The 72,089-nt window shown below is 37.6% G+C and overlaps 2 protein-coding genes across 5 annotated transcripts; one reads left to right on the top strand and one right to left on the bottom strand.

The window, feature by feature from the left end:
* Positions 1-34,078: 34,078 nt before the first annotated feature.
* On the bottom strand, positions 34,079-52,910 carry METTL4 (methyltransferase 4, N6-adenosine). Of its 3 annotated transcripts, none has more exons than XM_085052642.1 (9): positions 52,754-52,905; positions 51,505-52,019; positions 50,722-50,784; positions 47,178-47,544; positions 44,962-45,031; positions 42,941-43,115; positions 42,619-42,725; positions 41,926-42,014; positions 34,079-35,831 (listed from the first exon to the last, which is right to left on the bottom strand). In XM_085052642.1, exons 2-9 carry the CDS (start codon positions 51,931-51,933, stop codon positions 35,686-35,688), a joined length of 1,446 nt encoding a protein of 481 aa, XP_084908768.1. In that variant the 5' UTR covers positions 51,934-52,019; positions 52,754-52,905; the 3' UTR covers positions 34,079-35,685. The 3 variants fall into 3 exon arrangements, with proteins under 3 accessions (XP_084908768.1, XP_084908770.1, XP_084908769.1); XM_085052643.1 differs by lacking the exon at positions 34,079-35,831 and adding an exon at positions 37,627-37,824 and having other exon boundaries at positions 52,754-52,909; XM_085052644.1 differs by lacking the exon at positions 41,926-42,014 and having other exon boundaries at positions 52,754-52,910.
* A 34-nt stretch (positions 52,911-52,944) lies between these two features.
* NDC80 (NDC80 kinetochore complex component) lies at positions 52,945-68,695 on the top strand. 2 transcript variants are annotated; one of them, XM_085052641.1, is made up of 18 exons: positions 52,945-53,116; positions 55,162-55,193; positions 55,242-55,376; positions 55,749-55,835; positions 56,591-56,714; positions 56,842-57,014; positions 58,201-58,303; positions 58,620-58,709; positions 59,945-60,038; positions 61,181-61,287; positions 62,096-62,240; positions 62,535-62,740; positions 63,815-63,967; positions 64,086-64,175; positions 65,021-65,113; positions 66,616-66,746; positions 67,262-67,364; positions 67,726-68,695. In XM_085052641.1, exons 3-18 carry the CDS (start codon positions 55,276-55,278, stop codon positions 67,846-67,848), a joined length of 1,923 nt encoding a protein of 640 aa, XP_084908767.1. In that variant the 5' UTR covers positions 52,945-53,116; positions 55,162-55,193; positions 55,242-55,275; the 3' UTR covers positions 67,849-68,695. The 2 variants fall into 2 exon arrangements, with proteins under 2 accessions (XP_084908767.1, XP_084908766.1); XM_085052640.1 differs by having other exon boundaries at positions 52,946-53,116; positions 55,162-55,376.
* The last annotated feature ends 3,394 nt before the right edge of the window (positions 68,696-72,089 follow it).

The following is a 72,089-nucleotide window of genomic DNA, read 5'->3' as shown; positions in this document are numbered from 1 at the left end:
TTAATCCTAGAATCCAGACCACATAAACACAAACTAATTCCTCGTGGCTGAATAGTTGGTGAGTAGCAGGTCACAGAAAGCAAATGCATCAGAGGATTTTGTTCCATTCTGTTGTTGCTGCTGCAGTGATGTACATGGGGATAAGTGAAATGGATTGGCTAATTGCCAACCTCAGTACTCATTCAGTTACAGAGTGGATTGGAAACTCACCCATCAAAAGTTGTTTCTTTTGAAAATGCAGATGTGTCAACCCAAAATTACTGGGGGCAGATTGACATCTCTATCTTAAAAAAAATGTAAGAATAATTATAAATTTTAAATATTTTTCTTTCAGATTTGAAGTAAACACTAAAATGTCAGGGTTTACATTCAAACTGAAATAGTTTCTGTTGAGAAAAATAAAATGTTTTCTTTGACTGATTTGCAAAATATTGTTTTGTTCCACTTCACAAACAAGTTATTTGTCTTCCACACAGGTTGAACATTTTACTAAACAAAAATGTTCTTTATTCAAAAGAAAGGGGGAATTATGTTTTAAGGATTTGTCCTTATTGTCGTTCTATGTTTCTCCTTTGCTTTTGTAATTCTCAAGCTCTTGCTAGAGTAAAATGCAGACAAATCTTCTCTGGTTTGCTTTCCTCTGTCTGGATTGTTGTCAGAGCCTGCTTGCTTATTTCTAAACTGCTGTGCTGGTTTTGTGGTGGAGGAAGAGAGAGCAGGACAAAATTTATAACAACATTCTCTTTGGGATGCTGTTCTCATAATGAACACAAATTGCTCTCATTTATCATCTTTTGATGTAATCATATAAAATCCTTTTCCGTCCTCATCCCTATAAGGTAACTGTTTTGCTGTATTGGATTATAATGACAAATGACAAAATCTTTTGCATGACTTCAACCGTTCAAGTCTGAAGGGATTGTTACTCTGTAATGCCACTGTGGATTTCTGATGGACGCAGCCCATGCTGAAAGCTGCAGGTGGAAGTGTGCAGTACACCAGTAATTTGACTATGAAATGCTGGCTCTTGGGAGGGGAAACAAGAGAAACAAACCAACCCAAACAAACAAACCCAAACACAACAGTTGTTTTTAAGACAACCCAAAAAATTTAAACACCATAGGGAGTAAGTTGTGGTTACATTTTACATCCAAATGGGGCATAAATCCAGGGATTCCACTTTTTGGATATTTTATTCAATTAAAAAAAACCAGTTGGATTTCTCAAGGTATCAGTGTTCATAGGATACAGAAAACCATGGAGTTATCTGCAGGATTCATTTGCCTCATGACTTTTGGAATCTGAAAATCCATTCCATTCAGGGCTGCCAAAACATGCAGAGTTCCAGTAACAAGTGATGGAAGGAAAGGATGCTCAGCAGTGCAAAGGCATATTTGTCTCTTCTCAGGAACCTACTGTGTTGTTACTTCAAGTAGAAGAGACAGAAGTCTTACCCAGTGTTCCAGAAAACAAACTTCAGGGTTGCATTTTTCCCCAGAGGATGCCAGCAATTTAAAATTTGTGTTGGACTATTTGCAAATAGTTAAGGACATAATTAGTTCACACTTTGAACTTAGAATGTTTAGTCAGTTGGGCACAAAATTTGATGTGTGAATGAACTGCCCTTTTGGGAAAATCAAGGACAGCCATTTCCATAAGATACAAGTATCTGCATGAGTCCTCAACAAGCACCACTAAGAAGTTGAGGTATGCTTTTACTTCTGTCTTCCACAAGCTTTTTCTGGAGATTGTGATTGAGTACCATGAACTCTTACCTCCTTACACATCAAGTGTAGAAGAGATGAGTCAGCTTTCTAGTATCATCATTTTCTTCATTTATACTGCCTGTTCTGGACATGATTAACTATTTAAATTACTTATAGACTGTACTGTTTTATTAAAATGAATAGTGATAAATTTAAAATATATTTAATCTAAATTACATTGTAACACATAACTCCCATTGAAATAATTGAAACATATTGCAAAAAAATTATTCATTTCTACTCTGCATTTCATTAAAGAATTTTGCAGGCCTAATCAGCCTTGAATATACCTTTGCTTCAGCTCTTCACAAGATTAAAATAAAATGGTAACATACTCTAATTAAAATATTGGCCTAAAATCAGCCATCAGCTCTACCTGAGCTCAGTGAATCTTATGGTGGGGGTATTGTGATTTTTTTTATATTATTAACTGGGGAGAGGAGTAGTTGACACAAAGAAAGTTGATCTCTTATCACCCTAGGAAGAAAAGCTATGTTTTCTATGTTTCCCTGAGTAAACATAACAGCAAAACTCTTGCTCATAACTTAGATGCCTCTCTTTTTATAAATATGAACTGAACAATTTGTTTCTCCTACAGTTTCAAGGCTCTGCTTTGTGAGCTGCCAAGCAGCAAAGCAATGGAAAATTGCAGGTCTTCCATAAAATATCTCTCGTCCCCCACTATTCTCTCATTTTTCTTCAGTGTTTTTAATACCATGGCAAGCAGCACATCGATGACACTAACAGTTGAATAAATCTGTCTGCTTTTTATACTCCTAATTCGGCCTTTGTGTCAGGTAGCCTGCTTTTAGGCATCAAACAGACTAAGAAATAGGGACAGGAGTAGCATAGCTCTTTTCAGTTGTTGATTTGCTACCAATGAGAAAATTTCATCACCACATTCCCTAAGTCTTTCAGTTCATTAATTGATATTGATAATACATAATTGCTCAGTAGACATCTCAGATGAAAACCACAGGCACACAAACATGGAGCTCAAGGCAGCTCTGAGAAGTGACACAGTCCATCCACTGCCCCAGTCCATGTCATCCACAGAAATGTTGACAATTTGTGTTTAAATAATTCCTTTCCTTAAATCCCCAAATGGAGATTTTCCAGTGCAGCCAAGCGTTTTATTATTGAGCTTAAATATACTTGATAAATATAAGTCTTACCAGTGCTCAAACTGAACCATCATGGCCACTGTTTAAATTCAGTACCAGAAAATGCTACTTCTCTTAGCAGAGATTTTTTATACACTTTAAGACTGCCACAATCTCCATCCAGGTCTTTTCTGTAAATTAATCATGTTTATTCCATCTTTGCACTGAAGTCACATTTTCTACATGTCCAGTTTCTCTCTGCAGGCTCTCTCCTTCAGCTCTATGAAAGCCCATGCTACAATGGCAGCCTGTAAGAAACTGTCAACAAATATTTGTCACATCACAAAAATGCATCAAAAATCACTGTGGAAATAATATCTGGTTGAAATATTCTTGCCCATAAGGGACAGATACAAAACCCTGCATAAAGGAGTATGTGAAGCACTTCATCAACATTAATTTTTAGCTTACTTTTATTAATTCATTTTGATGGCAAATAATTAATTAGCTACTAGGAACCAAAGGAGAGTTGGGATCCAGGAAGCATGTTTTTGGATGACTTTCCATTTCAGGGAGTTCACATTCTGCCTACTCCAGCTGTTGGTACTACCAGGTATTTGTCAGCGATTCCAGGCTGTTCTCAGTACTGTACAGGACTCTCAGTGGGTACAAAGGTTTGAAAACAACTTACACATAACCAGAATCCACAAAACCCTTTCAGATTTTCAGAACTCCGGAGTACCTGTGGTGACAATGTCATGTTATTCTCTGGAAGCAACACACTTGTGTGAGAAATAAAAAACGTGTTCTAGCTGTTACTCAAGGTCCTAATATTTGGGATCCAAGACATCTGGAATTGTTTTGCTAGTTGAGTTATGAAGGTACAATTAGCTTGGATAAATTACCCTTTATTTTTGGCTGAAAGCTCTGTATAACAAATTATGCCCAAACTCATATATTTTCTTAAAATACACCCACTTTTTCAACAACTGACTTTATGGCTGTCACTTTTTCCTCATAAGTGATTATCTGACCCTCTTGCAGAGCTTTTCTTTTATTATAAAACAGTTTTTATGGTCACTTTTATGATTTTAATGTATTCTTATCATACCATTCGAACAAATCATTGTCATTTTGTAGCATAAGTACCCCATATTGAAATTAATTGGAGGCTGACAATATACATATTTTTACAAATCTCTCTATGGCCTGTACAAAACATCCCAGTCATTTCTCAGGTTCTGCCCATCTTCCCTCTTGCCTGGGGAAGATGGAGGGATGGAGCTCATGATCTCAGGAGATCTCAGTTTTGAGTCACAGCCACCCTGAGATTTGCATTGATCTTGCAAGAGAGCTGACACTAGCTCAGTCCTGATCTTTTCTTTCACTGTGAGTTGCTATTCAGCCACCAGCCAGACCTGACACAAAGTTTAGTAAGGGTATCTTACAAAAAACCCATTTTTAAAAACCTAATTCTACTTCTCCTTCATCACCTGGGAGACATGGGCAGCCAGATTCTCATGTCTGCACAGGTCAGGTGCTCTCACTCCTTACAGCTGTAATCCCTTTTGCTTCTTAACTTTCTGGAGAAGGTCAAAATTAAGGTATTGACCCCAGGCATGAAAAATTTCAAAATCTCATTAGTTTCATTGTTTCAGCGCTTGGAGATTTTCATTAATTACCCTTCTGTGCCTCTGGTGTCAGCAAGAATTGTCCTGTGGGTTGCCCACAGCTTCAGGAGCTGACAGATCATCAAAGATATCCTTATAAAGCTAATACCACAGAACAATCATGACTCCCATGCCTCAAGTCACGTCTCAGTACAGCAGTTTTCAAATGTTCTGTTATTCTGGTGTGCTAGAACTACACAACAACATTTTCAGTTTCAGTGAAAAGAGTTCCTATGGCAATTGATTTAGGTCTATATTTTATAGTTTTATATTCATGATTCCTTATTAGTACTGATTTTTAGATACTCTTCTCAGCCACTTTGAAAATAAGTTCCTGTTTCCTTCACTAGAACATCATCTGTTCTTACGATGATGGAACACATGAATATGACTTCTGAGGCTTAGGTCCTGCTACATGTCTAAGGAATAGAAAAAGAAAATGTTTATTATGTGAATAAATATAACAGTGCAAAATTATCATGTAGTCCAAAGCAAAAACAGCCATTGGCTAAACTAATTAAGGAAGCTGAAAATAAGAAAATACATTTCCTCACTTCTTCTCAAAAAGCTACTCAGTTCTGCTCAGTATTTCAAACAGCCATGCCATTATCTCATTAAATCAACAGTTTGGCCTTTATACCATTGCATGTAATGTGCTCACTCTTTTCCCTTGATGATGTGAAGCAGTTCCCAGGCAGAAGCACACAAAACTTGAATTTTTCAACCTTTGCCTGCAGGCTAAAAAAAAAAAATACTGATAAATTATACTATTTGAAAAAATGATTGTGTTTTTGCTGTTTTTCAGGAATGCAGATCTTGTTATGACATTTTAAGTTCAATGGGTTTGAGAGATCACATGAGTTGCCTGAGTCAGTATTTTTGGAGCTGCTTTAAAAAGATGGTCCCAAGTAGGAGAAAAGTACTTAAGAAACAGAATTAGCATCAGAACTTTTAGGACTATTGCAATCTTCTAGAAAAATCAGATTATATAAATGTTTTTCAGGCTTTTAGTAAAAGTTGTTGAAAAATGGCATCCTTATTTGAACAAGGAAAGACAATTTTGAGAGCTAGTTCTAAATTCTGCTATTTATGTTTTAAAAAAGAGATAAACCTAAAAAACAAGACATTTTTTATTTTTAAGCACTGTGAATGATGAACAAGTCAATTTTGATCCCATTTGAAACATGGCAATCAGTGACAAGATCCAAGGAATGGCATGAAGCTGAGTCAGAGGAGATTTAGGCTGGATATCAGAAAAAGGTTTTCCACTCAGTGAGTGGCTGGGTACTGCATCAGGCTCCCCAGGGAAGTGGTCAGAGCACCAAGACTGACAGAGTTCAAGAAGTGTTTGGACAACACTCTCAGGCACATGGTGTGATCCCTGCGTCCATCCCGTGCAGGGCCAAGAGTTGGGCTTGATGATCCTTGTGGGTCTCTTCCAATTCAGCTTATTCTGTGATTCTATGATAACTAAAGAAGTAAGCTCTGTATGCACTCCTTTTATCAGGTAACAGCATGAGCTAGATTTCCTGTTCACTGTAGAGCAGATCTGTATTGCCATTGTTAAATAGTCTCTTACTAGTATTTTTATAGTGAGCAATATTTCTTTTTATCTTTTCCACACAACCTGCATTGAGATAAACCAAGTTTCCATAAAACTATGTATTTATACCACTGCATTGACAAAAAATGCTGAAAACAGTTCATATTAAGCCAGGAACAAAAGCCTTGCCATAGGAATTGAAAGATATGGTCTGAATTTCCTAGGATTTTATTAAAGAGTAGGTGCCAATGAGAAAAGAACAGAAAAGTGAAAAAAGAAAAAATATAAATAAAATCTAGTATAGACATATGAATCAAAAGAGAAAGATTCTTTTTTCAGGAAAATACAAACACCAAGCTGAACTGGACTGAAGTACATATAAACAGAGTATATATGTATATATAAAGTATACTGAAGTATATATAAACAGAGAGATAGAGAGGAAAAACAGGTAGCAGAGAAATGAAAATAGGTTAAAAATCCAGAAACAGCTTTGCCCAGACATATGTATGCCCTCTTTTCCCTCCAAGAAAGGGCCAAGTCCTTGGGGGTGGTCCTCATCACACTCCAACCTTGTAAGAGTACACCTCTGCATTGAAAGGGAGTTTGTGGAGCCCTCACTTGATGCTGTAACCACCTAGCAGATAACTAAAGGATTTTCACTTACAGCCCAGGAAATCAGCTGTCTGCCATCCTCTACAGTCATCTGTGTAGTCTGTGAATGTGTGACTGATGTCAAGCAGGTAAGCCAATGTCTGAGCCTTGCCCTAAGAGACCTCAGTGTCATAGCCTGTGCACAGACATCTCCTACACCTGCCAGAGCTATCTATGGGTGTTCACCTGTTCCCTAGTACTGAAAAGTGGAGGTCAACTCACTGCTTTTGCATTGCACTTCATTTCACAGTTTCCAAGGATGAAGATGAGGGAAAGTGCTTTTTCTGCTGCAAAAAATTATCAGTGTCTGGTACTCCAGTTGTTGCCAAAGCCCATGTTTTCAATACCTGCCAAAATCATTGAAGAACTACGTGACAAAGAAGTGCTACTACTAAAATGAATGGTGTGGAAGTGATTAACTGGTCACCAAACAGAGCAAGTGAAGCATTCACTAAACAATACAGTGGACTGGCCCGATCTGAGAGGCACTGTAAATAAAATTGAAATAAGGTATTTCCTCTCATCTCAAGGCCTTTTTACAACACATCTTTAGCACCATAAACCCTCATTATAGTTTGTTGTGTTCCAGCTGCACGGTGGGAGCTGGTGTGTTTATTCATGCCTAGTTACTAAGAAAGGTGGAGTCTTTAAGTCAACCAAAACCCATTTGCCAAATGTCCTCAGATGGGTAGCCAAGTTTCTACAGATTAAAGCTCAAATGTCTGTATATTGAAATATTTTATTCCAGTTCTATAGCATCAACTCTTTGCAAAAGTCTTAGTGTCACTTAATGAGTAGAATTTTTTCAAACATTCTTTTGTTTAAATATTCAATTACCCCATCTCCTGAAATACCAGCTACAGGATCTACTAGCTGCCCCTGAGCACTCACAAATAAAGGAGGGTGGAAGGAACACACAGGCTTGGTTACCTTTGCACAGGCCACGAGTGGTATTGTGTTGTAAGTCAAAACAGCACACCATGATACTCAGAGAAATCTATAAAACAGAGCCAAAGAAATTATTTATATTATTTCTTCACCCTAAGGATCAACTGTCTTTCCTGACAGACTTCCCTCCAGCCTGTTCTTAAAGGCAGTCTGACAGATTCCAGCATTCTCCTGGCAATCTATTTTGGCACTTCATTGCTTTGTTAAAAGAATATTTCTCATCCTGAAGTCAATTCCTCAACTTAGTATTGACTGTCTTAGAAAAACAGCAGATGTAGAAAAGAATTTGATCTTCCTTCTTGTAGCTACTTTTTTCAGTTTTGAATTGGAAACCTGTGGGCAGACTTAAAAAAAAAAAAAAAAGGAGGATTGTAGAAAAGGAGAAATATGCAGTAAATTCTAGTACTATATCTGATCAATCTTACATCTTCATGATTCTACATTTTATTTATACCCTTTTTTAATTTGTTTGTCATTCATACTCTTATTAAATTTGATACCCATACAAGCTACATCTCTGCAGCGGAGGCTGTGCCACCACAGGATGTTATTACTTCATATATCTGAGGGATAGTGCATTAGTTTATATACATCATGATGTGATGTTTGCTATACCACAACACCATGACTCATGTTCAGCTTGTGAACCATTGTAACTAATAACCTGCTCTGCTGTGTCCCTGCATTGCTCTTACTCTCCATTCTGCATCTCTACATCGCTATCCTGGCATCCATTTGCACCTTTGTTAAAATTGCCTTCTATTTATTTCTAAATCATTCTTCTTTAAAAAAAGAAAGAAAATAAAAACACTCTACTCCTATCCTTCAACAAGTCTGAAATCCTTAGGGACTTCAGACTTAGTAACTTCTAATTTTAAGGAGTCTTCCTCCAAACATAAACTTTTGCAGTCCTTTCAGATCTTAGTCTCATATTCCAAAGAGTCCTCCAAAAAACTCCAAATTAGAAAAGATTCCCGGATGGATGAAGTTGCGTGTCTGTATGATATGAACTACAAAATCAAATATTCAAGCATGCTAGAGCAATACTTATTATATCAGTCTTGAGAACTAATCTAAAAGCAGATTGTGTAGACAAAAGCATACTTTTTTCCACACACAATCTACATATAAAGTCTTTTGTGATCTCAGTCAAACAGCCCATCCCTTGAAGGCAATGAGAAAATGGTTATTTTCAAGTAGTGCATGTGCTAATGTAGTATTTGTTTGAAAACACAAGTAAAGTAAAAGCTCCAGTTAAAAAAACTGTGCAATGGACTTTTGTCATTCTTATGATGATTGGTTTTATTTTGTAAAAGCAATCTCATCCAATTTAAGCATAATACTTTTCTTTAGATGCCAAGAGGAGTGTGAGTATTGAGTAAGACCTCACTGTCATAGGGGAGGGGGGGAAGAAAAGCTGATTATGGATGAAACTGATCCACTTATGGTCAAATTCTACATAAAAATGCCTTTTTCCATTTCATTGAAATTTATTCAAAGAACAGATGGGTATGGGCTTTTTTTAACATTTAAAATGGTCTCTTAGGTGTTTAGAAGCAACAATACATAGAAGCTTGTCAACAAATGGCCCAAGGGGTAAAGAAGCTTGACAGTTAATGAGGACCAAATATTCTTTCAAATACTTTCAGAAATAAGCAAAGTGGGTTTTTTAGACATACAAGACACATAAGAGAAAACTATACATGGTACTTTTTTATAATTTGGATGTGTGGCTTCCTGAACAGTGAGGGACAGGTGGATTCTTCTTGGGTTCTGCTTCTGTTTTTCCTACACAGCTCTACAGGTAACTTATATTTGTGCTATTCTTCCACAACTCCTTTTCTGGTATGAGCAACATCAGTAAAAAGCAGAACAACTGAGTTGAAACCTTTGTTCCTCAGGCTGCAATTAGAGGAGCCCTGCATTCAGTGCAGACAAAACACATGTGCTCCTGTGTGTGAATGGAATACACTCCAGAATAAAGTCTCAAAAATTGACTCCAGAAGTATCCTAAACATGGCTGGTTTATTTGAAGCTATTTGTCATTTCTCTTTAGTACAGTCTATCTCATCCAAAGGAATAAAATTGTCCTAGTTGACAACAGCGATGGGATGGTCTGTTTAAGCAGATGACTTGGATGTGTTGATGGCAACCAGATCTAAAAGAAGCCTTAGAGTGAAATATTTGAATATTTCTGCTTTATATATAAGTAGTGACCAATGTAGGTTATGTGTGAATGCAATTCCTATTCTGCCTGTGTTGAAGAAGACAAAAATCCTTCTTTTGGAAAAAGTCTCTCTTTGTGCTCCTGAGGTATCATCAGGATTTTTGGCGAGCAGTGGTCATGAGCATGCACGTATACTGGCAGGCTGTATTGAAGAATAAACCTCAAATCAAATCAAATCTTTCCAGCAGTGACATCTAGGAAGGTCACAAGGTTCATTGAAGTACCATGTGTCCTGAAGTTCACAAAAAACACCCAAAAATTTATTACCTTCAAGGTTAGCTGAAGGTTACTGCAACAGCAATATTAATTTTGGGAACACCTAGGAATCCTTCCAGCACTTTGGCTACACTTAAGACTGTCACACTGCAAGAAAAAATATTTGTTTAGAAAAGTAGTAAAAAATAATCACAATGGGGATGGAAAAAGCAATATTCTTGAGGCACAATGAAAGTTGTTATTTGCTTGATATATGCACCTTCTTAAATATCTTTTTTTTTACATACTCAAGAAAAACATATAGATGTTACCACAGAGCCATGAAAATATTTCAGTAGTATTAAGGGGTTAATGGAAGGCAAAACAAAGCAGCTGTAACTTTAAATCTTGATAATTTAAAAGACATTGCTCTGTCATTATTACAACTCATAAAAAATGTATTGTTGCCATAACAACCGCCTCATCACATGTGAGACTGCCTGAAAAACTCAAGCTTTCTTTAATCAGACAGATACATGGGCCCAAACCTGGAAATATTTCACCAATACATTCATGACATTTACTCTCTTGTAAAATGAAGTTTAATGCAGACAATTATTTTTTAACAGTCATTATTATAAAAAAAAAAAAAAAACACTATTATCAAAAGACTCTAACAGATTCTCTTTCTCCTCCTATGCAGAAAATTTGTGTCAGGGAATGATTGCATTTCTTCAGATGGAATAGAGGCAATGAATGCATTCAATGTAAATTCTCTTCACTGCCATCATTTTCCTGGGGCTGCACTGTTTATCATTTGAGTAACACTCCACATAAATCCCAGACGGTGGCAGGACTTGCAAATGATCTAATGTGGCAGTCCCTGCCTGCATGCAAGTATTCATTGAAGAGAATTGCATTTTAATGGCAGTAGAATGCATGCCACCTGGCTCCATCTGATAAAAAGCCTACATAAAAATGGAACCCCATTTCCCATGAGACTGAGACCAATGGCTGAGGCATCCCTGAGCTGCTGCAAGGCACAGGTGTCTGGTGAGATGGAGAGCAGTGCAGTCACAGTGCTCTTGGCTGCCCAGAAGTCATCTCTGCAGCAGTGGCCACTTCATTCCTGTCCCAGACCTCCTCAGACTGTGACACCCTTGGGCTGAAGCCCCCAGCCTAAAGGAGCCAGCAGAAGGACTTGCACCTGAAGTTCCACTTCCAGGGGAGCCTAATCACCAAGCTAGTAGGTATCTGGGGACATTGGCTGGGCTTAGAACAAATGTTTCAGCTTTGATGAAGCAGGGGTGTAAGTTACACGCACCAAATTTTAGTTTTCAGAGACTGACATTTTCCAGGAACCTCTTATTTTCTTGGATTTTTATCTGTCAGCTCCCCTCTGCAACACTAATTATGTTTAATGTGCTACATCTGATAGCAGCTATAATATATCCTTACCATAGGCGTACTTTCTTCAAATTTTGCTCATTTAAATCTTAAGTCTTCTTAAGTGACAATCCTCAAGTAACTACATTTCCTTTTTCTTATTTTTCTCTTATTTAAATATGGTTAAATCTGATTTTCAGCTTTGGATTTTACAGGTCAAAGTTCTTGCCTCAAATTCTAAAGCAATCTTGCTTTCTGTGCTTCCTTTGTTTTGTGTTTCCTGAATTTTTTTCCAGGATGTCCCAAAACATCTGGAATGTTTCTTGTGTTCATACAGTCAGTGGTGCTAAGTGGCCAAATTTCTCTATAAGTGCAAAGAGTGTTGTTGCACTCCATGTTATGCAGTCCAGGCTTCAGCAAATGTCCCTTATGAAAATAGAACAATCCAGAAATATGTTTCTCCTTCAACTGAAATCCTATTGCATTCTGCTACTGCATCTTTTTTTCCCCATACTTCTACGGACTATGCTAAATTTCCCTCCAAAAAGGAGGAGAAAACAAGAAAACAGCACAGAGATTTCATAGGGTTCAGAGCAATACATTTCTGATGTCAGAGAGTGGTGGATCAGAGAAATCACAGGTCTGATTCATTCTGGCAATTCCTGATTTTCCTCTGATGTGCTACAGATATGCACAAACAATTGGGAAAATGCCAGTCCTTGGCATATACCTGCCTCACTGAAAGCTCACTCACCCATGGTGGAGCTGGGGACAACTTTGGGAAAGTTCTAAGGAAAAGAGGAAGAGAAGAAAGAGTATTATAGGAGAAAACCATGAGTGAATTCAACCCACAGGTTCAGGGAACAGTTAAAGGCAGAGTAAGGAAGAAAGATGCAATCCTCAGCGACCAATAAATCATCTCTCTCGTGAGCCACTGCTAGAAAACACATGCTGAGTCATGTGCACTTTAAGCAGTAATTTTAGGAGAGATTATTATTTGCTAGTTGAAGTACAATGTAAAAGGTCCCTTAAAACACTAATTTGCTTTAGAAATACTTTTGGTCATTCAAGAAATACACAAAACAATCTTCCCTAAAACCCAGCTGTCCATCCAGACAGCTCTGGATCACAAAGAATTAGCTGTTTATTTTGCTTGTATTGCTATTAAAAGGTTATATGTTAAAATTAGTACTAATGGGAGGAAAAATAATTGCATTCAACCTCCATTCCCAACTGAATCCCTCCTAGAAGTGTTTCATGTTAAATGTCGAGATCGTTATGCAATTATATTACAAATTCACACACAGGCGTACTGTGCTTGCATATTTAACTATGTTTTCCTATACAAAACCTGCTTTCTGTCTTGCAGACTGAATCACTAGCTGAAATGTCCCTTCTGGCCACATTTAAAATCTTGATTACAATCCTTGATGAAACAGGGAAGTGAACAATCCTTGTATTTAATCATAATAAATTAGACTAATGAGCTTTCCTGGCAGATTTATGACTTTTCCTATGGATGAAGTTCCACCGGCTGATCATGTGCAAGCCAAAGAAAGTCTCATGTAAAAGGAGGGGGTGGGGGAAGGGGTGCATAATATTTTACTTGCAAACAGTATATTCCAGATATGTTCCTAAGAATAACTAGGTTTGTGCTTTTCCTTCGCACTTGTTTGAGGAGTAGAAAGGAAGAGTCAAAAGCAAAGTTCAGAGGTTCAACAATGAGGTGGAGAGACACGGGATAGTGCCAGGAATGGTTTTAGCCAGGAATGGTTTTAGCCAATAGCAGTCCTAGCTGACACAAGGAGATAGGCTTTGGTTCTTTGCCATTTCATTCACACAGTGCAATACGGTGACTCTTTTGGAAGCACTCTAAAATATATACTCAAAAATTTTGCACACTTATTTAGGACTGTACATGCAAAAAGGTAATATTTTCTACTTAAATCCAAGGAGCTGTTGAAGCACTTTTCCTTTTTCCTCAGGAAAAGCAGATTAGGGTGGGGTTTGGTCTTGACACTGCAGTTTTTTCTCTGTAGTATGGAGACAAAGCCTGGATCCTGAGCTGCGAGCAGAAACAGACAGTAGGGCTTTTCTCCTTGAGTTTCCCGGCCCCTTTCAAAAGTAGAAACAAAACCAAAAGAATGCCCTCCCTCACATTTATCTCAGGGCTGTACTAATGTTGGCTGATAGCACAACAGGAGAGGGCAGCCCCCAGTGTGAGGTAACACACAATCTAAGAGAGCTGTGACCATGCAGGAGATTTGATGGGAAATTGTTCGCAACAGGACTGCAGATGGTGTAGCAATAAAGTTCAATGCATGAAGGGACACAAAACTCTCCATAACCAAGTAATAGGAGTTTGCCATTGCAATTCTTTCTCTTCTTTTTCTCCTATCAGATAAAGTGTGGGAGGCCAGTTGTCTGCAAGAAGAAGACAATCACTGCTCTGCAGGCCCCAAGAGGATGAACTCAGTCACTGCATAAGGAGAATCACAGGTCTGAGTCAATTACTGCAGAATTTCTACACAGCACGCTCTTGCTTCTTCACTCCACTCAGATAGAAAACCTATTTCAATGCAACGTTGTTTTCAGACCTCTTGTAATAAAGCAGAAGAAGGGATGTGTTAAATGTTGCTACTTCTGAAATTTTTGTCATTCATACTCAGTCACTTAAGATCACATAGTGGCAGTCCAAGGACATGGCTAAAATTTGTTGACATGGCTTTCAAAGACCACTCAATTTGCAAGCACCTTGTTAAAAGAAATGAGTAATGTTGTCTTCTGTTGCAGATAGAAGTTGTTCCAGACACAGGCAGCAAACTTGGGCATCAAAGAACTTCTGGTCTAGCGGAGACCTCACAAGTCTGATCAATACATCAATTGGATACTGCCTGTCAGGGCACTATCTCTGTAATCATTTTGTTTTGACTTTCTTCTCACCCCATGAAATAACAGGTGAGAAAAATTTCCAATCCAGAAGCAAAGTAAGACACAGAGATATACAGCAAAAGCGATGGTGAGACAGCTGGGCAGCAGCTTCATTACAGAGTTACAGGCTACTTACATTTGACTGACATTCCCACAGCAAAAAACAAACAAGCTCTGGCTACTAACATGCATTTTTCTCCCTCCTGCATATTTCTCTCAGAAGTGGCAATCCTCTGATAATTGTTGCTGAATTATCCCCAAGAAATGGGTAAGATGGGGCTCCAAGCACACTGTGCAAGGGCAAATACAACAGAAAGAAGGGAAGTGATATTAAATCCCAGTGCTCTTATTTCTTCTTGTCTAGGTTTGCTATTTCTGGGTGAGTACGGATTCAGTATAGTGTACATGGAGAATTTAATTAAGGAGGGACAATGAAAGCAAACATTTTCCTGCCCAGCACATGTACTCTGATTTCAGTTTCAGAAGCTTGCGTGATTCCTGCAGGAAGCAGTTACACAGAAAAGTAAATCTTGATTATTCTTCATTTTTAAACTCTGTTTGATTACATCTGGTAAATATTGTGCCCTAAAGTCATTGAATTATTCAGCTTTTCCACTTTGAAATAATATTAGTGCTGTATGAAAGGTTACCAGGAGGGCCAATTTTAATGGCTGAATGCATCCTGAATAAAAATATTCAAAATTATTTCCAAATGTTTACCAACCCCAGCTTTAATAATATTCTTTTACAAGGACAAGTTAAATTTCAGTGTGCCCATCTAACTTCAAGTTAAATTACAAGTTAAATTTCAGTGTGCCCATCTAACTTCATTTATTTTTCTGATTTAACTGCTGGGCTACTCCAGTTGTGGATTTCTGGATATTTTGGAAACAGGTGGCTGTTAAACTAAGTTCTGGTTGAGAGGATAGTATTAATCAGTATATTGCAATTTGCAAAACACTTAAGACCCGAATCCCCCATTTAATCCAAATCTACCCTCACAAGACACTAATTATGGAAATGCATTCATATATTTCAGTGATACTAGTTACACATCGACATCTGCCTCAGACAGACAAATAAAAAAATACTGCTGTGAGTTAAACATGAGGCTGTTAGACACATGAGGAGGTAGATGCAGCACCAGGCTCCCACGCATTACAACAGAATTTTCATTTCTATACACTCATAATTGTTCCAAAGCTGATAGATAATTTCCAAATACAATCACAAAATAGAAACAGATGAAAATCATAAGTTAGTTGTAACATTTCATTATAAAACTCTCATATTTTTACATTGTTTACAGTCCCAGACTGAGCAAATATTCATTTGGAGTCACTAGACTGTACTCTCCATCACTTTACATGCTGTTATTTTGTGCAATAAAAAGTATAGAAAGCACAGCAATATCTGTCAAGAGTATTGGCAAAAATAAGGCACTCAGTTTCAACAATTTTACTAGTTATATTATAAAAAATTGTGCTATTACCCTAGTATAATAAATAATAATCTTCACAAGGGTTTGAAAAATTATTAAAGTTGTGTGGATTCATAACTCTTGGGGTATCTAAATGGGGGAATAATATCTAAGGTAAGGAAAGCCTTCTAGAGCATTCCCTTACAAACCACAGTCATACAGTAAAGACAGTGCAAAGTTCAGCAAAGCCAGCTGGAAGGCTTCTGTGAGCCTCAGGAAGGATCGATCAAACCACGACAAAAGCACTTCAGTCAAACATAAATAGAGCTCACATTCATTCAATAATGGCATATCACTAGTTTAAAAGATAAAGAGGTTCTCTGTCTTCCATAAAAGAACATCTGAGTTGAAAGTGTGATGTAAAAACCCTTAAAAGTGGATGAATCAAAATGGATTTTCACTGTCTATCAGGTCACACATCCATAACCCAAGCCCCTTGGTTCTCACCAGATTTAGTGTCTGTTCCAAATCATGAGGTACTTTCCTGTTTAAATTGCTAAGGCTTTACTTTTAGCACTGCAACAATATGAGTGGTTTTGGTGAGGTAAATTTCTTCACAGGTTAGAAGATCTGCTACATCTTGAACTCCTTGACAGGAAAAGGAAAAGGAAAAAGAAAAGGAAAAGGAAAAGGAAAAGGAAAAGGAAAAAAAGGAAAAGGAAAAGGAAAAGGAAAAGGAAAAGGAAAAGGAAAAGGAAAAGGAAAAGGTAGAGAAAAAGAGTGACTTTGACTGTCAACAGGCATGTACTTTTTCAAAGTGAAAGGCAAATATTTGACAAGGTTATGATAGACTCAGATAGACTTCTCCAAAGGAATACTATATGCAGCCTTAGTGGCATCAGGACTCTGCTGTGATGAATGTATCTATTTCTTCAGGCCTCATGAAAATGGCAAGCATGGGTTTAGGGGTTCTGGGCTCAAGCTCAGGTCCCAGCTGGGCTGGAGATCTGGCTTACAACCACGCAAAACCAATGAACCAAAAACTACACAGACAAAGAGACATAGCTACATTTTTTGTCTCTCAATTGAAATTTTCTGAAGCGTTTTGGTGTTGCTGAGTTTCCTGGTCAAAGAATGGATTTCCCTTGAGGTGTCTCTAGTGCCCATTATGAACACCACAAGAGATGCTACAGGAGAGCAGGAAGTTCTCAAAATCTTTGCAGATGCTGCAAGTGACCACAACACAACTTGAAATGGTCATAGCCACTTCTGCCTCAACATACCTTCTCATACCACCCTCCCAAAAGTAAGGGGGAGAGAAGGAGGAAAATCCTCAGCCACCAGGAACTGTTGATGGAAAGTCCATCTGGTTTTGCAGGCACGAGAGAAGCCAAAACTTGGATCTCTTGAGGCAAATCATGGTTTGGAAACTACACCCCAAAGTCTTCACTGAGTTAACACTTCATTTCAGGGAATTAAAAATAATAGGGAATGAGGGTGAATGCTGCACTTCACCAGCTTAGCAGTCTTGGAAGAGATTCCAAGAACTCCTTCATATACTTGAGAGTACTGCTGGCACCAAAATCATCTTGTTTTACTGTGATGTTGCTTTCACCTAGGTAAAAGAAAAAGGTTCAGCTTCCAGCTTCCAAACAAATATAATCTCATTTGCTGTGGCTAGCACAGGTCTTTCCCATGAGAAATCCTTTTGTGATTTATAAATAAAGATAAGGTTTGGATGTTATTAAAAACAGTGTCCCAAGACTTGGACGGTGCAGACCTGGCCAATCAGGCCTAGGGGGAAGTTTCTGACTGACCAATCTGGGTGACTTTTGAGAACTCTATATATGTGATGAAATCAAAACAATAAAGGTCTTTCCTTCTTGCCACTGAGAACTGACTTCCTTACTCTGCTAGCTGCTCAACAGCGACAATTTGTGAGGTTCTTTGTCTTCCAAACAAAGCTTTAGTTTTTTGGTTTTTTCCTGAAGAATTTCAGCCTGATGGATATTGGCAGTGGAAGGCATGTTAAATAATGCATGAAGAGAAGGATGGACACAAGAAGTGTCAGCTTTCTATTTTATACCCTTTTCCCCTGAAGCCTTTGAAACATATTTTATGCAGTTTCTTTATAATTCATACAAATATTTAAAGGCTAACCCTTCACATTAGGCTCTCATGAATATACTGTGCAAATTCGTATGCAAAGCAGATGTAACCCTCAGGCCATTGGCACATGCCCAGCCACAGAAGAGGTACCACAGTGTCAGGCAGCATTTTGTTGTTTCTGGCAATCCCTCTGAATTTAAGTCAGGAATGAAACAAAATGGAACAGACAAAGGCAGTATATTTTACACTCCTTTACGCCAAAAGTACAAGTACAGATCAACACACTGTCTCTAACCTTGTGGGATTTTTAGCTGTCTCCAGGGTAAATAAATCAGCCTCTACTTTTGTTCCTTCTCTTAAAACATACCCACAGTTCTGTCAGTGATTTGAAAGTAATGTCATAGTAAGATACTACCCCAAAAAATGATTCCATATGTACAACAAACATCTTTTATTTCAAATGCATATATTTGCATAACTTGCTCAGAGTTAGACTATGACAAAGCAAATGGATGGTCTCATCCAAGAAAATCTTCTTTCTAACTGTACATGTTGGCACCACATATTTTGACAAAGAAAATACCTTAGCTTACTAAGACCCTGTCATTACACTAGTGTCAATATGGAACTGAAGAGAAGTATCTTAAAATGTTTGCTTCAGCATGATCGAAAACCAACTGAAACCACTGGAGAGACTTTCACAGTCTTTCCTGAACTTTGTCTTAATGCCTTCCAGGAATCACACTCTATGCTGCATTGATACTCCCACCTAAATAAAGTTGAAATATTTGTGCATCAAAGAACAATTAGTCTGAGAAAAGCAAGAACAAAAAATACTTTCAAATAACTGTTTCTTCTAAAAATTTAATATTAGTATTTTACCACTAGGCTAAAACACCAGAGAAAACAGCATATTATAACCCTCAATGTTGACATAAGACATCCATTAAAATCTTAATTAAAGTGCATTCTGCATAACAGCAAGTCTTGGCAGTGCAAGTCATCTGCAAAACCCTATGAAGTGTATTTGAAATTTGAAAAGAACATGTGCAATTCTTTTTAAGAAAATACATAATTTATCTCAAGAGACAAGGAAGTTTAAGAGCATTCAAATTGTTCAGCACTGTAAGGTTGCCTGAAATTACACACATATCATATAATTTGGTCCTTATAAATGTTACTATTTATCCTGCCCAAAGCTATAATGCTATCTACGTTGAGGTCCCAGTAAACTGGTGCTTTTTCCAGAAGGGCTTAACATTTGTAGCTGTGATCCAACAAATTCTCTCCACCATAATCTCTTTGGAATTAATAATTTATTATACTTAATGAGGCTTCTAACATGCAGAAAATTAGACAAGTTGTTATGTCTTCAAAGGATCATTTCCTGCCAGGCAAAAGTAAGAAAGCAGCAGACACACAGTTGAGGGATGATCATTCTGGCTTAGACAAATAACTCACTAATTCTTTTTTTAAAGGTATGAATTAATAATCTCCAGTTACCTCTTATGAAGCCATTGCTGCTTAGTTTTTATATATAACTGTATGTCTCAAAACTTTATTTTCAAGTGTTGCATATCTGTCAATTAGCATTAATGTGATTTGAGGCTCTGATAGGTTTTTTAAAAGCTTAAAGTAGTTAATTTCCTCTCAGGTTGCTCCTAAGCATTGAGCCTAACTTCAAAACAGTAAAATCTTTCTTTCCTCTCTTAAAACATCCTTCATTCATCTCTTTGTCAGCAGAAATTCTATTTCTTTTAAACAAATATTGTTGTTTATTGACACCGTGACAGCCAGTTTGCACAGCAGTAAAAACATGGTCCTTCTCCTCCACTGCTTCTTCCCTTCCTTTGGATCTCATATGTGCCACACTGGATCTAGACTTAAAGGGTCTTCACCAAAAGAGAGTACCCCAGAGAGCTTTCCTGGTTAAGGCTGACTGATTCAGATTAAAACCTCAGATTCAGACACACTCAGAAAATTGCTCTGGCTTGAGCCAGCTGATCTCTGGAACACCTGGTCAGAAGGGGAAGTTGCCATTGCATGTGAGAAGGGCTACTGCACTCTGTGAAGAAGGCATTGTGTTGTCCATGTTTGGTTATAGTTTTATTTTAGAGTGAAGCATACTCATTAAACCAGGTAAAAGGAAGCCACGAGAAAAACGGGAAGATGTTAAACCAGGGTGAGGTCAGCAAAGGACAGATGTCAATGTAAGAAGGTAGGCCAGATTGAGAAATAACAGGATAGGGATTTACACTGGAGAAACAAAGTATGGTCAGATTAAATAATGCAGGTGTGGATAAGACTGGTGTGAGAATCTTAGATTTTTCAGTCCTTGCTTATCTCTAGAAGAGATTAATTTTCAGGGTCTGATCTGGTTGCCACTTTTCCATTCATATATGGCAGATCCTGGTTTCACTTCCTTAGGCTGTGGAACCAGTCAATGTGAAAGGAGAAAACTGGGAGATGGAAATTGTCTTTACCTACTGTAGAAGCTAAATATTTGCTCAAAACTGGCCATTCTTTCCTTAAGGGACTTTGAAGGAAGAGACTGCAATGAAGATACAAGATTCATATTGTTTGCTTCAGCCTCTTACACTGCTCCAAGATAGGAAAAGTGTGTGCAGAATTAAGGAAGACCTACTGAGTCACCAACTTTTGTGACCAGCATGGAATGGGTGTCAGATACTTTTTTCTTTTATCTTTGGGGCTGAAGGATGGGATTTAACACCTGGGATGATTTCCTTGGGCTATGAATTCTTTAACTACTGCCTTTGCAATGTACCAAAAAGAAGTGCCAATTCTTCTTGAGATTTCTTCTGCATTTACCTTTTCTCATTAGAATTTATTTTAATAATCACACATTACTGCAGAGCAGTAAAAATGTGCCCTTGTTTCTGTCAGAAATATTGCATTTGGTATGCAAAGTTGTTTTTAATCTTCAGATTGGTCTGCATACATATAGATAGCGCCTTACAGCATTGTTTTTGCAGCCTTAATGGGGAAAATGTACGCACTGGGGCAAAGTAATTGGATTTCGGCTGAGAAGCAGCATTTGAATGAAATCAATAAAGATTCTGTCATCTAATATTTTAAGTTTGGTACAATGTGTATACTGCAGGTCAGTGTAAATTCATTAAAAAGATCAATGCGATGAAATTTGTCTTGGGTGCCTTGAAATATCCTAGGGTGACTTGAGAGGAAGTTGCCAAGGAAACAAGAGATGCAACTCAGAGAAACATTTAGGTGTTTTAGGTTGATGTCTGAATTCTAGTGAGTTTCTGAGATAGTTTAATATAGGAAGTTGTCATGGAAACAAAATTCAACAAATGGTTAATGAGTAGCCAGGCTGGGCAATTAATGCTGCGTCAAACAGTTTGGACCAGAACACCCTTAAAAAATGAGAACTCTCCACAGGTCCTGGGTTGTTGATTTTTACACCAGATAAAAATGAAAATGAAAATACTTAGGCATCAAAATGGTATTATCAAAGCTGCTAACAGATAGACATCTTTACAGCTGTGTTAATTTTGGATAATACAACTCATAACACCTTGACCAGCATCTAGAAGCTCTCCTATAGGTAATAAACCTGCTTTGAAGTTCAGATATAATTCTCTTGTATTATTGTTCATATTAAATGAAACATTTTAATTTAAAATGCTTTTAAAACTCAATTTGTATCTTGATTGGTGTCTCTTCTCTTCCAAAGGCTTTTTGTTTGACATGATGTTTTGGTTTTGCTCTTTTAGCCTAGGTTTAGTCCCATGTCTACTTTTCTGCAGTAGTAAATTGTTGCTGAACTGATTTTAATTTCTGTAACAGAACATAACAGTCATTTTCCAGGATCATGCAAGCATCAATGTTTTTCTTCCCTTATTATTCTGTTTCAGCTTCTCAATTTCCTGTCTCATTAGATCTGAGGCATTAGTTAGTGTGTGTACAGTGCTTTAGGGTCCCAGCACTAATGGGAAAATTCGTAACTTCCTATCAAATTCAAAGGAGAAATCTAAGAACATATACAGTAACATGCAATCCATACTCTATTTTAATGCACTGAGGAAACCATGACATTGGCAGTCTCAGGGAGATTAGTTAATATAGGCTCCACAATTAAACATTGCAGAAGGCATTCGTTCTGTTATATAGAGAGATATACATATGTACATCCATACATAAATATATATTCATTCCATTCTGTTATATACAGCAACATCCAATGAATAGATAAGATAGATAAGGTAAGGGAAATTCTTCTGCATGGAAATTCCTTTCAGAAAGCTATTCAGAATTCACAATAATTTTACTTCCCCAATGGAATACCCTCAAACAGTTGTTCCTGGGAAACATTTCCTATCTAACACTCATACTGAGAACATCATGCTATTTAATTTGCTAAAAAGCTCCTGGCCATTATGTTCTAGCTTCAGCCTGTTACTTGTTAAAAATAAAAGCTTTTTTTGAGACATATCACCAGCATTTTTGTCTGCCTTAAATAGCAAGGAATTAGGATGCCAAATACTGGATGACAATATTTTTAGCTACCTTACCATTTTAAGTTATAGCTACAATTACAAAATTTACACTATATCATTTCCCCCAGCTATACACACACACAAATTGTACATTTTGAAGTGTATCTGTGCTTGCACAGGAATGAGGGTGAAGAAAACTTGTGTCATTTGCTTGGCCAGTAGAAATGCTACATGCCTTTAATGGGGTTTAGCTTTTCCATTAACATACAAAAATCTTCCCTTTGTTGTCTTCACCCCCTCCTCATCACTCCTCACCCACAAGGGTAACAGAGGTTGGTGGAGTATCCACACACCCTGTGATCCTGTCTGCCCACTCCCTACCAGCCCAGGTTGCTCCTCGTATAGTGCAGCTGCACTGATGGTGAACAGGACAAAAATAAGAAATCCAATCAAAAAATACAGTATTTCTAGCCCAGCAAGACCCCTCCAATTTGTTGTGGGGTTTTTGTGGGCATTTTTGACCTAAAGAAAGGGAATGCAAGATGGAGTGTTACTTTCAAATCTGTCTTCACATGAGTTTCACAATGTCCAGATGGATGCTTGGATAGAGGAAAAAGGAGAACCCAACTCTCACAATCTCATTAAAATTCTGGAAATGTCAGCACTTCCCCATACCTTTGAATAATGATTTCCGGGAGAATTTCAGCATTTATGTAAGTTTCTAGACTTCATGGCCATGTAGAAAAAGTGCTTAAAAGGTTTAGGAGAGGACAGAGAGGCTAAGCCCTGTATAGGAGATTTGTATGTTTTTTTAACATCTACATATTATTGAGAGGCTTAAAGCATAGTACATGAATGATTGGGACTGGTCAAGAATCAAGACTCTAAACATGAACCATATTTAACATGAATGCATGCCCTTGGAGTCCACACACAATTTCTTTCACCATCCATCCTCCTAGCAGAAAATCTAAATAGAACTAGGATTTCACCAAGCACCAGATGATGTCCCTGAGAAGATAAAGAGAAGAAAAATAATTCATTGTCATCCCCAACATAGTAGTTAAGCCTACCTTGCCCTTAAATGTATTTTGCAACCTGTATGATTTTGTAATTGTACAGTTTTGTGCTAAAGATAATACAATAACCTTGAATTGTGTTTCATAGCAACACAATCAATTAACTACTTACATATGGACAAACACTTGAATATATTGTATTGTGTCTGGATGCTACATTACACTTCTCTCATAGACTGCATTCAATTAACTCAAGGCTGCTGTGAGTTCCTGAGCATGCTGCTGAATAAAGTCCTTCAGAGAAAGGGCATTTGCCTCTTGTGAATCAAGATATTCAAACTTTAAACTTGAATAAATCCTCTGAAAGTTTAATTTCAACAATATTAGTGCTAGAAAGTCTCTTTTCAGGGCCTGTTGCAGTTTAAGGCAGCTGAGGAAGCGAATCAGACTCTGGCTCAGTGCTCATTGCCCAAAAATGGTGTGGTCAGTTGGATAAAGGCAAAAATACATATTTATTTTCCACGTTTGCCATGTAGTCAAATACCATATCTTCTCTGGATTTTTTTTATAGCATTTATTAGAAATTATTAACTTCTTGAGATCATAAGTAGAGGGGTATGGGAATAAGAAACCTTAGAGTTTTTTTCGCTTCATATTAACTAACAAGAAAAAAAGTGTTCCATTGTAACAGCAGTATTTGCCCAGCAACTGATTTTGCTTGATGCTCTGCAAAGACAAGCTGAAGAGATACTGAAGCTATGGGAATCCTGGGACAGACAGTTATGCTACTTTATTAATCATCTATCCTTCTTAAATGCTCACATAGGCTAGCATTTATGTAAGAGCCATTGGCATCACTGGGTTTCTTGCATACTTTGTAATGACCATGGCTACTATAACCACTCAGGGGTAACAAATTATACTTTACTTAACCAATGCAACCATCATTTCAGATTCTGACTACTCACAAAAAGCTATTTGCATCCCACACACAAACTTAATCCTCGTACCTATGAAATTGGCAGCAGTTCAATAGAGAAAAAATTATTCCTTATGAATGATTTTTCCAAGTGTAAATGTGAAAATGGAACATTAAAAAAATTCAACTGTCCTTTTTCCGTTAATATAACTTTCAAAATGAATAGGTTTGTGAGCTTTTTGTTCTTGAAAAACACAGCGGACAGAGGCCAGAGCTGTCTTCCCAGGAGAAGACTGTTAAATAATAAATATAAACTCCAATAACTTTCAGGCACTTCAAACCAGGCACAAAATACAGAAAACTCAGAGTAGTTAGTCAGTGCATCAGTGCATCAATAGTCAGTGCATCAGAACCAGGGATTCAAATAATTTGTATTCTCTTGTGTGACTCAGGGCAGTTTGTTTCTCACTGAAGTGCTGTTTACACAAAGCATCCACAGCAGAAAAACATTTTAAACATCTTGTGTATGGAACTTCCCACTAGGAAACACAGCTTGTGATATGGCAATTTAACAAAAATAAATTAAATCTAAAATGACCCTCTCAAAGGCAGAGCAAAGGAAGTTTTGCCAGTGCTTTGAGGAAAATCCTTCTGTTGGTTACATCCTTTTTCAGAAGTTTTCAGGTCTCTTCCAATCTGCAGACTATCCCTGCATCTTCACAGTATGGACTCATGGGTAAATTTATGCCTTTAGCCAAAAGACCTAGCAGGGATTGAGCAAGAAAACACACATCAAAGGGTGCAGATTGGATAGGGAATGAGAGGGAATCCAGTCAGCCCCTTGTTTAGCATCAAGGCAACAGTCATGCACTGTAGGATGGGAGGGTGCACACCCACGAGCCAAGTTTCTTTCAAAGCTGGGGTGGTCTGGTCTCAGTGAACTGTGAGGGGAAGGGGCACAGAGATAAAGCTGCTAAATGCCACTTGTCACTTGCTGGGGGGCTGCAGCATCTGGGTGGACACCTCCAGCAGCGACAGCAGCTTCTCCTCCAGCTCAGAAACCAGGCCACCTGGTCTCAAACACATCTGGTGCAGGGTCTGCTAACCCCAACTGTGGCATCCTTCATTCCAGGTAGAGAAATCCTGATGTCTTTCTTTCTCACCCAGCACTTTTCAGCCATTTCCTGCATTGGACAGGCTGCATTGCTGAGTTGGTCCACCTTTCAGCAGCAACCTTGACTTTAGACTGTGCCTCTCACTGGGCCAGCAAACATCTGTTCAGAGCTCAGATAAGCCCAGGTGAAAAGTTTAAGTGTGCTGGTGACAGAGAGATTTGTACTAAAATGAAGGTGGGACCCTGAGTTAAGCCTGTGGTGAAGACATGCTCTCAGTCTAGATATTCCATCACAAGAGTGACAGATCCAACATACATCAATGCACTGTCCTTAATCACACTGTTGCTAGCGTCAGGAAAGACAAGCAAATAAAGCAGAGAGATAAGGACAAAACATGATGACTGAAAATCCATATGTGCATCGACAAGCACATGTGCCCACCCCACGTACTGCATAATGTAATTGCATTTCCCATGATAACACCTTTAGGGAGATAGTTCAGTTTCAGCCATGAAATATAACTCCATTTTCTCAGGTATGTCATAGATTTCAACTGGCAGTTTACCAGTTGATAATTTGAGGCTGAAGGAACACTTTCATTAATTTCACTGAGGGTAATCATGGCGTGCAAAGCCACTGATTAAAATGATAATCTGAAAGCAGGACAGGAGTGAGACAAAACCTCTCTGCTCCCTCCTGCCTCTAGTTGCTTCCCACTCCTCGGCGCTGGATGCCTTAACCTTTGCCACAACTTGCTGGTAAATAGTCTGCACTAAAATTAGGTGTATAGCAAAGGGTAGGTGTTACCATCTGCTGCATGTTGTTAATTCTTGATGGCCTGATAGCATCTATTTTTGATGTTCTTTATTAGCTTTCTGGGGAGGAGAATAGAGGGATAGGGCTCTAGTGCCACCATCAGTGGTTTTCAGTATTTGCTGCTTTTCTTCAGTTAAAAGCCACCTCTGCCACAATAAAGGAGTTTTAGAAGAACATGCTAGATAAGACAGGTGACTATGACAATATTTTAGATATCATCCTTCATTGCAGTGCTTTGAAATCATCACTGCTTTTTCTCATCTGGTTCTGGACTCTCCATTTTCGTTCTCCACCTACAATCATGCTCCTAAAGATGGAGTAAACAAGCCAGAAAAGTGACCCAGCACACATGACTCTCAGCCCCTTACTAGGTAATAGGCATATAAAATGTAGTTCTTTAAAAATAAAAGCTGAAGGCCTGTTTCTTTCTGATCTTGTCCATTGTACATGGCTAAGCATTTTGCATCATGCTCAGCTATGCATATTGCAAACAAAAACTGGGAAGAGAAAATAACTCAGAAATTAGCTCAGGCCTCTCAAACTGAAGAGAATCTTCATCATAGATCAAATTTTCAAGAAAGTTAAAAGTTCATTAAATATTTTAAAGGTTAGTAATGGAGGTTAGCTTTCCCATACAAGCTTGGCATGCATTACAAATTTTCACCTGGAATCCTAAGCTTTATACTGACCCGTTATTTTGGAAATCAGACTTTATGTAGACTTCTTCCTTTTCTCTTGGGGATCCTCATAAAAGCTCCTTCATTGCATGCTACCAGCCATCTCTTCCTAGAGTCCATCTTGGTCATACTCAACAATTCTCTTTCTTCTCCATGTGCCATAGATTCACTATGAGACCAGCTGTGACAATTAAGCGCTTCATCCTTTAATGACCCAGATGATGTAGCAGTCCAGCTCTTTCTCCCATTGAGCTGCTGTCCTGACTGGGTGCCTCTGCCATCTTGACCTGTCAGCCCAAAGCCCTTCTTGGGAAGGCTTGGCTGTGTTCTTCCAACTGCATGAAACAGCCAACAAGCCAAGCACCGCTAGCAGGACTGGCAAGTATATTTGTTTTCAGCATCTCTGCGATGAGTCAGTGAGACAGATGTACTCTTGAGGGCTAGCAAAGTCACATTGCCTTTTTATGAATAGCAGAGATATTCAAAACTGCAAAACAGCTTCCCAGAGGAGGCGAATGCGCCCCAGCCTGAGTCGGCTCAGGCCCTCCTGGAAGGCTCAATGTCTGGAAACATTAGGAGGTAAGAAATATCAACAGCAACTCTAAATGTCAATGAAGAGAGTTACTACTCACAAGTGATACATTAAAGATCCCCATCCAGTGGGAAAACTGTATCTGATATTAAGTTCTCCCCAGACATAGAACTCTGCTACATAGAGATGGAATACTTGTAACTGAAGTAGATAAATACTCTGGCTGTTTTTAGAAAGTCTCCTGAATTATTTGCCTTTTTCAATCTAACGAGATTTCTATCTCAACGTGAGCAGGTTACACTAGGACAAGCAGAAAAAAAGCGAATGTCTGCAGGTGAAAGTGTTGCCAAACTCCAACACACCATGTGACCCAGCAGCAAGAATTGCTGGATACTTAGCTCAATATTTCTAAAATTGTCATCCATTATGTTTCTAAGGGTCAGTAAAAGATATGAAGGAAGTTAAGAATGTTAGATATCAGGAGCAGCTGTAGTTAATTTCTAAAGGAGGTGGGTTATGAATGTGGATTATAACATGAGGCTTCCAACATTCTCAAGACGGGGAACTCAAATACCCTTAGCTGCTACCAGCAGCTCAGCTCCTTCAAGGAAAAGCATTAATTAAAAACACATGTAGCTGGCAATTATAGCATGGTTTGATGCCCCTGTAAGACATGGAAGGAGCTATGTCTGATGCAGCGAGTAAAAATGTCGGTATTACATGGAAAAAATGAGTCAAAAAATAGTCACAGATGGTTTAGAAAATACTACGCCTGCCTTATAGGGAGCTATCTGTTGTTTTCTACAGTCTGAATAAGCTGAGAAATTGACAGAAGGGATGATCAGTGATGAGGAAAGTGGACACCAGAAGCTGTCAGGCAAATGCTGTGTTTGTGTAATCTAACACCATTTCACCAACTTCCAAGAAAATTCACAAGTTCATACCAGCTGAGGACCATCACGTATCCCTGCTATGAAGAAATGGAAGAAAGAACAAAGGTCTTGCAAAAATGAAATAGTCACCTACAGTACCCACTCAGAGAAAGAAAACTAAATACTTGTATCTCTAAATCTCACTCACATACTCCCTTCTCTCATACACAAACACACAGAGTATGCAGAAGGATAAGGACTGCTTGCTAATCCCTGGCTATTGCAAAGGAAGATAAGTAATCCTCTGTAATCAAATCTGTATGAAGCTTTCATTTTTTCATAATAAAGCATTCACGTTACAGATGCCCTGCCAGATTTTACCATCTTGCCATTATATTGATTCTTAAATAGGAAAGTTATCATACTTCTGACTGCTTCTCATGAGGAGACTAATTAGATTATTTCATCATCTGGTTCATCAAAGCAGGAAATACTTAAGTGTCACAGCTGGTCTCAAACTAAATATCTAGTACCAAGATTTTAAATGAAAACTATTACATCTTCAGCAGGTAAGCATTTCATAAATGGCTAGACAGTAAAAAATGATGAAGATAACAGATATCATCTCACATCTTTGGGCTGCAAAGGGAGTCATAACTCTACCAGAGCATTTGGATTTATTTTCTCTTGCTTTTGCTAGTACTATCATTAAAGAGGCTTTGCATAATGAACAGATTTGGAAAACTGAGAGAGCTTTTTAGATTTCTGGCAAAGATTTATGACTGAGAATTAAAAACTCTGAGGCAACATCTTCATTTTAAGTGAATCTCCTGTTATTGATGCAACCTTTCCAATCAGAGTGCTCACCACTATGGAGGGATCAACTACAATGAAGCACATTCCCCTTGCAAAGGACCCATCCCACTGCCGAATTCACTGCCCATCATTCCTTTCTGAATTTGTAAGAGATCTTCCTCTTTTGCACACACCACTGTGTACATTAAGAAATGCTCCTGTAAAAAAATATGTGTGACAAAGCCACATATTCAGTTTTGTTGTGCTTCAGCTTCTCCTATATATACAGAGAGGACAAGAACAGACAAACTACTCCTGTGAAAGAAGGGTTTGTTCATCACAGTGACTCAGACTGAAATTGCCACCTATCATCAGCAGACAGTAAGGAAAAGGCCTAGGCTTTGCAGGTCTACTTAAGACCTCAAAAAGAGCCACGTGGTAATGGACAAATTATTTATTTTAAAGAGCATTCTCATGAATATCACATGTAAAAGCAGAAAGTGTACAATACCAAAACCTCAGTAACTTTGTTATGGGATAATATAATCCTATTTCTCTTACAGACCTATAATGTCATTATGTAAATGGCTATACAAAGCCATGATTATATCAACAAAATGAAATTGTTTTGTAAGATAGTTCCCAGTCTCTGTAAATGAGGCTTTTCAGCACTGTAAAACCAGAAAGTTTCCTCCTGTAATGCTAGAGGTAATGTTAACATTGTTGACTCCTGTGGCATTTTTTACTTTGAGGGCTATCACCATTAACCCCAATGAACACAAAACGAAAAAAATAATGCATATGCAGAAGTTGCATCAAGCAGTGAAAATTGTAATAATATTTAGACTCCTCTTCTGTTCTGCACTTCCTTGGCCTTATTAGAACTTTGGAAATCCTCATAACTTTGCCTGGCAGTTTAGTTGGTCAAAAATAGCTCTTTGTAATCTAAATTCTCTTGGGATTTTTTAGTAAGTTAGGATGTAGGCCTCATAAAATTCTCGATAGAAGTTTTGACTGGGTCACTTTGATGTGGAAAAATGTAATTTTTATGTCATAACTATCTTTTTGAAGTTATATGACCCAACAAATGAACCATGAACCTCAGAAAGGACACATACTTTCTTCCTGAACTCAGCCTAACTTTTGGAGTGCACAGAGTAATGAAACATACAAATCGTTAAAACACACATGGAACAGTTTGAGGGCAGGAAGAGTGTCAGAAAAATATTTTCAATAAGTTGTCTCCTGAATTAATAGCATATAGCTGTTGTAAGACAATGCTATTAAATAAACCAGTAAAATTCAGCTACAAACTGCAGTTAATTATCCAGTAAAATCACAGCCCATGACGCTGATATTTTTAGCCTATTACATTATTAGCTATTCTTAAATTTCTAACTTATTTCTGCCTTTGTGGTGGTTTTACCTTGGATGCAGTTCATTCACACAGTAGCCATTGCGTGGCTATGCTTTGTATCTGTGCTGACAAAAAGGCCAGTAATGAAATTCAGCCTTTTGTACAATTCTGCAATTGACCTGTCAGTAGAAGTGTGCAATGTCTGCTGTGCTAAAAATGCTGGCCAGGGGAACTGCACCCACTCTCATATCGAAAAATGCCTCCTTCTCCAAAAAGGCAAAGAGATGGATCTTTACAGATTGTAAAGCCTCAAATGTCTGAATGAGCTTGTCCACAGCAATGGTTTAGAGAGCCATGAGCACTGCAGTGGAACAAACTGGGAACTGTATAATCCTCATTATGCCACTGCATTTTGGGCACCGTTTTCCCCCTTTTCTGTTATTTCCTCTTTATGGTCCCTCATTTTCTTACACATTATACATTAAAGAAATACTTTTTAAGGAAGGACAGAGAATGGAAAAAAGAGAAGGTCTAAGACAGGACAAAGTGAGGAGTATTCAACTGATCCCATTTGCTAGGACTGTAGGCTATGCAATCTGAGGCAAATAGAGGAAATGTTATAGACAAAATGAAAATGCCTGATATCCCTCTCCCTCAGCAGAAGTTATTGTTAGGGTTTCATAAGAAAAGGAAAACTGAGTAAGGGTGCCCATTATTACAGCTAGTGATAAGCAATATTGCTACTTTATTTTAAGACAATTTACTTACTGACAAGGGAAGAAAGAAGATGTGTCACTGCATATTGAACATCAGGGGCAAAAATCTTAATCAAATACTTGCCTTCACAGCATTTTAGTAGTAGTATTATAACCATGAATACTATATCCCTAGCTGATCTGAAAAAAGTTTCCTGGATTCAAAGTCAGGGCTATCATTTCCATTAAGGTCATCAAATAAGGACTCACTTTGTTGTTTTCTTATCAAACAGGTAGCACCAGAACACTGATAAATAAAATTCCCCTTGTGGAAAGTAGTCCTGTTATGATACTGTTGTCCTATTTAACTTTTTTTCTTACAAATTAGCCAACATAAGGATTAACAGAGAAATCACATATTTCTCTCACGTGGCTTGCACATTTTTATATTCTTGTGGCAGCAGCCAATTTTGCCATTGCCATGATTTCCCATCCTCCTGCTTACACTTACCATGTGTTACACATTAACATGTATGTTACTGAGGCATCTCTAAGCGAATAAATAGTACCTTTTCCCCATAAATTAGTAACATTAGGACACTGACAAGTAAAAATACGATATTAAATTTCTAGCAATGAATATATCATTATTCAAAGGAGTGTATACCACCGATTCACACTACTCCAACAGATCAGCTTTGCAGGCACACGCACGCACATACAAAATTCTCTCCACAAAAAACTGACAGACCCAGCCTGGGAAACATTCAAGGTCAGGTCAGATAGAGCTCTTGGCAACCTGATGTGGACAAAAATGTCCCTGCCCATTGCAGGGAGGTTGGACTAGATGACCTGTAAAGGTCCCTTCCAAATCAAACTATTCTGTGAGTCTATGAAAAAACCTGCCAGCTGGGACACCACAAGACTTCTTTCAGGCAACTGGAACATACCTCAGCCCTTGGCTATTCTCTAGACCACCTTCCATTCTCTTCCTGTTATGTCCAACCCAAAATAAGCAGTAGGCAAGTCTTAAATGGTTATGTTGAGGCTAATGAACACAATTATCAAGGCATAGTAGTATTTATGTCTTATAACTTTATAGTTGTTTATATAGTTTGGAAATTTATTTTTAACGCCAACTCTTTACTGTTGCTGACACCTATCTAAGCTGAATGCTATGAAGAGGTACAACCTACTCACTTACCTCACTTCTTTAATAACATTTAATCTTCCAAAAGAAGTTTTGCTGTTTCCACAGGAGTACATGCCTAGCAATCATTATTCTGAAAACATATCTTACTGGTATAATTCTTTTTACTTCACAGAAGTTTAAAAATACAAGTAAAGGTCATATGCTAATTTGACATTTCAAAATCATACTCAAACCTGAAGATTCATAAAAGTAAGTTTGATTATGACACTTGATGTACTCTACGTATAGAAAAAGCTTCAAATTACTTATTTTTGTAATGTAACTGAGTTTTCCTGCAGAAAGACATAATTTTAAAAGGCTTTAAGTAGTAGAGAACACCAAGCGAAAGAAACGTTTATCATTGTCCTGCTAAAACAACAGCAGATGTACCAGATAACATACTTTATGAAAATTCTTGAGTAATCACAGTTGTCACTTCTCCAAGCTGCCACAAGAATCTACAGCTGAAAAAAACCCTTCTATTTTGTAAATGTTGTGAGTAAAAGACACACTCCACCTGTTTTTTCTTTGAGTGTGTGATACCAGAATACAAAAGAAGAAAATCTCTTTTAAAATAGGGGAAACAACCTCATAATTTCTTAGGATCACTGAAGACGTGCATAAAACGTAGGCTGATACTTATCAAATACATCTTTAACATCTGATAACTATCCTCTGTTCCTCCATCCTTATCTTCTCCCTTTTTCTTTCACTCCTTACCAACTTTTCTTTGTTATACAAGAGTTTTCTTTTTATACAATTTTGTAACTATTTATGACAGGATCAGGTATGACACAAGCTCCAATCTCCAACTTTTGACTTAGCCTGAGAAGCTGAGAGTCTGCCTGCACAAGTCCTCTACATACAGGCCATACTTAGGAGGCTGGATTCCCAGGTGTTGGAGTTAGCTGCTCAGCTGATTCAGTTTAGTGGTGAACACAGTGATATTAAGAGCTGGACTTGATCTTAGAGATCTTTTCCAACCTTAATGGTTCCAGGATTCTAGAAAGCCACTATTTGCAAAGGGACTCCACAGAAAAGACAAATTAATAAGGTCATCAATTCTTAAACAGCCTAAAGAAGGTCATTCCATTAGAAGGGTTCTGCTGCTTAGCTCAAAGGAGAAAGGTGCTTCCCTGATCTCTAAGATTGTTCATCTTTCTTTTATTTGCAATTAAGAGATAATCTGGAATTGTTCATTGCAGCGGATGTGGAACAGACTGTCATTTCTTGTACTGTTTTGTAGAGTACAAAGGGAAAGCAATATAGGTGCTGCAGTTATGATTTATTCTATGTCTGAGTTTCATACATCATTTAGTACTAGGTTAAAGTGTCTTTGGAGGGCAGGGGAATTCTGACTGGGAATGTAGAAGCTCCAGGTAGAGAATGTTTTACAAAACTAAAAGCAAATAAAGAACCTTCTATCCCTTGTAGCTGCAGGTAAGCTTGCTTATGTACTGATGGTTTAAAATGCAGACTAAATAAAATTGTGCAGCAAAAAATGTTTTCCCTGGTAACTACTTTCACTGCTACATTATTTACTTATTTTGAGTATATGTTTAACTGCTGGGGGAGGGAGCAAAAAGCATTTTCCTTGTTTTATTAACTCCACTGCTCCAATATGCAAAACATGAAATTGGACAATAATACAGAAACTGGGTCTGCAAATAAGACACAAGTTTTTATTTTCATTTTTTTTACAAAATTATCAAAAAATCATCTTCTAACATTTAAAGTTTAATTTTAAAAAATCTTCACAACTCACCAAAATGGAAATTAAGGTAAAGAAGGCATGGAATGTATTTTGTTCTCCATTATAAACAGTCAGAACGCAGGAGTTTCCCATCAGGAAAATCAGCACCTCTGCCTCTACTGCTGCAAATGAGTAAGTGGCAGAGGCCTCATTACATTTTCTGTGTATTTTTCAAAGTAAATCTAAGCACAGTAAATGATACACAAAGTGTACCATTAAAAAAAAAAAGTATCATTTTTATGTTAACAGAAAAATACAGCTCACTGGCCTGTCTTTATAATGTTCCAAGAACATAAGGAAAGAAAATTTTAAAAATACATATAATCTGTTAAAATTTCAGAATTTGTAAGATGTTGAGACTGATCATTTACAATGTATTCAAAACACTAACACTATATACACAAAGATAGAACAGCCAACTGTTTCAAAAGTATAATTTTACATTGAATGTGGTCACTCAACAATTTATGTGCCAATAAACACAAGCACTGTTCCTTTTATTTTCTCTGAGGTAGATAGATATATACAAACATGTAGGAAGATACACTGCCTTTATAACTATTTTAGTTCAAAATCCATTCTTTTGCAAAAAAAAACCTTTAAGAAAACATGCATTATTCAAAGCTGTTTACTTCCAATGACACTCTTTAAAAACAATACAATAAAGTTCTTTAAAAATAACACAAGAGCTACAATGTAACAGTTGCAATGTGGTATTAGCTCAGATTTGATACCAGCAGTGAGAATACTTTAAAATATCTTTCTTTTCTTAAGGTTTGAAAAAAACCAGGGATGAACTTACTCTAACATTGTTGGCAGACAAAGAATTGTTTGCACCTGGTGGGTTAATATGATTATTCTTCAAAACCCACAAGCCTATAGAACCACACAATGCTTGTTCTGTAGGATCATGTTAAACATTGACCAAGAAGAAAAACTGCAGAGTAACCAGCCCAGTTATGCCAACTTTTTGCCAGCTGACTGGGTGGTCAAGTGTAATTCTGGGGCAGCTGACCACCGGGGACCACCAAAGAGACCCCTGGGACAGAAGAACATGTGCCAAGGGGTGGGAACATGTTAATGATTTTTGGGAAATTATTATCATATGTATGCTTATTCCAGAAAGGTCAACGAATATGTATGTAAAATACATTGTATAAACAGGAGCTTTCTCTGTAATCAGCATGCACAGTATTTCAGAGGAGATACCCTCTCATGCATCTGGCCAAACAAAGAATGCCTGCTTCTTAATGCTACACTACTGCTAAGGAGTTTTATCTTTACTGATTTTTGGTAACACCATCAGTATTTAAATATGTTCAGATCATCAAAATAAGGGACCACCTTGCACAAATGGAGATACCAAACAGATAACCTGTCATTTCAAGAAATGTAACTGAAATGCAATTGGTTTTATTTCTGTTACCTTTAAGTGCACCACCAGTAGTAAAGTTAAGTTCAAGAGCCCCCTGGGAAGGTGTGGAATTTCACACGATATAGATATTTAAGGCCCAGCTCAGTTTTCATTCTGCAGGAGAGTAAAATAATCAATGTGCTGAAACTTCAAGACCTCATTTCCCCAGCTGGTCCAGCCAGGCTGTAGGTTGCGAGCAAACAACTCCAAGCATTCCACATCTGGCTTGATAAACTCTGCCAGAACGGCTGTGTAAGAGAAAAAAAAAGAGAAGATAACAGCAATGACAATGGTACAAATAACAATAGTAAACAAGTAAAACCTCCCCTGTGATGCCACCAGATGAAAAAATGAATGTTTCATTAAAAAAGGGAGAGATAGCAAATTAATTTCAGAGGTTTCATCAAACAGCTGGACTATTTATAGTGAGAAAGTAATTTTAAATAAGTGCCCTTGAGATTCTGAACAATACTGTCAAGGCCTTCAATAGCCTTGATTTATTGGTTTTCATTTAGAGAAAGGGAAGGAGGATTTATTTCAGCCTCTACATAGATGAGTTCTGAATTTTTTACTAATATCAACCAAACACCTTTTAAAGCCTCACTCAGCCCCAATGACACAGGGGCAACACTTCGAAAAATAATAAATAAATAAACCCCTTTCTTAATTAAGACCACACTCTTTTCCTCTGTACCTTAAAGGGGATAAAAGCATTTTTGTAATGACAACTGTTAAAAGATAAAATAAGAAACACTAGTTAAATAAGCACAGCACTAAAAGGGCTATAAAAATGCAGGAACTACTTTCTCCCCCAGTATCAACTTGGCAGCTGAAGAGATATTTCTATAACTGTTACTGTTACTCAGTAACATAAAGTTCAAATTTCTTTTACAGTTAGGCATTTTTACTGCCTAAATCCAAATAAAAAGATGTCTGTCATTAACATCAACTGTGTCATTGATCATGACTGGTATTCTTGAAGTGATGGAAAAAGATCTTGCATTTTACTTGAAAAGTGTTATTGCAAAGAGTTTATTATTAAATGTGTTACTTGTCACACTGAGCCATTTAGTCTGCAGATGGGTCAAGCAAATCCTTAACTAGTTTCATAAAATGGCTACAAAGTTACAAAATATGCACAGAAAAGCAAAGGTTTAAGGAGCACCCAACACAGAGAAAGCAGAAAGAATGAAAAACTTATCTATACAAAAAATTGCATGTTAAGTTTTTGGGTTTGTTGCTGAGGATAAAACGAGAAAAATTATGGAAACACTTATTTTTCCAAAGAATATCTTGGCCATTTTAACATCAGATCTGCCAGTGATGTTTGAATCTGTCACTTAAAAATACAGCTCATAAATCTGACATTTTGCTGCTTCACTGTTTCTTCAGATATGATCATTGCAGAAAGCAAAAACACATCCAGTCAGCATACACCAAAGTGTGAAAGGGAATACTTTTTCTTTTTTCTTGATGCAATCCAAGTACTGACTTTTTGCACCAAGTTTGCTAGTCACAGACTCCCTGTGTGAGACTCCAGCTGATCAGGTCATGGATTGCTCCCGTTGCAGAAATATGAGCAAACACTTCACTTTCCAGGGTTAGCCAACCCCAGATGTATTTCCTACATACATGATCACCTCTTCCAAAGCTCCAACATGTTAAAAACTTTTTAATAAATATTTTGTGATGGGTGTTTCCAGGCTTTATTGTATTTTGGCATGGAATAAAAATCCATTCTCCTTCCCCCGATCTTTAACAAATGTCACATGAATGTCTCAGATGGGTTATCATGAAGGCAGCTTTTAATCTAAAAAATACTGCTACCAGAAGGAATCTTACTCAAAAAACCTGCTTCTTCTAGAGGCAAGATAAAATGTTTAAACAAATCTAACATTTGCAGAGAAGAGTCTGGGAAGTTTAGAGGGAAATGTACATTCTGACAGAAAACTCACGCACTGTTTGGTGTCATGGGAGTTCATCTAATTAGACACCACTTATGAGTAGCTGCTTTTATACCATTTTGCAAACCCATCATAATTAAAAAAGTGGTAAAATTTATTGTTCTTTTTCCAGCTCCATTTAGATAAGGGTTTCTTGTGTATAATTTGCTGCCAACACGATCAGAGGGCTGAAGCACCTCTCCTAGGAGGACAAGCTGAGAGCTGGAGTTGTTCATCTTGGAGAAGAGAAGGCTCCAGGGAGACCTTACTGTGGCCTTTCAATGCTTAAAGGGGGCCTCTAAGAAAGAGAAGAACAAACTATTTTAGCAGGGCCTGCAGCAATAAGAGAAGAGATTAAAGTTTTAAACTAAAATAGATCAATTCAGACTAGATATAAGGAAATAATTGTTTTCAATGACAGTGCTGAAACATTGAACAGGTTGCCCAGAGAGGTGGTACATGTTAAAATGCATAGCTTAAAAACACCCTCATAGCACTAGGTTCAGTAATCAAAAACAGTTTTAACAGGCACCAAAAACTTTCATGCCTAAAAGAACGAATTTGAAAAGCACATTTCAGAGATTCAACAACCTCAAAGATTGGTTCACCAGAAAGCAAAAAAGTGGTAGCCAAGAAACTGATCAGTTCAGTAGAAGCATGTGCTAGTCGTTCTATCCATTTGGTTACAGAATTTAAAAAGGAAGTCCCAGGAACCTCCCTCTCGCCTTTTGACAGAGTGACACTCTTTTTAAATTTAGAGGGCCTTTTTTTAAAAAAGAGACGTATTACACACAGTTCAAGATTACATTATACTATGATTTTTCATTGCTAGGTTGTAGGCATTTACATAATCACATCAGGCAGTAACTTGCACTGCAACAAAAATTACCATATCAAGAGACCTGAATTTTGTTGGCTTAAAATCTCATTACACTGGTTTCCTTAAAATAGGAAAAATCATGGTTCAATTTACAAATTATGGCTTCTCTGTTGGACCTTTACATCACCAGAAGGCTGGATGGATCTGACTTGCAGTCCTTAAGCAAACCCTTGGGTTTTTTTCCTCTGAAAACAGCTTAGAGGAGCTACACCAATAGAAAAATTAAATACCAAGTTTTTCTACCACAGGAGTAGACTGAAAACAAAACCCACCACACAACTACTTCTATCCACTTACAAATATTACTGACAGGAAACAGGTTAAATAGATGATAACAGCCTATTCTTTCCCACTTGCAGGTGTCACAAACACTATGACAGCAACTCAGGTTGCTGAGCCTCTAATTGCCCTAGCACACATGAAGCTAGAACAAAGCCACCTGGCAGACATAACACTTCCAGAAAACCATTTCATTCTGATGCACGACCCAGTGGTCAGGCAGGAGACCTGCCACACCTGCGTACTCCTAATCCCAACAATGTTTAAATAAGCAAAAGGAAGAATGATCTTTGAAACAAGCAACTGTTTTCTCTTATCTTTTGAACTTCCACAGCCTAAAAAGCAGGTTTTGCACTGACAAATTGGATATATAAAGCGAAAATATCTTTCTGCTTTTTGACTGCCTGATCAGTGAGCCATGCAAAGCACAAAGCACACAGTTATCTTAGTTTAAAATAACCCTTCAAAAGAGTTTGCAATGTAGGGGTCCTTATTGCCCAATTTGTCTAATCCCTGAACAGAGTAGGATCAGAAAACGATCTGAAATCCAGCTGAAAGAGGTCTTAACACCACTGCATCTTTCCTGAGCTTTCAGTTATACCTAGATGCTGATGCACCTATCAATTAGTCTTACAGTATGGGCTCACAAGGCACATAAGGAAACAAACTATTTACTTTTTTTTAGTTCCAATAAAATTTTTATAACATGGCCTAACAAGCCAGCACTGCTACAGGAGGAGGGAGTTCCCATGACTTCCCATTGCATTGTTGTGCTGGAGATATGCAAATTGGTTAGAACATGGCCAAGAATTAAATCCAGTGCTTTTAGGCAAACTCCTACATAACAGTATTATTTTCTAACAATAAATGTATATACTTAAAAACTGGAAGAGCAATGGCTATAATGAGAACAATCTGTAATACAGGAAAAAGAATAAAGGTGAAGTTATCTAGAACTTCATACATCTCTGTAACAGAATATCTTTTATGTCCTCTAAGAGCAACACTGAATTGAATTAGGAAGAAAACCTGCTGTTATTTGAATCAAAACCTGGTGTAATAAAATTTGATTTTAACACATTTGCATAAAGCAGCTTAAATACATTTACAATGACATATTAGAGCTCTAAGCATTGAACACAGCACATGCATCAACAAAAAACCCCTACAGTTGCAATTTCATGGTTAAATGCACTGTAGGAACACAAACATCTCTTTTTGATGGCTTACTTTAATTTACATCTTTCTGTTCCCCCAGAGAGATAAACTGTTATAATCAGTCATTAAGTGGCTACATATGTACCAACATACAACCTTTATTGTTGTAATAAGAAACAAAGTGCCAGACAGCATCAGTAAATACTAATATTTTTGGCTTTGTTGCCACTCAAACAAAGCATAAAGAATGCATGTGACTCATCAAGTGTCCTTCTCCCCCCATTGCCAAATCTCTGCTTCTCTTCAAATTTCTTCTGAACCCTTCTAGGATGTAGCTCAGCTGCTCTCTACTGGCTGCTTGAGAATATTGTCTGGTCATGAAAGCAATACCTTGGACAGCACAAAAGCCAAAGCATCAGAAATCAGCTTTTGCCTCATGGTCTACCTTTCCATTAAATAACCATATTCTGCACAATCTGACAAAAAACTGTAGGATACATATGGATTTTCACAAAAACCTTTTTAATCATTGATATCGTTCCACAGCAAATGCATTGTTTCAAAGAGAAACATAAATGCTGCATAATGGTATCAGATCCCATCATTCAAGAGAAGACTCAAGAAATACACACAAGACATTAGCAAGTACAGTTTCTTTCCAAGTCCATTCAGGGTTATAATTTATAAAGGATTCTCCAATATGGTTTCTAGATTCTGCACTACAAAGGAATTGTACCAAGGACCACTGTTGCACTAGAATTTTCTATAATACATATAAACTGCTGTTTTGCACTCTTGGATACCTCACAAGATTCCTGTTTGTGTCCAAGTTTGCTGCTAAGTATTGGCTTGCTAAAGAGGCTCTAGGTGACTGCCTCATAAATTACCACCCTGCCACTCACTAGCTTAAATCAACACACATAGCCCTAATTCTTACAGATGTGGCTTCAGGATGGCAAAAAGATCCTCCTAGAGTTGCTTTTCTTTTTTTCTGTTTTTAGCTAACTGAAGTATGTCCCTTCTACTAGTTTTTTAACAGGTGTGTGTGTGTGTATATGTATGTGTATGTATGTATGTTCATTTAATGAATACAAATCCCCAAACACAAGTTTTAGAGCATCCCTGAACATACAATTGTTCAGATTAGAAGTTGTTCTACCCCTTGGGAAGAGAAAAAGGAAAGAATATCAATGAAGCAAACTGTGATACCTCTCCTCTCCACAGCATTAAACATTTCCTGTACCTGCCTTTTCTGATGTGATTACAAAGCATGTGCACCTGTAATATTTGTAGCTCACAGCGAGCTTCCCCCTTGGAGGAGGATGAAATCATTTTTGTGAGAGGTATTATTTCTTACCATAGCCTGTAAGGTTCTAAGGCACTATCATGATGAAAGAAGTACAACTTCCTATTGACAAAATTAGTCAAAGTGCTCCAGAACAATTTTTTGGAATAACTCTGAAAAGGGGCATTTATACCCACACCAAATGGCTGGCTGAAATTACTGCATCAATTTCAGTTAGGATAAATACAACTCCTCAGAAATAAGCAGGGTATGCCTTATTTGTTGCTTATTACTAGTAGTCTTAAAATAATTAAGTTTTTGGATTTAAAGGTATAATTGTAATGCAGGCATATTATCAATTCATGCAGAAATGTAAGCATTTATTTCAGAATGACATAATAAAGAAAGAGGTTTCTGCTCTCCTATTTTATGTACCCCCAAAGTTCTCCCCCCTCACCAGGTACATTAGGTCATTTGTCATAACTTCATATATCAAGTATCTGTAAAATTGTTTGTGCACTATTTAAAAGAAAAATTTTGAAAAAGGCAACATTTTTTCTACGTGTCTACCTAAAATGTTCACACAGTAATACCTGAAGTTCAAGTTTTCACATTAATTTTTAGAGACCAAAACTGAGGTGCTTCAGAACACTTTTGGAAATGCTGAGGAACCACAAGCTCTGTTGAGTAAAACTGCTTGGCAAATGGTAAATTAAGGCACTTGTAGGTACATCCTAGAATCAGACATTCAAATCCGCTGTGCTAGAGAAATATTAGGCAAGAAAACCAAAACATACCAGCAAGAGGAGGTTTATGGGAATGCAGACTGCAGGGTATGCTGACAATTAACTTATGCTCTGGAATTGGAAGAACACTTTCAGATCTCCTGTCATATAAATAAATCAGAAGAGAAAAGAAACATGAGAATGAATGCTACCCGATGTGATGCTGCAGCTCTCACAAAGCTACTTCAGATGGGAGATAACACAGAATGTTCATTCAGAAACTTCAGGGAAGTCCAAGGGAATGTTAAAGGTTTCTCAGACATAATACATAAAATGAGAGTTTATGAAATCATTGAGGCTTTAGACAAAACATGGTTAACATCAGCCATACAAAGCCATTAAGAACAATGTAGCCCTGTATGTTTTCATATGTGGAAAAACAGCAGCATCCTCAAAATGGCATCACCCTGTGACAAAGACTCATGGTCCAAGGGAACCTGTCAGCAAAGGAAGCCTTGTCCATGAGGCTTTTGTCCAAGCCAGTTCCCTAACACAGCAGATGTAAGGAACAGACAGGAGGTTCCATTCTTTCATCTCACTACGGCAATCTCTTATTCCAAAGCTAGTAAGGCTATCTTTAGGTCCACTACCAGCTAAAGGATGATGACAAGACCTTTTGGGACATTATATTGCATTATGAATAAGTGATATAGGGAATCCTAGCAGCTGCAAAAAAAGACATTTACCATAAATATTCCCACATACCTTACGGCTTCCTTTACATCTCCTTGAACTCTCCCCAGCACAAGAACTTCATAGGGCTTTTTGTGCAAAGAATCCAAAGGCATTACAAATTCTCCAGTTCTAGTAATCTGACACAAAACAGTTAAAAATAAACAGTGGAAGATTTTAATATCCCATCTTTTTCCAAGACCTTTTCTTTTATGAAAAGGAGGATACTGATGATATCATAGCTTTCAAACACTGAAGCATATGGCAGTACATAGACAAATTAGAAGAATATAAAGTGTCATAGTGCAAGTCCTCTCAGTCTCCAAGAAAGCAACAAAACAAATTGAGAACTTACTTTTACCCAGTGCCACTCAGCAAGTGTTTTCACCGACCAATGAGGATAAAGTTCTTCCTTAACAAAACGTAAGTGCTGCTGTCTATTAGTCACCCACGTGACTACAAGACAATTTGGAGCAGCTAGTGCTGGTACAGGAATCTGCTTGATTTGCCACGAAGACAAGTGGCTGTACCTATATGTCAATACAGTGAAAAAGCAAATTAGCATATCCCAACTATAAAAATTGCAAAGCAGCACAAATGGATAAAGAAATTGCACAGACCAGTCACTTCAAGAATTATCTCCTGACAACCTAAGTTATAAAAATAGTTCAAGACTGACACCCAGTGGACAAATCTGATGGATTTTATATAAAATCATTAGTGTATGTATTTAAGTTTTACTGAGCAGAACCTTTAACTACGTATTTTCACTACCCCTCAAAATAAAGCATTATGAGTTGTGACTCTGACGAAGTTTAGAAGCCCATGTTTCATCTAAGAACTAGAATATGTAATTCAATATTATCACCTTTGTGCCAGAACAAAACTATTTAGTGAACAGTAGCTTCTTAGGCAATGTAATGCTATTCACTTCTCATAATAAATTCTCTACTGAATGAAAAGGACAAGTAAGTCACTGGCAAGGGCAACACTAATTTGAATGGCAAGTTAGAGGTCATAAAAGATAATAATTTCTCCAATTATTTTCAGAAGTTATTCTTTTTTTTTAAATTACCATGAGTAGAAATTCTCTAGGTTATTCAAAATCAATCTGCACTTTTCTGAATGCTACACTGATGAATCCAGTATGCTTTCCAGATCCTGTCCTGTTCTACCATTTTTTTTCATGATGCAATTCTACACTATTAATAAACTGCAGTTCATGGAACTTACACCTTGCAGCACCAAAAACATTGGCACACTGCCTAACGAAAATTGGCAGCCACCATGTGGGTACCCAGGACCCTACACAATGCTACAGTGAGAAACAGTAAACAAGGATAAAATCCAAAATACCTCCTGGACTAGACTGTCCAGAGGAAAAAAGATTCACCCAGATGAGATATGCTTCACAATGATTAACTGCCAACAAGAAAATTAAGAGCAGTGATAGCTCCTCCACTTTTTGCATTTATTTTATAAGGCAGAGAGGATCTGGGTGGCTAAGGTATGCTTGTAACTACAATTCTTCTTTGAGTACCTTATATAACCAAGAAAGACATTTGAGTTCACCTACAGAGTTTCTAGAGGTTTCTGAAGGACTTTCAAGGGATACTTTCAAGGGATACTTTTCAAGCCTACTAATCTGTCTCTGCATCTTCAAACTGTCTTCATAACAAGCTTCAAAAGCTACAGTGAACTTTATTCTAGAATGTTGTAAGGCCGTATTTCCTGCCTACCCTTCTTCCCCATGGATACAATTCTGTGGTAATCAAGAGGACTCTACTGGCATAAACATGGTGTTACTCAGCATTGAAGGACGCCCATAAAAATTTAAGTTAATGACTTCATAAACTACAGTACTCGGAGCTCCTATCGCCCTAGAAGATTTAACTGCTGTATTATCATGTTCTTCTAAACATTAGACTGCAGACTAAGCTAAAGCTCAAATTAAATAAAACCCCACTCAAAGTTCTGAGCAAGATTTCAGTCCTGGAAACAGGTACACATTTATCTAGCTTTATGCCCACTGAAGTAACTCTATTAATTACAAACTAGTATTTGCATGATCTGGGCCCTACAAAACAGCTGAATCCATATTTTCTTTGTAAGTCTCAAGGACTAATATCCTCTCACCAGCTAGGTAATTTAAGACCAACTCTTGAAAATATTTTATATGCCAAGTATCCAAGACATTTCAGTGAAATACCTAAGACATTCCATACACTTGAAGGTAAGCATGTGACAAAATATTTACAAATTTAAGCTACAGTCTCACAGTTATATTGGTCTTGGATTGCATCAATAAATTAAAATGTTAATTACCCTTTGTAAGCTATGATGACAAAGTTTAATTGATTTTACTATAAAACATACCTGTTACTCCTTCTAACAGACTTGTTGTCCCATGGTGGATCCATCACAATTACACCATATTTTTTCTCATCTGGCAAGTGAAATTAAAAAAACAAAAAAGCCAGTAAATTAGCTTTAAAAATATCAGTGAGATATAAAACAGATAAATAGCAAAACTGCAAATTTATTTTGTTCTTTCCTGATAAGAAGTTAAGACTTTTGACATGCTTGTTTTAATTCAGATAATCATATCCAGAAAATTCAGATATTTTTAGGCTGATTACCTAAGGAAAGGACTTTTATGTGATTTGTGTCAGATCCCTCCAAGAAATTTTTACTATCTTTAGGAATTTCAGAAAAAAAAAAAGGCAACAGAGTGCAAGTCTCAAAAAGAAAAATTTCTCCAAGTTTCCCAACCGAAGCTACGTAATGAGGAACCCAGCTGAGTGAAAAGCTGCAGCCCTGAATGCAAGATTCCTGTCCTGTTTGATCTTTCAGCACGCCAACAGGGACATGCAGAGCTCCGAGCCAGGCCTAGAAAACTGTTTTGCACTACTGGAGGTAAAGAGAGACAGATAGCTAGACACAGTGTATGAAATGAGAATCAATGAACAAGAGTAAAAGAACTGAAAGAGTTTTCATGGGAGAAGCTGAGTTTACCTTAGCTGGAGGATAGAAGATACAGAACATATCCATGAAAAAATAGAACTCCCCAGTTTTATTTCTCCAGAGAATGTATTTATTCTTTCACTGAGTCTCATGGTAAGAACAACAGCTTAGTATTTGGTGTTCACTAAATGTGAATACTACATCTTATTCATTTAACACTGGAGGTTTTATCCTTACAGTGGACTGACCAGCAAGAATTACTTCTCTTTTGGTAGGTGAAAGGGAAGAAAAAAACTAATTAAAATGGACAGCAGACTTACTCAAAAAAACCTACAGTCAGGACATTATGTTAACATTCACTGTTGCTTATTTCAAAAGCATTTGCTCAGATTTCTTGGACTGCTCTGTAACTCCTTGGAGAATCCAAACATGCTATCTCATATGCACAAATGTGCAGAGTGATAGCAGAGTGATAACTTTCCTTTTTTCCTACAGGTGAATACAGCAAACTGGCTAGACTCTAGACTTCAAAAGCAAAATTATTATTTAGATATTAAGATTCTACCTCCTGAATGTCTTCTCAACAAAATTTAAAAAAAAATCTAATTTATATATGCTTCCTTTCTTCTCATGCGCAATTTAAAAATCTAAAATTACTGATTAGAGGGTAGAGCAGTAATGCCCAGCTCTTGCTCACAGGCAACATCTTTCCTGTAAGACTGTCTAACAAAGCCTAGCTGCAACTGATGGTAATAATAATAGTAAGTAATAATAATAATAGTAGTAATGGTCAACTTGAAAGCTAATGGAATGGTAAAACACACTGAAGACTGATGTATGTTGTCAGCTTAGAGCTGGGTGTAGTGGCTTGGATAGCTTTTGATTTACTTTTACAGAGGACCTGTTTATTCTAACATCCCTACCTTTCCCTGTCACTGATTTTGGCTTAAGCCAATACTCTCAGCTGTGAAATACAGCAGCTGAAAAGTCAAGTCATGCTTGCTACTCATGGTCTTCCTAAAGTGGTGTTCCTCTCCAGCTGGGTGCAACAGCCTCTCAAACTGTTATCTTCCCTAGGGCATACTGGGCTTTGTTCCACAACCAGTTTATTCCAATCTAAGAAGACTATGCCACTGAACAGGATGAGTCTGTAAGGGAACATTTGCTTTAAGGTGCATTATCTCATCCCTCCCCCATGACCTAATCTAGCTAAAAATCATGCCAGCAGGGCCACCACCTCAGCAGCTGCATGGACTTATCTAAGTTAAAGCCTCATCCTGTGGGATAGGGACCCAGCAGCACAGCTAGTCCTAATTTAACGTGTTTATGTGACTTCTATGCTGACAGTGGCCCAGAACACGCTCACAAACTGTTGTATTTTGGCTGAGATTTTTAAAGGAGCCTCCTGCAGACAAATAATCCCCTCATGATCTCCTAGTCACTCAAGATTCCTTTGAAAGTCCTTACCTATTTGCACAAAATTAGAAATATCACTCAGAAAGCCTGCAGAAGCATTTGTTATCAGTGTGATGCTAAATGTTAAAATCTGTTTATTAAGTCATCTTGACATTAATGGCTCTTCTTGGGCAGGAGAAAGAGGGTAAATTCTAACATCTAAAGATACTTACAGTTCAGTAGGGGCTGTAAACATGAAATATCAGATAAAAGGAAACTGCTTTTTGGTGGTACCAAGTATTTCTGCCCCATTAACACAACTATCTTTGCACAGTTTGAGTTGTTTTCCGTAACACACGAAAGCAGGTCCTGCTCTGGACTGGAGGTTTCATCCTCTAGCACATGTACAGCTTGATGGTCACTTTCACTCACAGCTGGAAACTGCTTTGCCATTTCACATAATTCAGCCAACCCACAAACAATGTGTTGAGGAACATTATTCTTCCTGCAACTGAGTTTTGCAGTAGTGTGGTGAAGAAAACCACTTTTGAGTCCTTCTTGGACTAAATGCAAAGTGCCTTCCCAAATGAGCTTCCTGACCTGTATGGTCACAAAGAAACAAAAGAAAAAAGAAACAATATTTCAAGTATCTACTTGATCAGGGAATGCAACTGAAATCAAAACATTTTCAGTCTGCAGGCAGGGAAAAGGATCCTTGCCAATTACTGAGATCATTGACTCAAAAGCTACAAAGGAATGACAATAAGATGTGTGTCTTGGTCTAACCCCAGCTGGCAGCCAAGTACCACACAGCCATTCACTCACACCCCATGCCTCCCAGTTCCTGGTGGGGAGAAAGATCCAAGGAAAAAAGCAAACCTCATGGGCTGAGATAAGAACAGTTTAATAACTGAAACAAAATAAACTATTATCATTATTTCTATTATTAAAAAGAGGGAGAGAGAAGCACCACCCAAAAAAACCCAACCGACGCACAATACAATCACTAATGTCCAGCCCATCCCTTAGTAGCAAATCCATGGTTCCCAGCCAACTCCTTCAGTTTACACAGTGAGAATGACATCCTATGGCATGGAATATCCCTTTGGCCAGTTCAGGTCATCTGTTCTGGCCATGTTGCCTCCCACCTTCCTTTGTGCACCTGCTCACTGGCAGAGCATGGGAAACTGAAAACTCGACTTAGGGTAAGCACTGCTTAACACACTGATGTTTCAGTTGTTGCTATCAACATTATCTTCATACTAAATCCAAAATGAGAATCTTTGATGTTTTCTGATCTATTCTGACCAGGCTAGGAGGGACAAATCAGCTGCAGCTGGGTGCAGACATTTGGGCAACATGTCTGCCTTTAGCTTTCAATATGTTGATTTTGGAGCTTTTTAAAAAAATTCGCATTAGTTTTTATTTGGAGCATTCCCACTCCATCAAATCTATGTTAGCTGTCCAGCTACTAAGCACAAAACTAACTCTATCCCAGCCAAAACCAGAAGACTGAGCTAACTTCTGTTGTTGGTTTTTGGTAAAGTTACAATAATTAGAAGGCTGGAGAAAGAAAGTGTGAGGAACTACTGAACAAAACATTTCAGTCAACACAGGTGGAATATTATTGTTCCAACCAAATATAAATTTCAAAGCAACTATCTGAAGTTTAATTTAAAATCCTAATCTAATTTCAAGTTACTGTACCCATGAACATATTTTTAAGCAGGACCTAAAAATCAGTAATTTTCCACATTTCAATTCACTTCATAGAACAACAGTTTATGCATTTTACATTAATACATAAGTACAATCAGTAAATCAAATTAAAGTATCAGAATTTGATTTTGTGACTTTTTCAAGTGGCAAACCTCTCAAACAGCCTGTTAGTTAGTCCAGGATTACCAGATTCTTGGATCTACATACCCTGTCATTCACTTCAGCACCCTCCTTTGAAAACTTTAAGGACTTACTTTATCTTTAAGTCACTGAGCCTTTTTTGAGTTTTAATTGTTAATGAGGTGGTTTTTTTCATTTGGAATAGCAATATTGTCAGTTACAGCAGCTTTATTAAAGGTTTCAAATAATATTATGGTTTCAAAAGCCTCTGTTTACAGAATCTTCTAGATTACCAGGGGGTTTTATGACACACTCTTTATTACAATTCTCAAATTAGCAACACGGAAAGAAATTTTTCTTTTAGTAATTTAATAGTTTCACCTCTAGATATCAGAGGTACAAAGTCATACATTTTAAGTACTTAAGTTTGTGATAATAGAAACCCATAGTGCTTCAACAGAATTTATAAAAGTATCTTTAGAAATTATACAAGTGGTACAGCTGAATTCAGGCAGATAGCTTTTCTTCTTACATGCATGTATTAACTCACAGGTGGACAAAATTGAGAGTCTCTTGACTATCAAGCAATCTAAACAGTTTTAGTAAATGGCTGCTGAAGGAATTTAGCGTATTTTGTACTGTTCCCTACATTGACTCTAACTGAAATTCATAAATGGATTCAACAGCTGAAAATCATAAACGGTTTCATTTGCAGAAACCAATTTGGGGTTGTTTGGGGTTTTTTTTGACAATGAGTCTACAGATAGAAATAAGTGTCAAAATAATCTGGGTTGTCTTGCAGAGCTGTGACCTTTAAGAATACAAATACAATAAAAACCCAATACTTTCTAACCTGTGAGTGCTATAAGAGGCTAACTGGGGTCACAGATTTTTCCAAACTGTCTTTTCCCCACATTCACCAGAAATCATGTGAAGTTACACCAGCCTCCTAGACATCAAACTTCTCTTCAATTCTTCCCTTGTTTCTACTGTTGAATGATTTTATTTTAGCTTAAACATTTTCATACTCATAAATCTTTGTTTGATGCTGAACTTCAAAGTTCTCTCCTTTAAGGGGAATCTGCACATGCATACCTTATTCACAAAAATGACACAGAACCTCTTCACTGTATCAGCAAACTCTACATGTTTACTACAAGACTGTTGTCATGTAGAAGAAAAAAGGTGTAGTCATCTAAATGTAGTTCTAGAGGAACAGAATTAAGCAAAAAGCCCAATATTACTAACACCTTTGTCAAAGGAAAGAAAGCAGGTGTAGGTCCTAAATCAGGTTCACATCACTGTTTGGGAAAGTAGTAAGAATACACCAAGTATTACCAACAAATTGCATTTTTATGATTTACTAATATGCTTCAGTGTACTTCAGTTGTATCGTCACCAGTACTTCATCAGACATAGCCATATAGACTTGAATTCCAATTAATTCATAATGTTTTAGTATGACAATATAAAATGTTAGAGAAAGATGATTTTTTTTTCTCAGTTGGAGAACAAGGTATTTTGAAGCACATTTTGTCACAAAAGCTTTGAAGAACTCCAGCACAACATCATGAAACACTAAAGATGAGCTGATCTTCAGAACAGGTTATGCTGCCAGTTTCAAATCAGTCACTTCCTGTTCAAATAATATTCAACTCATCACAGTATAAAACTCAGTTATCCATAACAGTCAAAGTTATTTTGTGAATGCAGCTTCCAGCTCTTTGTAATGTCTCATGAAATTTCACATGTATCTACCCAGAAGACCTTCTCTGTAAGCACTTATTCACCTAAGGACTGGAGAGATTGACCTTCCCTTCTTTGCACTAGTGGAACAAGCTACAAGAACAGGACTTGTTTGCAACCATGTCCTCCACTCTGCACATGCCCAAAGTCAGGTATCATGTACTTGCAAAATATACGATTGTTCTAACTTACCTTTGAATGATATTCCAAAGCATCCAGTTCACCCTGGTTGAATACACATTTCCTTTTCCTTTTCTGCAGAATTAGCAAACAACAACAACAAAAAAATCTGTATTACTCCATAATGAAATAAAAGGAAAAAAAAAAAAATCAAACATACCTGAATTACAAATTAACTCTTTTAAAAGCAGGATAAACTTGCCATCTCTTTTTCTATCACAAGTATAAGTGAAATAAGCAAAAAGATCGTAAAATACTTAAGCTGCTGCAGGTATTCCCAAGGTCCATAGGCCTAAAGTTGTGTTAAGTTATTCATGGCACTGCCATCTGAAGGTACCTGCCATGCTGCAGTTTGTGCCTCCTGTGGGCCCATACTAAAAGTTTCAGCTGCCAAGTGCAGTTTACCAGTAAGAGAAAAATTTAACTATATCTTCACTACGACATTTATTGGTTTAGACCTGCGACTCTTATTTTCTTTTGTCCACATGCAACAGTACTGAACAACCCTGAAAGTAAATTCACACTGTCCTTCCCAACTCACTTATCTGCACAATTTCAACAGTTAGCACAGTATCAGGCTGCACACCTGACCACAACCAATGTCAGGAGATTTTGGGAGCAATCCACTGCTTTTGAGACACAGAATACACATTACTGACACAACGGACATAAGAATATCCTCAAAAGTTCTGGCTTTTCGACACTACCTCAAAGGACTCAGGTATGCAAAACACTGTTAGTAGTATACTATTTATCACGGGACTACTGTAATTTACTGTTTTACAGAGAACATACCTTCCTAGCAGTGGCAACAGAATCTCCACTGTCACTCTTTGCTCCTTCTTGGTATTCCTCTCTGTTGCTGTTGGCCTTTATTTCTGTCAGACTCACCTCAGGGAATCCCTGACACAGCTGCTGCTCAGGAGCTGCAGCTATGTGGGGCTTAGAAATATCAAAGAACTCCTCCCGAAACACGTATCTCATTTTTGCTGTTTTACCTTCTCTTTCTATGGCATCTCCAGGACCACAAGTAGGACTATCGCTTGATGAGGGGGTGGCAGCAAAAGTAGAAATACTGTGACAGTCTTCAGTAGATGTGACAGAAGTATTGCGAGTGACACCACCAGGGTGTGCAAAGGAGTCACAGATCTCATAGCCACACTGGTTGATGAAAGAGAGATGATCCACAAGCCATCCTGCTGACAGACGATGCACCACGGACATCGTAAGTCCCCTTTTCCGGAACAAAGATCAGCTCTCTGGAACCATAGCTTTCATCAGCGACACGCACCTCCTGGAGCAACCCCCTCCTGTGGGAATTTTTATAAGAGTTCACTTTACAGAATTACCAGTATTTAATAAATTAGCACCTATCTTCTGATAGACACTTCCATGCACGCGCAGGAACCACTGCTGAAACGCCTGACTTCAGCTGGTTTCCCCATTACGTTCATTCCTATACGACTACTTTTTTATAGTAAGTAAATTTTATATAACTTTTTATACTTTTTGCTTTCTTTTCAACAAGTCAGAAAACAGCCTTATGGCATAGCGATTACATCTATAACAATATGATATGTGTATATCTATACAGTGTATATACAGCACATATATATGCATATACACTACACATATATACTATATATATAACACACATGCTGCATAGACTACATATATATATACTATGCATATGCAGACACTTTATATATACACACACTATATATATGTGCACACCCACATATATGAACACCCCTATATATATACACACCCTAAATATACACTCAAACGCGTACCGTACTGTATACACGTGCATACACTACATCTACACGCACATATTTATATACCATGTGTACATACAGGGACACGGACGACTATGTCGGCACCCAGGAGCAGCAATACAGGCACAAGAGCAGCCAGGCGCCAATTCCGACCCGCCGCGGGCACACACGGCCCGAGAGCTCGGGCTTTTCCCCACAAAAACTGCCGGCGGCTGGAGAGAAGCCCGGGGCTCGCCGCGGCACGGCAGCGCCTGGCACACACTCACCGCGGGCGCCGCCTCGTCGCTGTACGGCCACGGCCCTTCCCGGAGCCCTGCCGGGACTTGGGATGATCCTCCTCGTCCCCTGGCCTCCCGCTGCTCTCCTCTCTCGCCCCTCGGAGCTCCTCCTCCCGGCCTCCCCGCGCCGCAGAGCCGCGGCCCCGCCGTGACGCAGTTCCGTGTGACGCGCTGGGTGACGCGCTGGCGGGCGGATTTGAAATCGCCAGGAGGCCGCGGCGGCGGCGCTGGCGGTAACGGCCGGGCGGGGACAGGGACCGGGACAGGGCGCTGAGGGGAACGGGAGGGCAGCGGCGGCGGCAGCAGCAACAACATCACCCTCACCACCGGAGCGGTGTCCGTAAGGCGGCGGTGAGTCTCGGGCTGGCCTCGCTGCTGCGGCGCCTTCGGTACGGTTTAGACGCGCTGTCAGGGTGGGGCTGGGCCCAGCTCTGCCGCTCTCCTACCCTTTTCTTTTCCTGCTGGCGTGTTGGCTCTGGCAAACTTTTCTCTCAAATCTCTGCTCAAACTCTGCTCTTACAGCGTCCTGGCTTAAATCAGTAACAGTGTGACCAGTGGAACGAGGGCAGTGACAGTGAGGCCGCACCTCAAGTGCTGTGTCCAGTTCTGAGCCCCTCAATTCAGGAAAGACACTGAGGTGCTGGAGGGAGTCTAGAGGAGATCAAGGAAGCTGGTGAAGGGTCTGGAGCACCCATGCTATGAGGAGCGGCTGTGGGAGCTGGGGTTGTTTAGCCTGGAGAAAAGGAGGCGCAGGCGGCTCTTAGCGCTCTCTACAAACACCTGAAAGGAGGCTGTAGCCAGGTGGTTGTCAGTCTCTTCTCTCAGGCAACAAGCGAGAGAACATAGTCTTAAACTGCGCCAGGCTTTGATGGGACAATTTGGAGGAATTCCTCCCTCGAAAGGGTGATTATACACTGGAATGTAGTGCTGTCGTGAATGAGTGTGTTAAGATTGCTTAAAGTGATGCCTTAGCCGAGCTTACCTGAAACTGAGGCCAGATAAGGTTAGGAAAATAAAAAGCAGGCAAATTTATTAAATGCCTTTCGGTACATTCAGGGCAAACAAAGCCCACTCAAGAGGCTACACTCAAAATGGGCACCAAGTCACAGGGCCTTCACATTTTATAAGCTCTGTCTTATTAGCATATTGGGCCTTAATTCTCCAATTACACCTTCAGGCAATGGTGTCAACCACACCAAACCTGCTTCCCCCAATTCACTGTTCTGTACATATTTTGGGACTCTAGGGAAGCTAAAGTGTCCTTGGATTTCCACTCAGAGGAATTGTTTTGGCTAAAGGTGCTGGGAACTGAGGTTTTTAGCATTTTATATGAAGACTAGAACTACACCAAAGCTACAGATACATGAAGAATAGAAGCTAAAAATTCTTAAGGCATCAAAAGATCCACCACACCTGCCCTGCGTGGTAGTGGAGTCAGTGTCCCTGGAGGTGTTTAAGGTGGCTGGAGCACTTGGTGCCATAGTTTAGCTTACGGGGTGGTATTTGGACATAAGTTGGACTTGACGATCTCACAGGTCTTTTTCAACCTGCTTGACTCTGTGATTCTGCGATTCTGCAGACTAGTCACTTGCTATGTTTGTGAAAGCAATTCAGTCTCTCTGTGGTCTGTCCCAGTTAAAGTAGTGGATTAATGCAGTGTCTGTCCCAGAGACAGTGAGGTCAGGGATACACTGCCCTATGAATGAGGCCTGAGCTAAACTTCTGTGGTGGCTTGTGAGCAGTGGGAGTAGAAGTGAAATGAAACTCTATTTATGTTAATAATGTGTTTTGCTAATGTTTGGAATGGAGGGTTTTTGATTAGTTATAATTCAGTCATTTAAGCCCATATCACAAATAAAATAGAACCTCTGTAGAGGGCTAAATTTGGCATTTTTTTCCAGAGTTAATTCTATTTACTTCAAATTCCCCCTTAATGCCACTGTGGGGACAATTGTATTAATAGTCTAGTTTGATTCATATTCTACATGCATAGTCTGAAGAGAGCAATAACATTATCTCAAAACAGGTTTTCTAGTTATTGTGCCATAGCACAATACTGAGAGATCATTTGCAAAAGACTGGGTAGGCTCTGAATTAGCAGCTCAGCAGCTGATGTATGGCTGAAGTGCTGTAAGCTGGACTTGTGGTAGTGTGGCCTTCCTCCCAATGGACTGAACTGAAAAATTTCTCAAGCTCTTTTGCTTTTAGAACCTGTAGGTTTGAAGGGACCAAATACAAAGAAAGGCAAAATAGTAGGTTTGGAACTAGCATGGACACTTTCATCAATAAAACTGTGGATTTACAAGACTGTGGCTGCTCCTCTGTATTTCTGGAGTTTAACGTAATCTTTTTTCTTTTCTTTTTTTTCCTTTTTTTTTTTTTGGGCCAATGTACAGTTCTACGTTTTTATTCTGAGCATTTGGAAAATTATTGTGGTGTTTAAAAAAGAAAATACTCTTAGATACTGGATTTTCCAATACTGAGGGATTGTGGTTTACAGCTCAGTCACAATGAGGAGAAGCTCAAGTATCGCTGGAAGCAGCGGTCGGCAATCTATGATGGCACTGAGAGTGCAGGACAACAACAAAATGGGTCTTCAAACACCTCAAATGTAAGTCTTGCTGGTCATGTTGCTAAAAATGAATATATAAAACTAATTCTGAAGAGATTTATCATAGTGTGTTTGAGTGTGTGAGTAGCAACTGAGAGGAAAAATGGAAACAGTGAGAAGACTCCTTGCATCCAAGGATGTTTGCATAAGTGCTGCAGTTTTCCCAAAATACTTCCTTGAACCTTTTTGTGTACCAAATGGTAACATTTTCTTACATGTTTCTTAGGAGGCAGCTGTGTGCATCAGTTGACCTTTCTAAGATGTTGCTGTGATGAAGGTGCTTAGGTATATATGAGTGGGGGTGTAGCTCTTGTATGAGCAAAAGATGAATTGGTAGAAATAGTCACTTGAATCCTTCTCTCCATTCCTCAGGAAGGACAGAAACACTTTCGGGAAGCAGAGCACAAGCAAACCTACATCTGGAGCTTCAGAAAGAAAAGTCAGCATTTTTGGGAAGAGGTATGGATAGTTTTTGTTTTCTGCACTGTAAATTAAAACAAAAATGGTCCTATGTAATTTTGGCATTTTTCTTTCTTGACAGATTTTCATTATAGGGAGTAATGGATCTGAGGCAAGCAGACCTTCAGGTCTGCCATCCTCCAGTCCTTGATCACTAAACAACAATGCTGTGCAGTAGGAATTGCTTTGGGAGCTGTTTTTTTTCTCTTGGGAATGATGTGCACTGCAGACCTTCAGAGCATCTCAATACATTTTCCTGTTAAAGGAAGAATGACATCTGTAGTATACTCTGCCTTAGTTTCTTCTAAGATACAAGCCTTCCAAAAATCTGTAACCTTTCTGCTTAGTTCATGACTTTCTGTGTTGTGGGTATCTTCTTTCATAGGACCCCAGTGCCACAGGGGTCTATTCCTTTTAAATATTCCTTAAATATTTTAGTCTTATTTACAGCCACCAGCATGATTTTTTTCTTCATCTTTGGGGTACTTTTCTGCTCTCTAAAAGTTTATTTCTTTCAATAAAATGAAGAAAGTATTCATCTAGGATGCAGTAATCACTTTGTTGTACGTGTGGCACTGTGGCTTCCAGGTTGATGATATTTTTCCAGTCCTCTAAAATTGAGACAATTTCAAGTATCACTTTGTATAACAAATGCAAAGAAAACATAAAAACAGCAATTGTATGTGACTTAAACATTAAGAGAGTTCTTCTTTATATGTATTGTCACATTATGTGTATTTATTGTTTGTTCTCAGAGCAAGTGAGGTTGGCGGGTCACGCAACAGCCAGTATGGTGTGTTCGGGACAGAAAAAATTAAAGATCCCAGGCCACTTCATGACAAGGCATTCATCCAACAATGTATCAAGCAGCTTTGTGAGGTAACATAGTAACTTATTCTGCGTGTATGCTATGAGGTCTAAAATGTACTGATCAAAATATTTCTTTTTCTTATGTTTAAATTTAAGTTTTATTTAGTGACTAGTATTCCATGTTTCTTTTTCACAGTTTCTTGTTGAGAATGGTTATGCCCATAATGTTTCCATGAAATCGCTACAATCTCCATCAGTTAAGGACTTTTTAAAAATCTTCACCTTCATCTATAAATTCCTCTGCCCTTCCTATGAATTGCCTGACTCAAAATTTGAAGAGGAAATTCCCAAAGTTTTTAAAGATCTTGGGTAAGATTATTATTATTAGTCTCCTGGCCTAAATAGATATGCCATGGCTAGAAACTTAAAAGCTAGGATTTCTGTGTGATAGTTGGGCAGAATGGATAAGTCTCTTTATTCAGATGAGCCTCTAAAAGTACAATGTTGTTGATTACTTTGTTTCACTTTTGTTTAGCTCTAGGTTTACTCTGATTTTCAGAGTCTACTATACATTTTATATTTGAACTTGCAGAACTACAGGCTCTTGGAACCTTGCTTTGTAATGTAAAATTTAATTGATTATTTGTACAAAACTTTGAAAGACAGACACAATTTTCTTTTACACACCTTTGTGTTCATTCTATTAGAATCTGAAAACTAGAATTTTCAGAATGTTGGATCCAGTTAATTTAGCTTAAAATATGTTTTCCTGTAATTTTTCTCAGTCTGCTTTCAAAGCAGGATGTGGAAATAACAAAAATTACTGCTGAGGTGAGAAAACCATGAGCTAGCTGAGTGTTTGCTTAATTTGTTCAGTAAGTGTTTAAAATCATTAATGTCCCAATGCTTTCCAAGAAAGAAAATCATCTGCCTGTTGATAATGGTGAACTTTCAATCTCATTAAAACAAAAAGTGTGTTTCACTTCTGTAGATTTGAGCCTATTATGGTGTCAAAGTGCCATGGCTCCTTAAATGTAGGTGTGAATCTGTTTTGTTCACTTCTCGGCATTTTCATAAAATTTTATTTTAATCTGTAACATTTGAAACTGCTGACCTAGCTTGAAATGTTGAAAAGGATTGCACACTATTGCACCAAGAGCATAATCCTGGGTAAAACAGCTAATTTTGTCAACTCACTTTAAGTTGTCTTTTGAGAGTTCAAGGAGCATCTGGATGACACTCTTGACCATATGGTTTAGTTGTAGCGAGTCCTGTGAGGAGCAGGGAGTTGGACTTGATGATCCCTAGGGGTCCCTTTCAAATCAACATATTCTATGAATCAAAAAATGAGAAACCCATGATAATTGAATAAAATAGTGCTGTAAGAACTGAACTTGCTTCCTTTGATGTACAGTATAAAGTACATTGAGTTTGGTCTTCCTTTTGTGCCTTCATCTACATATAAAAATGTGCTACTTTTTTTTCAAAATGTGCTGGTTTGTTGTCATCACTGTTTGCCACAGCTATTAAAATTGTATTTTTTTTGGCCTTATAGGTACCCCTTTGCTCTGTCAAAAAGCTCCATGTATACCGTGGGAGCACCACACACCTGGCCTCAAATTGTGGCGGCTTTGGTTTGGTTAATTGATTGTGTCAAGGTAACATTTCCTTAAGACAAATATTTCTACTTTCAAGGCTTGAATGTTAGTTTCAATACAGATCTGGTAAATATTTTCTACAAATCTTGTTTAACATTTATGTGGAGAAAATGGTAGGTGTTCTTAGCTGTCATCTGGAAGCTAACCCTTAGCCTTACATATTCGTAACTTTTAAACTGAGCTTTTCGTGTTACATTATTTCTTTCTTTACGTGTTACATAATTTTTTTCTTTAAATGTATGCACTGGATTAATTCATATATTAAAAAATGTATGTCTTCACACCTGCTCTTTGTGTGTGCACTCGTGCCTTTCAGCTGTACACTGCAATGAGGGAAAATGCACCATCGTTCGATGAAGGACAGAGCTGGGGAGGAGAGACAGATGATGGAATTGTACATAATAAGGTACCATTGCTCAACTGAATTTTGCCATGGGCTATAACAACACAATATAAATACAGTTTAGATTGTTGTGTCTTGTATTCATAGATTCTGTTCCCTTTTGTAGTCACAACATTTTCTAGGATGTATAGTAGCATTATATAAAAAGCCTGATCAACTACTTCCTGAGCAAGCATCATGGCCAGTCTGTTGGTGAAGGCTGGGTATTAAACAGCAATGCCTTATTCTCCAGGGAGCTACTGTTTCAGTTCTCCTTCGCAGAGATAGGGAATAATTTTGCTGTTTGTTTATTGTTTTAGTAGAGTTTCTGATATATTTGCCTTGAGCACCCAAGACTTCTCAGGTTAACAGCAGTGTAGTGTGAAGACAGTGACTTAATTCTAAATGTAGGTGCTTCTGCCAATATCTACTCGGTTTACTATATAAAAATTGGTTGTCATGTTTTATTTCTGAGCCACAAAATAGGGTAGTAATGTAATTAAGGTGCTTAAAAATCCAACAGTTTGCTTTCTTTTTAATTTATCATAGATTGTTAGTACTACTAGTTAAACCTACAGTTAACCTCCCCCAGAGGTTTAACTCAGTGTGTTAACTCACAACAGGTATTCAGAAGGGGCTGCATTATAGGCCAAAACATTAAATTAGACAACTGCAAAAATCAAGTTAAATCACAATTTTGGACTGTTACAAACCTGATGGCTGGCAATTAAAAATGTTTTTAAAACTAAATATGTTTTTCTACACTGATACTTCTGCATATATGTTGATGCAAAATTCGCACTACTAGTGTCATTGCTTCTGAAACATCTGTGACTTAGTATCTAGCAAATTCTTTTTGAGTAATCGTTCTTTAATCTAGATCAGTTCTTTGACATATGCAGATCTGAATTTTAATGGTCCTATTTACTGAAGAGGTCTGTTAAACACATCTACAGTCTCCATAAACTAACCTGAGAGAATCACATGCATCAAGATAAAAAATTCTTGAATATTGTACCTATAGTCCTTGATAAATATCCTGGAAAAATGTAGCATTTCCAGACCTTTCTCTAATGTGAATTATATTCAGGCAGAAGAGGGCATCTATATTTCTATGTTTAAAGGGAGGAAAAAAGTTGAATTTTACAAAAGTACAATCAAAACAGTGAACAATATTTTTGAAGTCTGTTTAATTCCACTGATTGAGTACCTATATCTTTTACAACACTTTGAATTAAAGATTTTTAAATTCTTTTCAGCTTTTCATGGACTACACTGTGAAGTGCTATGAGCTTTTCATGAAAGGGAGAGATACTTTTGAAGAATTGGATGCTGAAGTGCAGTCAAAATTAAGTAAGTTTTCAAGTTTTAATTAAGTATTCAATTGTGTTACTGGTTTCTTTTCTCCTAGAATCGGTTTGCTCAGTTCACAAGTGAATGTGCTCTGAGATAAAGGAACCTGAAATTCCAAAGTACCTTTCAGTTACTTCAACTTAATTGTCTCTTTTTTATATATTTTCACTAGTACAGATAGATAGATAGGTCATGATCTGCTGTCAGCTGCAGCTATGTCACCTTCTGGTTTTTTAATAGCTTTGTGACAGAAAACCAGTATACTGTTCTTCAGATGCAAACTCCATCTATGCAGATGACTCTTGTTTCTGTCTGACAGAGTTAACAATTTAAAAAAAAAAGAAAAATATTGTAAGGGGATGCACACCTGATAAGTAAGAAAGTTCAGCTTTTGAAAGCTCTGAGAACAATCTTCAAGAGCTCCAAACTCTGTTGTGAGGGTTCCCATATATGATTCAGCATGCACCTGTGTTTGTCTTCAGGGAGGCGGAAAATTATTGGGTTTTTTTTGATTCGTTCATTTCACCACCTACGGAAATACAAACAGAATTTGTGAACAAGGAATAAAAACACTTCTTACTTTCTTTGTTCTCCTATAAAAAGCCAGACTAAGGGCACTTTGTTTGCAAACTGGAGCCATCAGTTGGAGAGGGAAGAAACTACCACACTGTTACTGGATATTAGGAAAAAATAATCATCCCATTGTTTGGCTAAAACTAAGGGAAGTTAGGGAAAAGATCTCATGAGGCAAAGATGTATATGGATGAGAAAATATACAAGTTGGACTACCTTGTGAAGCTAGAACAGATCAAACTTGTTTAACAACCTCTATCCTATAGTGTGGGCTGTAGGAGAGTTTGGAAACTCTTACCTCATGGGAGGGACTTTGAGCTCTTTTTGACATGCAGACTGAGAAACTACTTTGTCTTCTTGTTTGTTTTGGGGTTTTTGCCTAGTTGCATTTTAATGAAAGGTTTTTCTCATGGGTTTATTGGTTGTTTTTAGTTATTTCTTTAGTGTAAAATAATTGTCCAGATAAATGGGTATTTATTGAGCTGAAGCTAAAGTTCAGATACTCTGATTAGGTGGTGGTATTACTTGAGATTAATTTGTAACCCCACTCTTTTTCCCCTTCTCCCCAGAGGATTTATTTAATATAGATGAATCCCAGATAGAAAGTTTAGCAGCTGACAACAGAAGACTTCAAGAAGAGATTGCAAGACTAGAAAAAGAAAAGGAAAGTGAGCCGGTTAGTAAATTGTGTCTCTGTTTGTATGGTGGAGTTGAATTTAATATTATTGACCATTACTGAATGAAATATTTATGAAACCTAACAAATGGAAAATTATTTTCAGTGCTTTGAGGTTTTAATTAGGCCAGGCTTTTACAGTCTCTATGCCACTATAGTACAAGGCATTTTCTGTGGAGTCTTCAGTCACTATTGGTTTGATAATGGGTGTATATTTCCAGATAATAAGGTCGTGTATTGACTGAAATATTAACAAAACACTTAAACCGCTTTTTTTTTAACATAAATTTCAACATTATTTTTTCTGAATATGTTGGTATGAAGCGTGGGATACAGTGGTAACAATGTATTTTAGGGAAAATACTTGCTTGAAAAGCTGGATTCTGCTTTTAATGCATCATGAGTAAAAATGGGTTAGTGGCTATGCAGCTGGCAAATTGAGACTCCTGCCAACTGCGCAAAATGTGCTGGATTTATTCCCAGCTTTCCATGCCCTAGTTTTATCTGCCCTCTGTATATTATTGCATTTAAGTTTTGAACTACATATAGTAAGAATTTTCTCAATGCAGTGTCTGATGCAAATGAGAGACATAATGCTGAAATGTAAGAATCTTTTCAGCCTTCTTTGCTATAATTTTAAAGGTGCTTGACTTGGCTCAGCTGTCACAGAGATAAGAAATTAGTGAAGTTCTTTAGTTTCATATTTGTGCTATTCATATTGGCCAATTACTCTATTACCTGGTCTGGAAAGTGAAGTCAGTATTTTATATTAATCTAACAGTGGTTGTTCTTTTCACCCATTTCCTAGGATCGCAGAGTAACGCTACGAAACGTAAAATCATCTCTTCAAGCAGATGTCCAGAAATACCAGGCTTATTTCGCTAATCTGGAATCTCATATAGCCATCCTTGATCAAAAACTGGAAGGTCTTAATGATGAAGTTGAGACAACAGGTAAGAAAGCAGTGATCACAGTCAGGATGGTGAAGCTAGAAATACTTCTAAAATTATTGTAATCCTTAGCTTCAGGACAGAGCAAGATACTTAGAGTATGATGATACTACAAATAAACTTTCCAGAATGGATTGCTGATAATGATTTATCTAATAGAATTTTGTACACTAGAGTAATGAAATTATAATGATCTATAATAAATAATGATATTATTTAGTCATAAAATACAGAGGTTAGGCTTAAGTATATAAGCTGGTATTTTACATCCATTTCACAAATGTTTTGGGAATTTAGAAGTGGAAATAGAAGCAATGAAGCAGGAGAATGCCCGGCTCCAGCACATCTTGGACAACCAAAAGTACTCAGTTGCAGACATTGAGAGAATAAAGCACGAGAGAAATGAGCTGCAGCAAACTATTAACAAGCTGACTAAGGAAGTGGAAGCAGAAGAACATCAGCTGTGGAATGAAGAACTAAAATATGCTAGGAATAAAGAGGCGGTATGTGAAAACCCTACTACACTCAGAGGTGGCTATCAGTTTTCATCATGCAAGCTTAAAATTGGAGTATTGCTAATTTCTTTCCTAAATAATCTAAGAACACCATACATATATCTAACCAGGCTAAACTGACAAGAATGGCCTCTCTTTACAATATCTTTGAAATATAGCATTAAGAGCTTTGATAACATTAGCATGCCATTGCTCTGATAACACAAGAAATTTCAGGCTAATGTTAATATTTCATAGCAAGAAAGTAAGGCAAAACCAGTGAATTTGAATCAATAACTTTGCATGCATTTAGGACTGTATTAGTCCTCTATGTAGAAGTTGTAACATCTTTCAAGGCTCAAGTTCAATCCTTTCAAACAGAATGAAGAGATACAGTCCTCTAAGTGATGGGATTTAAAAGCTTCTGCTTTGCCAGATGGCGAACTAAAGAAAAAACTTTCAAATTTATTTGGCATTAAGCAGGGTTACCCTTTATGGAGCACTTGTATTAACTTAAATTGCTCATGTGCAAAATGAAGCACATAAAACTGGAAAAAATACTTGGGTTCTTTAGTGTTTGTATATAACAAACATTAATTAGAAATTATAGCATTTAATAAGCTTTGTTTAAACGCACGCTGAAGTTAGTTTGTTATAAGCATGTGTGGCTGTGTGGTATTTCTTGTTAAAACTAATGAGAGAAGGCATGTTGACATAATGACCGATCATTGGTTTAGTATTGTATTCAAGCATGTTTTTACTTCCTTATTAGCTAATTCTCAAAAGGTTGAGGCAGGAAAAATTATGGCAGATGAATATAGAAAACCACAGGTGAAACTCAGTGTCACCCATATACACTGAGAAATCTCACAGAGCAAACACGGAAAGAATCATAAAACAGTACCTAATCCATCAAACTGCCAGACTGGCATTACCTACAGTTCTTGAATACTGTGGTGTAACAAGGAATCATGTCTGTACAGAGCAACTCAGAAACCTGTTTAAAGTACGATATAAGTATTTTTTGCACAGCTTTTCACTTGTATCTCTTTTATGATTTCTGCCCTTTTCTCCTCTGAGCAGATTGAAATGCAACTGGCAGAATATCATAAACTGGCTCGAAAGCTGAAATTAATTCCAGTGAGTGCTGAGAATTCCAAAGGCCATGACTTTGAGATTCAGTTTAATCCTGAGGCAGGACCAAATTGCCTAGTCAAATACAGAACTCAAATCAAGGTAAGTGGAGTCAACACTGAAGGCTTTGGCTACCACTCACAAAAAATTGTGTTTCTTTGGAAATACTGGAAAGGTCTCGCAATTGCATAAGCCAGATCTTCTTGTATGCATCTTACAGGCTCCCCTCATGGAGATCATCAACCAGACTGAGGAAGAAATTACAAAAGCTACTCAACGGAAAATGACTTTAGAAGATACTTTGGAACAGGTGTGTTGGTTAATGAAGATTAGGACTAAGATACCAATCCTAACCTTATCTGCTGATTTCATTCAGCCTTTTGCATGGGTGAAGTCTGGGCTGGTTTTTGTTTGGGTTGGTTTGTTGAATTGGTTGGGGGTTTTTTTAGAGAGGGGGGCAGGATAGAGTTTTGAGGGAAAATAGAGGAGAAGAACCTGTGAGCAAATTGCTTTAATTATGATGGAACCTAAACATTTTTCTAACAATTGAGGTCTTTTTCTCTTGGTTATAATACTGTGTATTCCCGACATTAAATTTATGTAGCTTATGTATATTTGACTATAAACATTGGAAATACTTGTTTTTAATAAATTCTGTCCATTCCAGTCAGTTGTGTGGCTTACCATCACTGACAAATTGTTATCAGGAAAATTTTTAGCAAGATTGGGTTCAGGATCGATTGGAAAGAAGAATTTTATTTCCCCATTCTTCTACCTTTACCTCAGTTTTTATTGCTGAGTATGGTGTTACGTGGTATGGAATGTCCTTTTGGCCAGTTGGCCTGGCTATGCACCTTCCCAATCTCTTGCCTATGCCTACCCTACTCAGGGAGGGACTCTGGGAGAGCTAGAAAGCCTTGGAATGCTGTGCAAGCACTAATCAGCAGTAGCCAAAACATAGGTGTGTTACCAACAACTTTAACTCCTTATCCAAAACAAAGCATGATACAGGCTGCTATGAAGAAAGTTAATGCCATCCCAGCCTGGCCTAGTTTAATTTTTTTTCTGAGCTACCAGATGTTGTTTGTGATGTCATGGATTTATATGTTGGAATTCTTTTTGAACTATATTTCCTTGGTTATGTTTTTATTCTAGGTGAATGTAATGGTAGAGGAGAAGAAAAGAAATGTGAAAACACTGACAGAAGAAGCTGAAAAACTGGATGATCTTTACCAACAGAAGCTTAAGGTAGACCTTCTTACGTGTTGATAACAACTTATCCTTAATAATATCCTTATCCTTAATCTTTGTATTTATAGATAAGTTTTGGTTTGCATATTTGTTTGGGCCTCTGCCATTGCCTTCTTCCATTCCTCTTCCAGGATTTTTTCATTCTTTCTAAAAACCAAATTTGACTACTACCTTAAGTGAGTCAGTTTTCACTTTCTTGTGAGAGAATATGGCATCATACTGTAGGAGATCCTGTAAATCATAAAGTACTGCATCCAGTAATAAAAGCAGTAGCGACCTTTTGACCTTAGGATGTCTCAGAGCATGTGCTTGAAGGAGATTTTAGAATTAACAGAATCTGCCTTATCTATTCAATTTGTATATAATAAATACCTTTACAGCTTTTTGTAAATGTGTTTAATCAGCTTCTGTAAAACCTAAGGAAAACACTGACTGACCAAAAGCACGTTAAATGTTTTAATGATCTAAAACTGTTGCCTGCTTTAGCTTCCTTTCCCAGCACAAAAGTAGTCCCTATCCTTTTCCTCACTTGCAGTGCAGCAACAAAACATAGCCCTCTCTGTCATCAACTGAGTGGCTACTTTGGTACCTCCCAACTTCTCTGATAGCATGGCGTTAGTGGGGCTGTGGTGCCCTGCAGAAAAATGCTCTTTGAACTTAGCTAGTGTTCACCATATATGCTCTTGTAAATCCCAACTCCTGTGCTATAGCCATGATACAGAGTTATTTCACTGCTAATACCTGCTGAGTTGGCTAAAGGCAATTAATTTAGTTTATTTTTTTCAAAACCACGTGAAGTTTAGCTTTTGATTTGTGCTCTTGCATGTACCTTTCTCTAAAGGTAAGCTCATAAAATACAGTTGCCACCAGCTGTTTGTAATAAGACCTAGTCATGTAATTCCTCTTCTAATTTTAATGCTGTTTGTAAATCTTAAGTATTAAAATTATTTTTGAAGGATGCTGTTTCAGTAATCTACCAGAATTGCATGTTGAGTTGATGCCAGAATTTTGTTTGGTTTTGTGAATTGTATAGTGTCGACAGTGTCATTCTCCATGAAGAGATGATTACTTGGAATTTGTATCCTCTTTCAGACACAAAAAGGAAAAGCTATTTTCTTGGCTCAAATGTGATTTTATTTTTTTAACCTAGAAACTGTTGTTCATGATATGCCACTTCTTAGCTATTTAGACTATGTAAATAACACTTTCTGAGTTTAATTTTGAAGTGAAAATAGTTGCAGCACAGGCCTTTAAATATAGTTAAAGGAAGAAAGAGAAAGGTTAGGCTTATTCTGGGATGGACATGATACAGAAAATACCTGAAACTTTAGGTTTGGGAGGAATGTCCTTGGTTTTTTTTCTTCAGTTCTGAACTTGAAGTTATTTGTTTGAACTTTGAATTCAAGTATTAGGATGTAATCAGATAATAGAAAGAAGAAAAAAATCCAAATTATTCCTAAGCAATGCAATTTTTTCCCCCTCTTTCCTTATGACTATAGGAGATAGAAGAGGAAGAGCAAAAATGTGCAAATGAACTGGAATCATTAAAGAAGCATAAACAATTACTTGAGAGTGGTGTCAATGAAGGTCTCAGTGAAGCCACAAATGAATTGCATGATCTCCAACGACAGTAAGACTCATAACTTCAATGTTTTCCTTGTTTGTTTTTGTTTTTAAGGATAGATACTCTCTTGAGCCTGACGTAGTTTCAGCATGTATCCATCTCAGAATATTAACTTCACAAGTTAACAACTGAAAGATGTTTCTCCTCAATGGTATTTTGCTAGAATGTTTGTCTGCTGTATCAGAACTCCTGTTTTCCGTGTAATTTTATATATATATATAGTTGTAGCAAGGAAGTTAGCTTGTTTCCAAATTTATGTGACCAACTGCATTTTATACCTTAAAGACTGAAAAGAGTATTCTGACTCTTAAGATACGTTGTTTCTTATCAGTTAGCACAATACAGTACTTTTTTTTTTTTAATTTGAGGATTAATATACAAATCTAACTTGGTTAACATTAATACTAATAGAATAAAAAGTATGGCTAAACATGATGATAAATCAGATTTGAAGTCATTGTTTTAAATGTCAGGAATTCTCTAATTACAGTCATGACCTTCTGAGTATCTTTACCTTTTAGATACCAAGTTGTTTTGCAAACAACAACAGAAGAGAAGAGAAAAGTTGCTGGTAATTTGAGTCGTCTTATTGAAACGATTGCTGCTCACATAGCATCTATAGCGGTAAGCTAAAATTTGACCTTCAGAATTACATCTCTCTAGAGACATTTGCAACTGCAATTAAACACTTGGAAATTAGAACCTACTCTTTCTAAGAAAATACCAGTTATTTAGCTGCTGCACTGAGACTATGGATTCTAGTTAAATTTGTTGACTAAACCTTTGGTATAAATAAACAGAATGGATCATTAAGTTTCAGCAGTAACATCCTGTCAGGTTAAACCTGCTTCTGGTAGATGTCTTTCAGGAAAGTGTTTAACTGAATTTAGTAAACCTGTGCAATGACTGCTTAAAATGCTTTACCAGAATCAGTACAATACAGACCAGGATAGATCTAATAAAACTTTCTGTAACTCTTTTCTAGAAATACCTTGATGAACAGAATGCGAAAATTTGCAGAGACTATGAAGAGTCCATGTTGGAAGACCAATTGTCAGACTTGACCAGAATTCTAGACAGTTATAGAAAGAAGGCTGAAAGTCTTTAATCACCAAAAAGGTGGCAATGAAAATTTTGCCTTTCTGAAGCTCTGCTATGGTGCCTTCTAAAAGGATGGGTACTACCTGTATTTAGCATTGTATTTAGTATATAGGGGTTTTAAGTGTCAGGAAGTATTTATGAACTTTCTTTGTTTTCTTGACACAAATACATTAAAGAATTAACAGTATATTTGCATTTTCTTAAAAAAGGCTCTGCTTACACTTTGTACTTTCAATATCTTATACATGCTTAAAAACATCGGTGACAAGACAATTGTGGAACAACTGCATTTTGTTTCTTCTTTATAATCAAATCATTTTCTAGCAATATCAGTAAAACAGTACAATTAACCTGCTAAAGTAGCAAGGCAGAGTGAACACCAAGAGGGAACAGCAAATGATAACACAAATGCAGAGGGTACTGACAACTTGAGTTATTGCTATAGTTTTTGTAAACATGCAAGATTGCTAAATGATAGGAGTTATGCTTTCATTTTTAGCGTATAGATCGTGCATTTCATGGTGTATATATATGCATTTAGGGCACATGGATGACAGACAGTTCACATCCTTCCCCAAGCCTTTCTTTTAGTAGCGAGACTAAATGTAAATGTCTGTCTCCTGCTTGTTCAGTTACCATGAAACTGCCCAGAGACCCCTCTTACATGAGTAGGCAAGTTGGTTTTTTTAATGAAAACCTCTTTGAAAAGATGATTAGTCTTTATATAGGATTTTGTAAATAGTCCATAAAAAGAGAGACAGTAGTTTGAAAACAAAGTTTTGTCATGTGAAAGTAGTATCTTGTTTTGTACTTTGTGTATAATTTCATGTTAATAAATAAATAAATAAAACACAGCATTCTTGTCTTGGATAGTTTATGATGGTATTGCCTAATAAAAGGATTGAAGTATTTAAATGTAGTTCTTTGAGTTCAGGCATTCAAATATACCAAGTTAAAAACAATTTTGCAGTTATTTAAAAGTTTTCAGCAGCTGATAGATAAGGGAAGTTGCTCCTTAATTCTACAATTGGGCACAATATTTGAGTGAAATACACATCTCTAGGAGATACAACAAAACTTGAGTTAGACAATCTAGACACAGACTGCAAGTAAAAGCTGAATTGTCTAATTCTAGGCTATTTTTGCAGAATGAGTTTAAAACTCAGTTGTCCTTAACATAGTGTGTGAATCTTCTGGCTCCGGTATGAGTATTTTGTTTTCGATATTATGATAATGATTATATAATTTAAGCTTCTAATTTTCTATTCTTTTGTTACACTCTAAAAGTTTGGCAGCTAGAAAAGTTTTTTGACAGGTGGAAAGTTTTTTGCTTTCTTCTGTTCTCTTTTATCTTTACCAACTGTTACTTTTTGTTTTCTGTAACAAACTTGTCCTTACTGTATCTCATGTCCTTTAAAGATTTTTTCTTTTTCGATCTTTTTAACATTGTTGTTATCTAAAGCAACATTCTTCCAATGTTGCAAACCCGTGACCCAGATAGGAGAACCATGTTTCTCTGAAGTATCTGCTTATTTAGGGGCTATGCTCTCTCTTGGTTCCCTCATACCAGTTTGTTGCTGCTTCTATGAGTGACTGATCTTGTGTTTCTTAGCATCTGTAGGTTGCTTGCCATGCGTAGTAGTCAGTTGATTAAATGAAAGCAAAATAAATGGCATTTCCAAGGACTTCATATAAACCCTTATCAAAATTGGTTAAAGAATCAAAATCACAAAGCCTTCCCTTAATGCACTGGCCAATGTCATATTCTGAAATTCAGGTAGTCCGAGTAACAATGTTTGTAACACTGGCAACATGTTTTTGTTATTAGTCTGTATGTTGCTTAAACTAAACTGCCTTTAGAACCACCTGAGATTTGGCCCTAGGTTCTGTAAAATACTATGGGGACGTTTGCTGTAATCTAACAGATCAACATCAGCCAATGTGTATTCGGTAATATGTCTTCACAATTTAAAAATAGTGGGTGGGAATTTTTTATCCTTGTTGAACATGTCTCCTCTCTGATATTGGAAGTCAGGTAGTTATTTTTGATTTGTATTCTGGAATATGTCTTTTAAATTTAGGCAGTAGGCACTTGAATATAATTATTGTTCTTGATTTTTGTTCTGTTTCTTTTTTTTTATTGGAGTGTACACCTGCATATTTCAGTAGTATGAGTCATTTGTAAATTTTTGCTTTTGTATGGATAAAGTTGTCTCATTTTGTGCTAGCGTACCTTTTGTATAGTTTAATGTGTTGAAATTTTGTATTTTTATACTTGATAAAATTTCTTATGTCTGTTTCTATGAAGGATGGATTCTTACTGCAAGTGTAGAAATAAAAACCCAATTACTCTGCCTTTCTTAGAGGAGCTAGATAATCATCTTAGCAGCAGATACTCCCTGGCTGTCCTTGCTATTGAACATGCATTGTGTAGAGGAAAAATAAAACGCAGAAACATTTTCCTGTAAGTTTTAGAGGGATAAAATTGGTTTAACCTTTTTAAAAATAGATGGCTTTTTATAAATTCTCAGGAACATAGGGCCAAGCTGCAACGATTTATGTGGTATCCTTTTGGCATTAATCTAACCCACCAACCTTTTACTATCTTAATGTTAAATAACTACTTCCTTTGCATGACCAGTCTTGCATCTGCTTTCTTTTTTATTTAGCTATAAAAAAATAACACTTGATGTTGTAGAAGCATGCTAGAACTCTTGTCTATAGCTTTCTTCTTTTCCGTGGATTATGGTGTCTTTTCAAATTTTGTCATCAGAAACTCTCATCACCATCAAGAACACAGTAGTTCTTTTTTGTAATATTTCTTGAGTGCATCATCTAGATCCATTCAGGTTGTAAAGGGCTTCCAAGTTCATGGAGTTCAACTGTTAACCGAACACCGCCAAGTCCACCACTAAATCATGTCCCTGACTGCCACATCCTCATGACTTATAAATGCCTCCAGGGCTGGTGATTCAACCACTTCCTTGAGCAGCCTGTTCCAATGCTTGACAACTCCTGTGAAGAAATTTCCCAATAGCCAATTCAAACCTCCCCTGGTGCAACCTGAGCCTGCTAAGGCTTTAACTTGGCAGTGCCTGTTCAGCTTGCTTGTGTGAAGCTGCTGGAACCCTGCTCACTGGTTTTGCCCATGTACAGCAGTGCATGCCTATGCAAGCCTTTAGTTCTGAGCTGGATAACAATATGTGCTCTGTGGTTCTGTAATACTTCCAAGAGTTTGCCTACTATGGCCTTTAATAGGAGTTCTCATCCCTACTCTAACTTCTGTGGTAGAATTTAAAAACCATATATACATTTTTATCTTATTTTTTGAAAGAGTACAAAAGAAGAAAAAGCCAACAGCTGAAGACATTCCCTCTCCACAAAAAGGGAGAACTTTCTCAGTGCACTGCTCTATAGTAAAAAAGGAAGACTCAGGTCTCTTGTGCCAAGCGACTGTAAAACAATGGAGATTTTGTGAACAAAGGTACTGCTTATTCCTAATCTACAGGTTATTTGGAATGCAAGTATTTTGAGCACTGCAAACAATCTGAAGAGACTATATATGTTATCTTTCCATTCTTCTCTGGGGTGCACTGTTTTGCTTTAATACTGGAAACCTTAATGGGTCCTTTAAAGCCAGTTAACCTTCCTCTTTTGGCAAAAGTACAGAACAGGGAATTTACTTGTTTTTTCCGTATTTGGTGTCTGCAGATTTTTGGCTATCCTGGTATGATGAAATCATGGTAAGAATCCTGGTATGATGAAATCATGTATTGTTGAGCCTTTTTTCCTTGCAAAGTTCTCCACCATATAGGATCTTCATTGGGATTTTATATTTTAAGTACTTGTTGGAAGTTTTCATGGTATTAATTCCTTTTTAAGGAATGGAAGAAGGACAGAAGATACCATGCACTCAGTGTCCCCACTGGATGAGGGACTATCAATGCTTTAGTCAATGTCATATCTAAGGGAAGTGCACTGACATCTTCAGTCCTGTATCAGGAGACTGACAGAGACCAATCACTCAGCCTGAGGAAACTCTTAATTTTGCAGGTTTTGGTGTTGTTTTTTTTTTTAGAACTTGAAGTGTTTATAGGATTTTTTTCCAGACGTGACAGATGCCCGCTCTGTTGTGCACTACTGCCCTCTGGAGAGTGGACCTTTTGTGAACCCCAGTTCATATGGGTCTATTAGTCCCAGAATTTGCCTGAGACAGACAGAATCACCTGTCTATCTACAGGACGATTG

Source organism: Lichenostomus cassidix, chromosome 2, assembly GCF_008360975.1.
Source record: "Lichenostomus cassidix isolate B80296 chromosome 2, HeHo_3.0, whole genome shotgun sequence".
NCBI lineage: Eukaryota > Metazoa > Chordata > Aves > Passeriformes > Meliphagidae > Lichenostomus > Lichenostomus cassidix.
Note: the sequence above shows the minus strand (reverse complement) of the source record. Positions and strands in the feature narration are given on the sequence as shown.

Coding starts and splice junctions, on each gene's coding strand:
- METTL4 (XM_085052642.1), bottom strand. CDS start 51,933: ATGTCCGTGGTGCATCGTCTGTCAGCAGGATGGCTTGTGGATCATCTC. Junction 43,116..44,961: donor TCTGTTAGAAGGAGTAACAG/GTATGTTTTATA, acceptor ATTGACATATAG/GTACAGCCACTTGTCTTCGT. Junction 42,726..42,940: donor CTGAGTGGCACTGGGTAAAA/GTAAGTTCTCAA, acceptor GTTTTGTGTCAG/ATTACTAGAACTGGAGAATT.
- NDC80 (XM_085052641.1), top strand. CDS start 55,276: ATGAGGAGAAGCTCAAGTATCGCTGGAAGCAGCGGTCGGCAATCTATG. Junction 58,710..59,944: donor ATGGAATTGTACATAATAAG/GTACCATTGCTC, acceptor AATTCTTTTCAG/CTTTTCATGGACTACACTGT. Junction 64,176..65,020: donor TAGAAGATACTTTGGAACAG/GTGTGTTGGTTA, acceptor TTTTTATTCTAG/GTGAATGTAATGGTAGAGGA.